Genomic DNA, 72089 nt, shown 5'->3' with positions numbered 1-72089 from the left:
GAAGTAGTGCGCATCCTCGTCGTCCTACGAGGTTTGGTAGTGACTTGATCCGAAGTTTCATGATCACCATCATAAGCTTCCACTTCAATTGGTGTAGGTGCCACAGGAACAACTTCCTGTGCCCTGCTACATACTAGTTGAAGCGACGGTTCAATAACCTTATCAAGTCTCCACCATCCTCCCACTCAATTCTTTCGAGAGAAACTTTTCCTCGAGAAAGGACTTGTTTCTAGAAGCAATTACTTTTGCTTCCAGATCTGAAATAGGAGGTATACCCAACTGTTTTTGGGTATTCTATGAAGATGCATTTATCCGCTTTGGGTTCGAGCTTATCAGCCTGAAACTTTTTCACATAAGCATCGCAGCCCCAAACTTTTAAGAAACGACAACTTAGGTTTCTATAAACGGTGTCGTCTCAACGGAATTGCGTGGTGCCCCTTTTAAAGTGAATGCGGTTGTCTCTAATGCCTAACCCATAAACGATAGTGGTAATTTGATAAGAAACATCATGGTATGCACCATATCCAATAGGGTGCAGTTATGATGTTCGGACACACCATCACACTATGGTGTTCCAGGCGGTATTAATTGTGAAACACTTTCCACAATGTCTCAATTGTGTGCCAAACTCGTATCTCAGATACTCATCTCTATGATCATATCACAGACATTTTATCCTCTTGTCACGACGATCTTCAACTTCACTCTGAAATTACTTGAACCTTTCAATAATTTAGACTAGTGTTTCATCAAGTAAATACACTCAGCATCTACTCAAATCATCTGTGAAGTAAGAACATAACGATATCCACTGCATGCCTCAGCACTCATTGGACTGCGTACATCAAAATGTATTACTTCCAATAAGTTGCTCTCTTGTTCCATCTCACTGAAAACGAGGACTTTCAGTCATTTTGCCCATGTGGTATGATTTGCATGTCTCAAGTGATTCATAATCAAGTGAGTCCAAACGATCCATCTGTATGGAGTTTCTTCATGCATATATACCAATAGACATGGTTCGCATGTCTCAATCTTTTCAAAAACGATTGAGTCCAAAGATCCACCTACATGGAGCTTCTTCATGCGTTCTACACCAATATGACTCAAGTGGCAGTGCCACAAGTATGTGGTACTATCATTACTATCTTATATCTTTTGGCATGAACATGTGTATCACTACGATCGAGATTCATTTTAGGTGCAAGACCATTGAAGGTATTATTCAAATAAATAGAGTAACCATTATTCTCCTTAAATGAATAACCGTTTTGCGGTAAACATAATCCAATCATGTTCAACGCAAACACCAAATCTCGATGGTAGAGGGAGCATGCGATGCTTGATCACATCAACCTTGGAAACACTTCCAACACATATCGTCATCTCACCTTTAGCTAGTCTCCATTTATTCCGCAGCTTTTATTTCGAGTTACTAACACTTAGCAACCGAACCGGTATCTAATACCCTGGTGCTGCTAGGAGTACTAGTAAAGTACACATTCATATAACGTATATCCAATATACTTCTGTCGACCTTGCCTGCCTTCTCATCTACCAAGTATCTAGGGTAGTACTGCTTCAGTGACCGTTCCTCTCATTACAGAAGCACTTAGTCTCGGGTTTGGGTTCAACCTTGGGATTCTTCACTAGAGCAGCAAACGACTTGCTGTTTCATGAAGTATCCCTTTTGCCCTTGCCCTTCTTAAACTAGTGGTTTTACTAACCATCAACAATTGATGCTCCTTCTTGATTTCTACTCTCGCGGTGTCAAACATCGCGAATAGCTCAAGGATCATCATAATTATCCTTGATATGTTATAGTTCATCACGAAGCTCTACTAGCTTGGTGGCAGTGACTATGGAGAACTATCACTATCTCATCTGGGAGATTAACTCCCACTCGATTCAAGCGATTGTGGCACTCAGACAATCTGAGCACACGCTCAACGACTGAGCTTTTCTCCCTTAGTTTGCAGGCTTAAGAAACTTGTCAGAGGTCTCATACCTCTTGACGTGGGCACTAGTCTGAAATCCCAATTTCAGTCTTCGGAACATCTCACATGTTCTGCGACGTTTCAAAAACGTCTTTGGTGCCACAATTCTAAACCGCACTGAACTATCACGTAGTCATCAAAACGTGTATGTCAGATGTTTCGTAACATCTACAGACGACGCTGAGGTTCAGCACACCGAGCGGTGCATTAAGGACATAAGCCTTCTGTGCAGCAATGAGGACAATCCTCAGTTTACGGACCCAGTCTGCATAATTGCTACTACCAACTTTCAACTAAATTTTCTCTAGGAACATATCTTAACCAGTAGAACTAAAGCGCAAGCTATGACATAATTTGCAAATACCTTTTTGACTATGTTCATGATAATGAAGTTCATCTGATTATGAACTCCCACTCAGATAGACATCCCTCTAGTCATCTAAGTGAAACATGATCCGAGTTTAACTAGGCCGTGTCCGATCATCATGTGAGACGGACTAGTCAAGATCGGTGAACATCTCCATGTTGATCGTATCTTCTATACGACTCATGCTCGACCTTTCGGTCCTCCGTGTTCCGAGGCCATGTCTGTACATGCTAGGCTCGTCAAGTCAACCTAAGTGTATTGCGTGTGTTCCGAGGCCATGTCTGTACATGCTAGGCTCGTCAACACCCGTTGTATTCGAACGTTAGAATCTATCACACCCGATCATCACGTGGTGCTTCGAAACAACGAACCTTCGCAACGGTGCACAGTTAGGGTGAACACTTTCTTGAAATTATTATAAGGGATCATCTTACTTACTACCGTCGTTCTAAGCAAATAAGATTCAAAAACATGATAAACATCACATGCAATCAAATAGTGACATGATATGGCCAATATCATCATGCTCCTTTGATCTCCATCTTCGGGGCACCATGATCATCTTTGTCACCGGCATGACACCATGATCTCCATCATCATGATCTCCATCATTGTGTCTTCATGAAGTCGTCACGCCAACGATTACTTCTACTTCTATGGCTAACGCGTTTAGCAATAAAGTAAAGTAATTTACATGGCGTTATTCAATGACACGCAGGTCATGCAAAATAATAAAGACAACTCCTATGGCTCCTGCCGGTTGTCATACTCATCGACATGCAAGTCGTGATTCCTACTACAAGAATATGATCAATCTCATACATCACATATATCATTCATCACATCTTCTGGCCATATCACATCACATAGCACTTGCTGCAAAAACAAGTTAGACGTCCTCTAATTGTTGTTGCAAGTTTTTACGTGGTTTGTAGGTTTCTAGCAAGAACGTTTTTTACCTACGTATGACCACAACGTGATTTGCCAATCTCTATTTACCCTTCAGAAGGACCCTTTTCATCGAATCCGTTCCGACTAAAGTAGGAGAGACAGACACCCGCTAGCCACCTTATGCATCTAGTGCATGTCAGTCGGTGGAACCTGTCTCACGTAAGTGTACGTGTAAGGTCGGTTTGGGCCGCTTCATCCTACAATGCCGCCGAAACAAGAAAAGACTAGTAGCGGCAAGAAGAATTGGCAAACTCAACGCCCACAACTACTTTGTGTTCTACTCGTGCATAGTAACTACGCATAGACCTGGCTCATGATGCCACCGTTGGGAATCGTAGCATAATTTAAAAAAAATTCCTACGCTCACCAAGATGCATCTATGGAGTCTACTAGCAAAGAGGGGAAAGGAGTGCATCTACATACCCTTTTAGATCGCGAGCGGAAGCGTTCCAATGAACGTGGATGACGGAGTCGTACTCGCCGTGATCCAAATCACCGATGACCGAGTGCCGAACGGACGGCACCTCCGCGTTCAACACACGTACGGTGCAGCGACGTCTCCTCCTTCTTGATCCAGCAAGGGGGAAGGAGAGGTTGATGGAGATCCAGCAGCACGACGGCGTGGTGGTGGATGTAGCGGGTCTCGGCAGGGCTTCGCCGAGCTTCTGCGAGAGGGAGAGGTGTAGCAGGGGAGGAGGGAGGCGCCCAAGGCTGTAGGTTGCTGCCCTCCCTCCCCCCACTATTTATAGGACCCCTGGGGGGCCAGCCTTTGGGAGATCAGATCTCCAAGGGGGGCGGCGGCCAAGTGGGGGGGAAGGGGTGCCTTGCCCCCCAAGGCAACGGGGAAGCTCCCCCCTAGGGTTCCCGACCCTAGGCGCATGGGGGGAGGCCCAAGGGGGGCGCCCCAGCCCACTAAGGGCTGGTTCCCTTCCACTTTCAGCCCACGGGGTCCTCCGGGACAGGTGGCCCCACCCGGTGGACCCCCGGGACCCTTCCGGTGGTCCCGGTACAATACCGGTAACCCCCGAAACTTTCCCGGTGGCCGAAACTTGACTTCCTATATATAATTCTTCACATCCGGACCATTCCGGAACCTCTCGTGACGTCCGGGATCTCATCCGGGACTCCGAACAACTTTCGGGTTTCCGCATACATATATCTCTACAACCCTAGCGTCACCGGACCTTAAGTGTGTAGACCCTACGGGTTCGGGAGACATGCAGACATGACCGAGACGCCTCTCCGGTCAATAACCAACAGCGGGATCTGGATACCCATGTTGGCTCCCACATGTTCCACGATGATTTCATCGGATGAACCACGGTGTCGAGGATTCAATCAATCCGTATGCAATTCCCTTTGTCAATCGGTATGTTACTTGCCCGAGATTCGATCGTCGGTATCCCAATACCTTGTTCAATCTCGTTACCGGCAAGTCTCTTTACTCGTACCGCAATGCATGATCCCGTGACTAACGCCTTAGTCACATTGAGCTCATTATGATGATGCATTACCGAGTGGGCCCAGAGATACCTCTCCGTCACACGGAGTGACAAATCCCAGTCTCGATCCGTGCCAACCCAACAGACACTTTCGGATATACCCGTAGTGCACCTTTATAGTCACCCAGTTACGTTGTGACGTTTGGCACACCCAAAGCACTCCTACGGTATCCGGGAGTTGCACGATCTCATGGTCTAAGGAAAAGATACTTGACAGTGGAAAAGCTCTAGCAAACAAAACTACACGATCTTTTATGCTATGCTTAGGATTGGGTCTTGTCCATCACATCATTCTCCTAATGATGTGATCCCGTTATCAATGACATCCAATGTCCATAGTCAGGAAACCATGACTATCTGTTGATCAACGAGCTAGTCAACTAGAGGCTTACTAGGGACAGGTTGTGGTCTATGTATTCACACATGTATTACGATTTCCGGACAATACAATTATAGCATGAATAATAGACAATTACCATGAACAAAGAAATATAATAATAACCATTTATTATTGCCTCTAGGGCATATTTCCAACAGTATTATCTGTGTGAAAGTGCGACAAATATGCTGACCGTGTGCATCCTAAGAATAATAATTCTAATTGTTGTGCATGTTGATCCAGTGACACTGATAGAACGAGCCAATGCATTGCTTGTTTTAAGAATAAATTTCAATTAAAGCTAATCTATATCTATACCTACTAATAAAGCAAGGTGCGTTTCGCCAAATTTTTAATCCATTCACCCATATTATTATTGTTGATATTCTGACCGAGGTGGTACTAAATTTTACGTTGGAAAAGATTATTCGGATGCGTTGTGCTCGTTATTGGGCTCCTGGAAAACTTATTAGGCCAGCCCACGTTTAGTACGTTTTGCGCCTCCCGTGACCTGTCCACAGTTGGGCCTTAAAAAAACCTCCCGTGACCTGCCCACAGTTGGGCCTTAAAAAAATAAAGCGCAGCCGCCTCAATATCCTCTTTCTTCTTCTCTGCTTGACTTTCTTCTCTGTGTGCCCGCCGCCGCCGCAGCCATCTCTGGCCGCCGTGGCTACCTCCGTCGTGGGGATGCAGACCAGCTTTTCCACGCCCCAACGCCGCCCCTCCCAACATCACCGACCTCCCCACACATCTCGAACTCGGACTCGGAGAGGAGTCCATGTTGCGTGTGTCTTGGAGTCATGTCCGAGGAGGAGATGTTCAGGAGCACGTGGCCGTTTGGTGCATGGAAATTGATGCTATAAGAAGGAACCCCTCGGCCACGATTAGCTCGCATCGCATGTTTCTTGCCCAACACATCGCCGTGCTGCAAGTTTCATACATCGCCGTTCTTGTACACCGTTGATTTCTCGGGGATCCGTCTGCATCGCCGTTCTTGTACACCATTGATTTCGACGGAGATCCGTCTGCATTGCACGTGCTCCATCGCCTGCCAGAATTTCGCCTGGCCTGAGGTACAAACTATTGTCTCATCAGTTTATACATTTATCATGAACAATGATGGTTACATGCCTCAAGAAGTCAATTCTGTATGTTAGTTTGTGTTCCTGCTGTAAGGAACTCCTGATGGTTTCTAAATAATGGAAACCAGAAAGAAACTTAAGCATGTTCCAGAGATCTCACCTTTGGTAGCACCAATAAGGATGAATAATGGTCTGACAAATAGCTAAAATATGCACCATATAGCTACTGCAGGGCATCATCTTTTTCATGCTTCCTCATCTAGATTCCGGTATCTTACTACAAGTCTAGATCATGTATCAGGTAAGAACTATATAATCTGTACGAATAGTCTGCACTTTTTAGGCCTGATAGATGAGCCAAAATTAGGCTATCTGGAGATGAAATATATACACACAAGAGAACAATGATTTATCTATGAATATGTATTTATAGACACACCAGAGAACAATGGTTTATGTATCCATATATCATTAGCCAAAGGTGCATGGACAATGATTTATCTATGGTTGTTGATTAATGGAAAGGCCTTCTCAGTTTGAAAAACCTACTGATCTAGAATTGAAAAGTTCTATATTTTCGTTTATTTTTGTAAGACCAGTGCTATATGGTTCGGCTCTACATATCTGTACTTAATTGGCTGAATGTCTGCATTAGTGGTTGAGAATTTGAGATCAGTGCTATATGGTCCCTACAACCTTTCTTAGAAATAAATAGTAGTGATATAAGTAAAAAGTAAACCAATACATACAAGTAACAGAAGCAAGGCTTACTTAGCATGAGCACGAGAAGGCTTCTATTTAAATACAATTTTTAATTTAAGTAGTTCCTCTGAATTTGTACTTATTTAATTGACTATTTTCGTGTCAAGATCCAATAGCCTGTTGTTAGTTAATGCTTTATTTATATTTTCTTCTGACAAAACTAATGTATGTTTCCAGGGAAACAATGGCTCGACGTCGCCGGGTCGCAGCACAAAATTGACTGGTCCCAGCAAAAAAAAAAGAACAATTACAGCAAAAGAAAATCGCCATCGCGGTCACAGGTACTATATGGTTCCACTCTATGTCTTCGTAGTTATTTGGCTGAAGGTGTGCATTTGTGGTTGGCTGTGATTGCATGTTATAACAATGACTAGAACTTGACAGAAATTTTCTAGAGGAGTTGCAACAACATTGATGAAATATTAGTTTTATTATTCCTTCTTGATTTTAGACAATAACAGTAGAGAATCTAAATCCTTCTACTGTAGCAATACCTGTAATAGAGCAACTTTTCTTTGAAAATATATATAGTAAGTTTTCATATTATACCAGTAAGAAGAAATTGGTACAGGAATTGCAACAATCTTGATCAAGTATTTTTTTTATTATTCCTTCTTGATTCAACTTTGTAATAATCCTGAATATTGTTTGAACAATATGACTAGAACGTTTAACTATTCTTTTTCTTGCCATTGCAGAAAGTGGATGACAACACTGAATTGACCATTGTTGAGGATTTTGATAACCGACCTTCAAAAAAAAAAAACGAAATGTATGGAATCCAGTGTTTTGGAGCAATCACCTACGTCACCAATCATCTCAACATTACCTTCACTCTCAAAAAGTTTTGTATCGATGGTTCTTGAGTCAGATAATCAAACAAATAGTGATCCATTGCCAGCACCTCCATCACCAACTAGCTTACCATTATCTCTGAATGCTGAATTGCCCCTGAATGAAGGAAATATTTCACTAGATGATGATAAGCAAGCAGAGAATGCTGAATTGCCCTTGAATGAAGCAAATATTTCATTACATGATGATAATCAAACAGAGAATTCTGAATTGCCCCCGAATCAAGGAAATATTTCATTAGATGATGACAAGAAAATAGAGGAACATGAAACATATGACTATCTCCCACAAGGTATTATTTTGTTGTTATTGAATACTCCCTCCGTTCCTAAATATAAGTCTTTGTAGAGATTCCACTATGAACCACATACGGATGTATATAGATGCATTTTAAGTGTAGATTCATCCATTTTGCTCCGTATGTAGTCCACCTAGTAGAATCTCTACAAAGACTTATATTTAGGAACGGAGGGAGTATATTATTATTAGTCTATGTGCACCGTTAATCCATATTTACACACAGATTGAACTTTATGCAGATTATACATTGACAGACCGTGATGTATGTGCTCATATAGCAATAGAAACATCTTTTGAAAAACAATTGCTGGTGAAGATAGATGAAATATCTGTGAAATAACATCAACTGAATGAAAAAGAGTGGCTAAATGATGATGTAAGTATCCTTACTTACAAGGAAAAAGTCCCTGATTATTGATATCCATTAGTAATGTTTTTCAAAATCTTTATAGGAAATCAGCGCATATATATGTTGTATAAAGGACCAAGTACAGGTCCATAACGATAGTAAAGTATATTTTGGGAATCCTTTGTTACCGCACTGTTAAAACGGGATGGCAAGCTTGGAATACATAAAGATGGTACCTTTATGACAGAGATTGTCAAAAACTATGTGAAGCATGACATGGTAAAATTCATGTCCATAATTTTCACGTTCTGCGTTTCATACATTTTTATTAGTTATTTTATACTAACTATCTTGATTATAGATTAAACTTCCAATAAATATGAACAATACACATTGGTATTTGGCTGTTGTGAATGCAAAAAAGTGTGAGATTCAAGTACTAGACTCACTGTGTTGTGAGTTTAACCGAGATGATCTCACTGCTACGATTAGTTACTACATCATTTCTAATTCTTTATGTCAAATGTCATAAATTGATCCTTCGCTTATGTGTATTATTTTTATCACTAATTATTTTTCAGGTACAAGGGCTACAATATCATTTGGACATTCTGAAAAGTGAAAATTTAATTAGTCCTAATTGGAAAGACTTTGATGTTAGTAAATGGAAGATAGTAGAACAACTACAGCAGCCAATTCAAAAAGATAGGTATAAAGTGACACATATGTTCTGTAACAATATAAGTAATATTGTGATCCATTTAGAGTAATCAATTTTGTTTTAATTATACAGTTCATCTTGTGGTCTATTTATGCTTAAATTCATGGAATATTGGACTGGATATGCACTATCCTATCCAATTACACAGGTATATATCTATTTTGTTTCATACAAAATTTTCAATGATATTTTAATTCTTTATATATTAATAATTGTTGTTGTTGCATAGGATCTTATTACTTCTCTTTTAGGTATAAGTTAGCCAGCATACTATTAAGTTGGAAAACAAATAATGCTTCAATGACTACAACGGTCGAACAAAGTAATGACGACACTAAGGGAGATCTTAATGATGTGGAAATGTTGGAAAGTCTAGATAATAAAAAAAATCAAAAAATTGATCCCGTCAACCGTCGAAAATAAATATCAATTGTTATAATCTGTTCTTTCTAACATAAGCCCACAGGAGTTGGTAGGTGGAATTTGTAGCTACATCCAATCAATCGCTTACACTGAGATTTTAGAGTAAGTAATTTCAAGTTAGTAGTGCAATTGCCAACACATATTATCCTATTATTATCTTATATTTTCTTAATCATAATGATTACCAGGAAAGTATGGGTACAGAGCTCCAACCCATATACAATTAGGCTGACTCTTAAAAAACTACAAACAATTCTAAAGGATGATTCTCCCACGGATCCTGATTGTTTCAATATGGTCGTGTGCAAATTTATGTTTGATGACATCCAAACGGCCAAAAAGAAAAAGGGATTGATATCAAAACATTATCTAGACATGCAATTTTGGGTATGTTCACCATATATATTTCTTATATATAATCTATTTTTATAATAACCTTTCTAACTGATTATTATATATACTACTAGATGATTACTGATTTTGGACGACATCCAAACTTCTGAAAAGAGTTAGATGTGGAACAACTAGCATATTCTGTTTGTAGTTGGCCCGGTTTCAACTATAATATTTCAACATGCAAATCTGTAAGAGCATTTCTCAGTTACTTTCAACACGACATTTTTTACATCTAATATCTAGGATATTACAGATTCATATTCCAGTACATTCCAATGGTGATTTCATTCTCTTCATATTGGACAAAGATACACATACTGTCCATATTTTGGATCCTACGCCTATCGATCCTATCTACCAATACAACCCACACGCAAAATATTTGCACAGACTTATGGATTGCAGAATATTTACCGAAAGCAATGTCAAAGGCATGCCCTGGGTCTAGATGGAATGAGAATATTCTCCTATGGCGGCATAAAATCGTAGATGATATTCCTGTTTACAACGGGTAACATTTTTCAAGATATAAAAACTATACACTAAGTATTTGGTTTACTGAATATGTATAATATATGTTCTCAACATCAACTAACGATATATGTATGTATTGTATCAGGGAACTGTCTGGTTATCTTATTACCCTCTACATGTCTACATGGGAAGATGGAAAACTGCATTTACCATTTCTAAAGGTGAATATCGTAAGCATTTAAATAATCGTTTTTGTTTTACCATGTGAAGCTAAGCAATCATTCTTATTATTTTAAACATGTGAAAGTAATTTTAGTCGCTTGCAATTTTTTTAATGTATAGGATGGATACGAACTCAGGGAACAAATTTTGGGACATCTTCTAACATTCGAGGACAATGAATCTGAAGATGGCATGCCTGCCGGTGTCCTGGACTTCATCAATTGTATCAGGATGAAGAAGCTATCAACTATATGTCCAACTGCTGCTCCTAAATTATCTCGACAATCCTAGATGCTGTAACGCACCAGCTTGATCCTAAAGTTTAGTATGTTCAGCTTAGGGAACTACATAGGTTTAGCCAATAGTACCAGCTCAATCATAAAGTTTAGTTTGTTCAGCTTAGGGAACTACATAGGTTTAGACAATAGTAATGCTTTGCTTTCTGTACAAGATCTTAGTTAAAAGAATATATTGCTTCTGATGCTTACATGGCATAACCAAAAATCAGTTTAACATTGGCAATTACTTTTCAGAGAGATACTGTGGCATACAACTTTCTTCGATACATGGCATTGTTGCAATGCCAAGATTTGATGAGAACTTTTCTTCTTGGATGTTGAACCTGCCACCAAATCTGGCCTTCCTAAATCTGATGTGCCGATTGCTGTTGTGTGTTGGCTGATCTAGCTACAACTAGAGATAACCACGTAATATTTTGTACAAATATTGTCTCTCTTGCACCGGAAAAGTGGTGCTTTAATTCATGCGTGTACCATAACTCGAGATTTAGAAAATTGAACCCAAATTGGACAAACCCCAGCTGACCTTAAAGGAAATCCTATCAAGTAAAAAAAGACATTGCATACTTAGATCAGAAGAACTGTAAGTAGTATCCATAGCTTTACCGGTGTTTAAGCTTCGATCAGGAATAACTACTGGTACATGCTCATAATTTTATTTAAAAAAATAAACCATGATTGTACAGAACTTCCTCTCAGCACACCCACACTTGTCGAACATGTATCTGATAGAGGCAAAGGTGTCCCGATGTTTCGATAAGATGGTGGCTATCTTTTTTGTGGGAGTCGACCTTGACGATCCGACTACGAACGTGTGAGACGTCGCGCCTTAGCAATCGCTAAATCAACTTCCGAGGGTTATTGACCACGCCGGAGCACGATCAACCTGACCACGAGGGCCTGTTTCCTGCGAGCAAACGAAGAACAAGCAAGAAACTAAGATTGCAATCTATATATTGCAAAGATAAGAGGAAAGCTTTATTAATGAAGGTGGGGTTCTGTGACGCCTTGGTCTGGTCGTTGAACACAAATGAAGTACGCGAAGTTGCAACTATGGCGAATTTTTGATCTAACCAAAACCCAAAGTCTAAACGGTGCCCTAAGGGCTGTATATATGGAGGAAGAGGAGGGGAATTTCGTGGCCCCTGGGGGAGGGGTCCGAAACTAACCCAATCTCTTGTTTCCCCACACATACAGACTCTAAAAACAACCTATACTCAAGTATTTCGAAATTACATGGGCCTGGCCCAATAATAAGGTGACGCAACACCTATAATAGCCTCTGGACAAAAAAAAATTATGAAGTGGCATCTTGTATATTTCGTCCAAGAATTCATGCACTCATTATGGTGGCTTTAAAGTCCTGAAATCATCACTTGTAACTCCGTTCTTGTTCCCCTTGTGCATGCCATCATCTCCATGCTCGGTCTTGCTCCAGTGTTCATCCCTCTTATCCATGCCAGGCCCTTCATTTCTAAGCAAAACAAAAGTATCCAATTTAGGCAGCATCATATTCTCATGAACATTAGAATCATTACCAAGAAACGAAAGTACCTGATAATTTAATTGGCGTGCGCGAGCTCTAGTAATTGGTCCAGTATATGTAGTAGTAGGGGCTGTGGGTGTAACAATGGTATTGATGTCCTCATCATCCTCCCCTTCTTGAAATGAAGTCGTCCTCGACGGAAGCTCATCTTCCTTACCCAAATAAGGCTTCAAATCTGCAATGTTAAAAGTGGGACTAACCCCAAAATCTGCAGGCAGCTCAAGTTTATATGCATTATCATTTATTTTCTCTAACACCTTAAAAGGACCATCAGCACGTGGCATTAGCTTTGATTTGCGCAAATTAGGAAACCTATCCTTACGCGAATGTAACCAAACAAGATCTCCAGGGGCAAAGACAACATGTTTTCTACCCTTATCTCCAGCAAGTTTATATTTATCATTCATACGCTCAATGTTTTCCTTAGTTAACTCATGCATTTTTAAGATCAAATCAACACGTTGTTTACCATCAAAATTAACCTTCTCCGAAGATGGGAGAGGCAACAAATCAATAGGTGCACGAGGTAGGAAACCATAAACAATTTCAAAAGGGCACATCTTAGTAGTAGAATGCAACGAACGATTATAAGAAAATTCAATATGAGGCAAGCATTCTTCCCACATTTTCATATTATTCTTCAAAACAGCCCTAAGCATAGTAGACAATGTTCTATTGACTACTTCAGTTTGACCATCTGTTTGGGGATGACAAGTAGTACTAAAAAGCAGTTTAGTCCCCAACTTAACCCATAAACATCTCCAAAAGTGGCTAAGAAATTTAGTATCACGATCTGAAACAATAGTATTTGGCACACCATGCAAGCGAATAATTTCACGAAAGAACAAATCAGCAACATTAACAGCATCATCGCTTTTATGACATGGTATAAAGTGTGCCATTTTCGAGAACCTATCCACGACAACAAATATGCTCCCTCCCCTTCTTTGTTCGAGGTAAACCTGAAACAAAGTCCATAGATATATCCTCCCAAAGAACACTAGGTACATGCAAAGGCATATATAAACCATGAGGATTGAGTCGTGACTTAGCTTTTTGACTTGTAGTGCAGCGAGCAACAAAACGCTCAACATCCCGTCTCATCTTTGGCCAAAAGAAATGTGTAGCAAGTATATCCTCCGTCTTCTTCACGACAAAGTGTCACATTAGTCCTCCTCCATGCGCCTCCTGCAACAACAAAAGACGAACGGAGCTAGCTGGAATGCATAGCTTGTTAGCACGAAACACAAATCCATCGTTAACGACGAACTTGTTCCATGTTATACCTTCTTTACAATTCTGCAATACATCTTTAAGTTCAGCATCATGCACATATTGATCTTTGATGGACTCCAAACCAATATTTTAAAGTCAAGTTGTGAAAACATAGTATAACGACGAGACAATGCATCAGCAATAACATTTTCTTTACCCTTCTTGTGTTTAATGACATAAGGGAAAGTCTCAATGAATTCAACCAATTTAGCATGTCTACGGTTCAGTTTTGCTTGACTTTTAATGTGTTTCAAAGATTCATGATCAGAATGTATAACAAATTCTTTGGGCCATAAATAATGTTGCCATATTTCTAAGGTTCGAACAAGAGCATATAATTCTTTATCATAAGTAGAGTAGTTCAGACTAGGCCCACTCAATTTTTCAGAAAAGTATGCAACAGTTTGTCATCTTGTAATAACACACCTCCTAATCCAATTCCACTAGCATCACATTCAAACTCAAAAGTCTTATTAAAATCAGGAAGTTGGAGTAAAGGATGTCGGAGTAAATAGCCACGGGTAGCCTAACCGACTGCCTCTGGCTCTTCCAAAAATTATCAGGCCATTTGGGCCTTCAAGTATTTCAAGCATTGGGCCGCCTTCCCCGGCCGGCTACCTCTGAAGCCGACTCTCAGAAGGCGACCCATCCTCAGCAACCTCCCCCCAAGATAACCACGGGGTGGCCGACTCCAGGAAACCGGCCATAGAGGATGCCGACTCCCCAGAGCCAGCCATGAAGAACGCCGACTCCCTAGAGCCGGCCACGAAGAACGCCGACTCCAAGAAGCCGGCCAAGACTGCACCAACCAAAACTACACCCACATAACGGTGACAAGACGGGATGTGGCCACAGTGCGGCCCACTACCCCCGAAGCCCGAGGCAGGCATGGCCACAGGACGCCGTACGGGACGGCCATCTCCCGTCCGGCTCGGCACTGTATCCATGCTGGCCTCAACGTCACCCACGACAGACGCCAGTACGGCCCACGGGCGGCGGGCCCCTTCAGCCAGAGAGAGGCGCGAAGGCGGCCCGGCCTCCCCAGTCGGCCAAGGGCGTAGCCGGCCCCCAGAAGCCGGCTACCCCCTCCCTCGAAGCATGTGCCACATTAAGGAGACAAGACGAAGTAAGGCTACAGTGAGAGCCCTCGAGGCGGCACACTGTAGCCACGCTTACCTCGACGGAGCCCTCGTCATCAGGGGCGAGGCTACAGTAAGCAGCCGCCGACAAGACCCTAGGCGGTGGGGCCGGCTTGTCGACCAAGAGGCCGGCAGCCGGCGGGACCCACCAGTCGGCGGGCCCCAACGGCCGGCGGAGAAGCCGGCGAGCGTAGACACTGACGGCTGGGACCAGCGCCCAGCCGGATTACAATTGTACCCCCGGGGGTAGGCCTATATAAACCCCCCGGGACACCCATGCAAAGGGTTGGCTTCTTAGAGTTACACACACACCATAGAGAGAGAGAAGCAAGAGCTAGCCTTGTTCTTCTTCTCCCTTGAACCCAACAGCTCTAGGAGCATTTGTAGCTACTCTTTCTGATCTAATGATCATGCGGAGACCCCGCAGAGCAGGACTAGGGGTGTTATCTCCTCGGAGAGCCCCGAACCTAGGTAAGATTCGCCGGCGTGCATGTCTTCGCCTCATCCCGTTTCCAGGCACCGACGACGTCTTACTGGCACCCACCATGATAAGCCACCCGTTGGCATATGTCGCACCTACCACCCGACATTTGGCGCCCACCGTGGGGCCAGGTGCACCGTCGTCCGAAGACCTGTTCTGGACGGGAACCCTCTTCCTCCCCCGTGAACGCAGCCAGCCAGCTGCGCCCGATGGCGTTTGCCTCGACGCGCTGCAAGGCGTCGACGACGCCTGCGCGGCGAGCTGCCTCGCCGATCTTCTCGGCGAGACTCGCATCTCCGACGAGTCTGCGTCCGACGCAGGCACGGACTACCCCGAGAGCCGCCTCGTCAGCCTCCTCGACCAGCTTCACGTCTCTAGCGAGCCTGCTGCAGATGTGGAGTCGGTCGGCTCCACCGACCCGATGCTCGTCGACTCCAACACGGCATCGCTCGACGCCTACCCCTCCGACGTGGTGGTCTTCGACGATCCTCTCCCTCGAGCTGACAGTGGCAGCAACGCTGTCACCGAAGTGTTGGTCATCAGCCACGTCGCCAACTCGGGCGAGAACGCCCACGACGCCCTGCAAGCGGCGATGCACGACCTCTCCGTCCCCATCCCGGCCGACGCCGACGCCGAGACCCTGGAGGCACGTCGCCTCGCCCTCATCGCGGAGGGCCAGAAGATAGCCTCCATGAGACGCCTCACTGAGGCCCACCAGCGCGAAGTCGACCGCGCTGCCTTCGGTACACCGCCGCCTAGCGGACCGAGCCGAGCCGGCTTCGTCCAGAAGCGCGGCGCGGCTATAGCCAACATGCTGGGGGTAGATTGCCCCGTCTACGCCACCCCGCTCGAGAATCTGCGAGCCGCTCAGGCGGCCGCCGAAGAGCTAAATGGGCTGGGAGCCGACGAGCTCCCCTACATGACAAGACGGATCCAGCAGCTGATCGACGCGGCTGCAGAACGACATGAAGCCGGCGCCCGCGCTGATAGTCATCCCCCGCGCCGAGAGCACGCCGCGACGTCCCGCTCGCCGACTGCGAGCGGCGCCCACCAGAAGAAAGACAAGGAGCCGGTTGCTAGCCGCAGCCGGACTCGTATCACCATCGAGCGCGACGCGGAAGGCCGCCCTCGAGCGGTGGAGCGCCAAGGAAACCTGCCTCCTCCCCCGCCTCGAAGAGAAAGACGCCTCACCCCGCCACCCGTCACGCACCCGACTCTTGGCGACCGACTCGGCCGCCGAGAAGGAGTCGGCGAGAACGACGCCCGCCACCGGATCGACCGCCTTGCTCGATCCTTGGTGTTAGAAGAAGAAGACGATGTCGGCCCGCCATGCTTTGGCCCCCGCATCCGCGACGAGCCCTTCCCCAAAGGGTTCTCGCTCCCCAGAGACACGCCCAAGTACAACGGCTCAGTGAAGCCGAAAGATTGGCTCATCGACTACTCCACTGCTGTCAGCATAGCCAACAGCAATCGGCGCGTCGCCGTGAAGTACGTCCCCCTCATGCTGCAAGGCACGGCGCGCACATGGCTCAACAGCCACAAGCCCTACAGCATCAACAGCTGGCTGGACTTAACGGAAGTCTTCGTCCGCAACTTCACCAGCACGTACAAGCGGCCTCCCAAGCCTCGCCAGCTCTCCCTGTGCGTCCAAGGACCCAATGAGTCGACCCGCGACTACCTCACGCGGTGGGCCGAGCTCCGCAACTCCTGCGAGGGGGTGCACGAGGTTCAGGCCATCGAGTACTTCACCGCCGGGTGCCGAGAGGGCACCCTCCTCAAGCACCGACTCCTCTGCGACGAGCCGGCCACCCTCGACGAACTGCTGGTCATCGCGGACAAGTACGCCACGGCCGACTCCTCGATGAAGACCGAGCTTCGAGTAGACGCCTCTGGGAAGGTGATTGCTCCGGCTCCCAAGACGCCGGCTGGCGACTCCAATCGGCGCCCCTACCAGAACGATCACAAGCGCAAAGCCCCCATGCCGACTTCCACCAGTCGGCAGGTGGCCACAGTTGAAGATGAGCAGCCCGAAGAGCGGCCCGCTCCCAAGAAGAAGGGTGGCAGGCCGGCTTGGCAGCCGGCTTTCTCTTACGAGCAGACTCTCGACGCCCCCTGCAAGTTCCACAGCGGCGCGAAGCCGTCCAACCACACGACTCGAAAATGCCACTGGCTCACGCGAATCTCCAAGGGCGAAGGGTTGTTGCCGCCTCCGCCTCCCGGCCCGCCGCCTCCAGCCCCCCAGCAACCGGCGGCTCGGCCGGCAGTCGGAGCCATCCAAGACGAGTTCCCTGAAGAGCACGCCGCCTACGTCGTCTTCACCAGCCAAGCCGATGACAAGCGTAGTCGGCGCCGTCAGCATCAAGAGGTCAACGCAGTCGCCTCTAGCGCTCCCGAGTTCATGCACTGGTCAGAGAAGCCAATCAGCTGGAGCCAGGCCGACCACCCAGAGGTGATGCCATCCCCTGGCTCCTATGCACTGGTCTTGGATGTCACCCTCGCGACGGAGAGGCGAGCTGCCCGATTCTCCCGCGTCCTGATAGATGGCGGAAGTAGTATCAATATACTGTACCGCGATACCATGGAGAAGCTGAACATCAAGGCGAAGCAGCTTATGCCAAGCCGAACCGTGTTCCATGGTATCGTCCCCGGCTTGTCGTGCTCCCTAATCGGCAAGATTAAAATGGATGTTCTCTTCGGAGACAAAGATCATTTTCACCGAGAAGCGATCTGGTTCGAAGTAGTGGATCTGGAGAGCCCCTACCATGCTTTGCTTGGCCGACCTGCTCTGGCCAAGTTCATGGTTGTGCCCCACTACGCCTACCTGAAGATGAAGATGCCGAGCTCGAAGGGGATCATCACGGTAGCCGGCGATTACAAGAAGTCCATCGAGTGTGCCATGGCCAGTAGCCGGCTGGCCGAGTCCCTCGTAGTGGCAGAAGAGAAGAAGATGCTGGAGCGGGTTGTGGCCATGGCCGGCAAGCAGCCGGCCCTGTCCCCCAACCCCAAAGATTGTGATGCGCGGGGCTCCTTCCAGCCTGCCAAAGAGACGAAGAAGATACCTCTGGACCCGGAGAATCCGGAGAGGTTTGCCGTCATTGGGGCAAACTTGGACAGTAAATAGGAAGGCGAGCTCGTCGACTTCCTCCGTGAGAATCGAGACATTTTTGCATGGTCCCCAAAGGACATGCCGGGTGTCCCGAAGGATTTCGCCGAGCACAAATTACATGTCCGAGCTGATGCGAAGCCGGTCAAGCAGCCCCTCCGCCGACTGTCAGAAGAGAAGCAAAGAATCGTAGGAGAAGAGATAGCCCGGCTCCTTGCCGCTGGCTTTATTATGGAAGTGTTTTTTCCAGAGTGGCTTGCCAACCCAGTTCTTGTACTGAAGAAGAATAACAAGTGGCGTATGTGTATAGACTACACCAGCCTGAACAAGGCCTGCCCCAAGGATCCGTTTGCCTTGCCACGGATTGACCAAGTGATAGACTCCACAACCGGATGCGAGTTGTTGAGTTTTTTGGATGCCTACTCAGGGTACCATCAGATCAAGTTGGACCCAGCTGACCGCCTGAAGACTGCCTTCATCACACCATTTGGAGCTTTCTGCTACCTGGCTATGACATTCGGCTTGAGGAATGCCGGTGCCACTTTTCAGCGTTGCATGCAGAAATGCCTCCTGAAACAACTCGGCAGAAATGCCCACGTCTATGTAGACGACATTGTGGTGAAGACAGAGAAGCACGGCACCCTGCTGGAAGACCTGAAAGAAACATTCGCCAACTTGCGCCGATTCCAAATCAAGCTCAACCCTGAGAAGTGCGTGTTCGGAGTACCAGCCGGCCAGCTGCTAGGCTTCCTGGTCTCCAAACCCGGCATCGAGTGCAACCCTGTAAAGATCAAGGCCATCGAGAGGATGGAGATTCCCACCAAATTGCGAGATGTGCAGAAGTTCACCGGGTGCTTGGCCTCCCTGAATCGCTTTATCAGCCGACTAGGAGAGAAGGCTCTCCCCCTGTACCGACTCATGAAGAAGTCCACTCACTTCGAGTGGAACGACCAAGCCGACCAAGCCTTCCATGAGTTGAAGAAGATGCTGACCACTCCGCCTGTCCTGGCAGCGCCGACTGAGAAGGAGCCCATGCTCCTCTACATTGCCGCGACTAGCCGAGTAGTCAGCACAGTTGTTGTGGTCCAGTGCCCGGAAGAAGGCCGAGCCCAGCTGGTTCAGAGGCCGGTGTACTACCTAAGCGAAGTGCTATCCAGCTCAAAGCAGAACTACCCGCACTACCAGAAGATGTGCTATGGGGTGTACTTCGCCGCCAAGAAACTGAAGCCCTACTTCCAAGAGCATCCCATCACGGTCGTGTGCACCGCCCCGCTCGCCGAGATCATAGGCAGCCGGGATGCATCCGGCCGGGTGGCTAAGTGGGCCATTGCATTGGCACCATACACGATCTTCTACCAACCCCGCACCGCCATCAAGTCCCAAGCATTGGCCGACTTCCTCGTCGACTGGGCCGAGACCCAGTACCTACCGCCGGCTCCCGACTCTACCCATTGGCGGATGCACTTTGACGGGTCCAAGATGCGCACCGGCTTGGGAGCCGGCATCGTCCTCACCTCTCCCAAAGGCGACAAGCTCAAGTACACGCTGCAGATCCACTTCGCCGCCTCCAACAACGTGGCCGAGTACGAGGCGCTCGTACATGGGCTCCGGCTAGCCAAAGAGCTCGACATACGCCGGATCCTGTGTTACGGCGACTCAGACCTGGTGGTCCAGTAGTCGTCTGGCGACTGGGACGCCAAGGACGCGAACATGGCGAGCTATCGATTCCTCGTCCAGCAGATCAGCGGGTACTTCGAAGGGTGCGAGTTCCTTCACGTGCCAAGGGCCGACAACGACCAAGCAGATGCCCTAGCACGGATCGGCTCCACCCGACAAGCCATACCGACTGGCGTCTCCCTCCAGCGCCTCCTCAAGCCGTCCATCAAGCCGTCTCCAGAGTCGGACTCAAATCTTCGTACCGCCTATGCCAGATGTAGCCGGATCCGACTGGAGGAACCCCGCAGGCGGCACGGAGACTCCGACAACTGGCTCGGGGAGTGCCATAGTCGCACCCGGCCGGGGGACTGCAGCAACGCAAGAAGCGGTGGCCGACTCCAACCCCACGCCACCCAACCCACCCACCCGAGTCATGGTGGCTACGCTAACAGAAGAAGTCACGGCTCCATCTTGGGCTCAGCCCATCCTCAGATTCCTAGTCAGCAGAGAGCTGCCGGCTGATGAGATCTCAGCAAGACTAGTGCAACGACGAGCCGGAGCATATGCAATAATCAACAGAGAGCTTGTGAAGCGCAGCGTCACTGGAGTCTTCCAGCGCTGTGTCGAGCCAGAAAAAGGAGTGGCAATCCTCAAGGATATCCACCAAGGCGAGTGCGGCCACCACGCAGCCTCAAGATCACTTGTGGCCAAGGCTTTCCGCCATGGTTTCTTCTGGCCGACTGCCTTGGAAGATGCCAAAGAGATAGTCAAGAGCTGCAGAGGATGCCAAGTCTTCAGTTCCAAGCAACACCTGCCGGCTTCTGCACTCAAGACCATTCCCCTCACCTGGCCCTTTGCCGTTTGGGGACTGGACATGGTGGGCCCTTTCAAGACAGCCCGCGGCGGCTTGACACATCTGCTTGTCGCCGTGGACAAGTTCACCAAGTGGATCGAAGCGAAGCCGATCAAGAAGCTGAACGGGCCGACTGCCGTAACATTCATCACCGACATCACTACTCGGTACGGCGTACCGCACAGCATCATCACCGACAACGGCACAAACTTTGCCAAAGGAGCACTGCCACGTTTCTGCGCGACGCAGGGCATCCGACTGGACTTAGCGTCCGTTGCCCACCCGCAGTCAAACGGCCAGGTCGAGCGAGCAAATGGACTCATCCTCTCCGGCATCAAGCCCCGACTGGTTGTACCACTGGAGCGATCGGCCGGCTGCTGGCTCGATGAGCTGCCAGCTGTCCTCTGGAGTCTGCGCACTACACCCAACAAGTCAACCGGCTTTACTCCATTCTTCCTTGTATACGGTGCCGAGGTTGTCATCCCAACAGACATCGAGTTCGACTCGCCTTGGGTCACCATGTACACTGAGGCGGAGGCCAAGGAAGCAAGAGAAGACGGCGTCGACCTACTAGAAGAAGGCCGGCTGTTAGCGCTCAGCCGGTCCGCCATCTACCAGTAAGGGCTGCGCCGCTACCACAACCGCAAGGTCAAGCCAATATCCTTCCAAGAGGGCGACCTTGTGCTTCGGCCAATCCAGCGAACAGCCGGCCAGCACAAGCTCTCGGCCCCTTGGGAAGGCCCCTTCGTCATCAGCAAGGCACTAGGCAACGACTCCTACTACTTGATCGACGCGCAAAAACCAAGAGCATGCAAGAAAGATGACTCCGGCAAGGAGTCGGAGCGACCATGGAACGCGAACCTCCTGAGAAGATTTTACAGTTGAAAGCAGTATGTATCATGCTACCCTTTTGTATTAAGTACGAACCAACAGGCCCCCCGAGCAGTACTCGGGGACTGCCTTCATTTATTTATGAATGACGAGTGTCATATCCATGAATGTATTATTACATTTAATTTCTTGTCTGGCACCGGGTTCGACTAGTCGGCCCGGGGACTGGCCGCCTTGAGCTATATTAAAAGTTCTACCTGAAGTCAGACAAGTAGTGTGCCGGCTCCCGAGTCTTCTCTTGTTGAAAGTCACAGCTCGAAGAACCGACTGTCCGACTAGCAAGAGCCAAGGCACAAAGGATTCCCACATGAAAAACGGCTAAGGACTAACGAACTTATATAGCAAAAAGACGGCCTCCAACCACGCTTGCCGGCTGTCAGAACAGCCGGCTGGCCGGCTTCCTAAACACTTAGCTCTAGTCCAACCAAGCTAGAGTACTTGCCCCCCCAATTGGCCAAGCACTCCTCCAGCTACAGATTGCAGAGCAACTGTTTGACTAGGGAGGCGGCAACCAAGGGAGGGCGGCAAAGGAAACAGCAGAAGGATGAAAAGCAAAGTACGAGGAAAAGCCAGACACATGCATAGTCATATATACATATAAAGCCCCCAACAGGCCGGCAATAGACATAAGTTCGAATACACCCCCAGTGGGTGGAATTGTGCAGACATAACAGAATATTGTTCCAAAAGTGACAAGACCGGAAAACAAAAGATAGCAGACTAGACTAAGGCGCGGTGCGGGAGCCAGGCTGGTCGGTGGAGATGGCGTCGCCGGCTGAAGGAGTGGCCGGCTGGCGGGTCTCGGCTTGGTCACCACCGGTGGCAGGCGACGCACCCGCGCGTGACGTGGTGCTGAGGCGCGGTCAGGCTGAGGCCGGTCGGCCGCTCCACCATCCGGCTCGGCGTCTTCACCCTCCTCCTCCTCCTCCTCGCCCTCGTCGCTGGAGTCGATCTCCTCCGCCGAGTCTTCACCGTCTGCCGGGTTCAGCCCGAACCACTCCTCCGGCTGGGCGACGCCGTTGTCATCCACCTCAGGGGCGAAGACGCTGGTGTCGGTGTAGTCGGCGATCGCCGAAGCCCGCCGGATGATAGCCGGCCGCGCCGGCTCCAGCTCCGTGTCGGCTTGCTGCCGCCAGGTAGCCAGCTGGTCCAGACTCAGGCCGGGGTACCAGGCCTTGACGAACTCCAGCGCCCGCCTGGCGCCGGACCGAGCTGCCGAGGCCTTCCAGGCTTCAAAGCGGCCGACTGCCACCTCCAGCCAGTCGGCAGTCCGACTGGGGGTGCGAGGAACCACTTCGCCGGGCCAGAGGGCAGCCAATACTTGCGCCCCGGCACGCTGAAGCCGACGGAGCAGTCGGTGAGCCGGCTGGAGACGGGTCTGGATCGCCAAGAGCTGCTCCTCCAGCGAACGGCCAGCGCTCAGTGCAATCTCGAAGCCAGCCTGCCTTCGCGCTTGGCGGCGGGCCTCGATGATCTGGTTGGCGGCGGTAGAGTAGCCAGGGAAGTACTCTGCGCAAGAAAGAAAGAGAAAGAAGAGAAAACACCAAGTCAGAAAACGAGCCAAAAGCGGCAGACGACAAGAAAGGACGAAGAAGTAGGCGGCTTACCGTCAACCAGATCTTCGATCTGACCATAGCCATTGATCAGAGTCTGCCTTGCTTCAGCCCAGCCAGCCGCTTCTGTCTCGTACTCGGCCTGGAGGGTGGCCTCACGGTCCTGCACCGCCTTCAGAGCCGCCTTGTGGCCCTCCTCCTGGTCGGCCAACCTCTTGGCCAGGCGGTCGCGTTCCTGCACCAAGGCGGCAAGCTCGGCCTCCTTGGCACGAAGGGCAGTCTGAGACTCTCCCAGCTATGCCCTCAGACCGGCGTTGGCCGCTACAGGGACGACAGAAAAAGAAGAAACAATAAGAGGAAGTCGTCAAGGAAGATCCGACCCGACTGCTCAGCAGTCGGCCCGAATCTCGGGGACTACACCCAGTGGGTGCGCTGACGCGCCCCCACGTGAGATAAAGAACAAAGCACTTACCCCGGCTCTCAGTTAGGTCGGCGGTCTTCTGGGTCAGCTCCCGAGCCTGGGAGTTGAAGGCAGCCGCACGAAGATTGTGGTAGTCCTGCAAGACAGGCAGAAGATCGAAGTAAGAACAAGAATAGCAAAAGCCAAATCCACTAAGAAGTTCCAAGCCGCCTGCTCAGCAGCCGACTCGGAACTCGGGGACTACACCCAGTGGGTGCGCTGACGCGCCCCCACGGAAGAAACCAAGATCAAGAAGAAGCAAGATAAGAAGACTAACCCGGATGGCTGCCCGCGTCGCAAGGAATTCGTCGGTGTATTGCCTCAGCGCCGTAGCCTGGGCCTGGAGCCGGGTCCGGACGTCCTGCGCGGCCACGTTCATCACGGCCGTCCCTCCGCCCGGCGTCCACCCCGAGGTGGCGCTGGCCACCTACACGTCCTGGGCCGACGAGCTGGAGCCCGCGGCCGGCTGCGGCTCCGACGCAGCCTTCTGTGGCTCCGACGCAGCCTTCCCCGCGCGCCGGCTCGGCGGCATCCGGACCGCCAGCTCAGTCCTCGCGGCCGGCTCGCCCCCCGCCGACTGCGCAGGCGGCAGATCAGGCCGGCCGCCTTGAGCCGTCCCAGCCGGCGGGGTCGGCATCGGCGCCCTCTCCAGGATGACGACGTCGTCGTCCCTCTCCAGCCCGGCTGGTCACCGCCGGCTTCTTCTGGCGGGGGCTCCGGGGCCCCTGGCGCTGCTACGCGCAGTGGGGTGACCAACAAGGCCCCCTCCGCCATCGCCGCAGCTGCAGCCTCCGCTTGGGCCTTGGCTGCGGCGTCGGCGCGCGCCTTCACCGCCTCCTCCTCCTGCGCCGCCTGGGCGGCGGCTGCCTTCCGTGCCTCCGCCTCCCGTGCCTCCCGCTCCTCCCGCACCTCCCGCGCGTTCCGTTCCGTCGCCGCCTGAAGGTCGGCTCGGGGGTCCACGCGACGAGTGGTGCTCTCAGACCCCCTCGGCGACTCAACGACGGAGGCGGCAGTCGCCCGCTCGAGCGACAATGGAGCTCTGGTTGTTTGGAGAAAAAGACAAGGATTCAGGAACCACCAGAGAAAAGAAAGAAAAAAGAGTACACGAAGGAGTTTGAACTTACGCCGACACCGCCTGTGGTTGCTTCACTGTCTTGCGGAAGCGAGCCGCCTTCGCGGCCGCCTCCTCCCGCCTGGTCGCCGCCGCCCACCCCTGGGCTTCTTCGTTCGATTGCCGAACAAACCCTGTGCGGCGCGACGCTTTTGCCCGCCGCCCCGAGCAGGCGGTGCAGCGGAGGAACCCGCGCCGCGGCCAGATGCCGGCTGACGGCGCGGGACGACTTCAGCCTCGTCGTCATCCGGCCAGTCGTCGAAGCTGACTCCATGCCCGGAGCCGCCTGCGTCGCCGCCGGCTTGGCCACCACCCGGCTCGGTGTTGTCGTCCATAGCAGCCGCCCCCAAGTCGGGGTCCTCCAGATCGTGCTCCGTCCGGTCGGGGGCGAATCGGCGCTCCGCGTCCGACCCGCCGGCCGGCCGAAGAAGAGGGCTCTGTCGAAAACGAGCCGACTAGTCAGAGTCGGCCAAAAGGAACTCGACGACAAAACTGAGAGAAGAAGAAGAGACAAGGAGAACATACCGTAGGCGGCGGATTGGCTCGGCAATATGGCTCCTTGCCGAACTGCCACTCTTCGGAGAGTTTGCAGTTCGCAAGGTAGTTCACCATATAGGCCACCTGATGAGGACATCAATACAATTATTACACCCACAGTCCCTGCTGCTATACATACTGGACCAATTACTAGAGCTCGCGCACGCCAATTAAATTACCAGGTACTTTCGTTTCTTGCTAATGATTCTAATGTTCATGAGAATATGATGCTGCCTAAATTGGATACATTTGTTTTGCTTACAAATGAAGGGCCTAGCTTTGAGAAGGATGAACATTGGAGCAAGAACAAGCATGGAGATGATGGCATGCGCATGGGGAACAAGAACGGAGTTACAAGTGATGATTTCAGGACGTTGAAGCCACCATAATGCGTGCATGAAGCCTTGGACGAAATATACAAGATGCTACTTCATAACTTTCGTCCAGAGGCTATTCTAGGTGCTGCGTCACCTTATTATTGGGCCAGGCCCATGTAATTTCGAAATACATAAGTATAGGCTGTTTTTAGAGTCTGTATGTGTGGGGAAACAAGGGATAGGGTTGGTTTCGGACCCCTTCCTCAAGGGCCACGAAATTCCCCCCCTCTTCCTCCATATATACAGCCCTTAGGGCGTCGTTTAGACTTTGGGTTTTGTTTAGATTAAAAGTTCGCCATAGCTGCAACTTCGCGTACTTCGTTTGTGTTCAGCGACCAGACAAAGGCGTCACAGAACCCCACCTTGATCAATAAAGCTTTCATCTTATATTCGCAATATCCAGATTGCAATCTCAGTTTCTTGCCTGTTCTTCGTTTGCTCGCAGGAAACGGACCCTCGTGGTCAGGTTGATCGTGCTCCGGCGTGGTCGATAACCTCTCGGAGTTGGTTTAGCGATTGCTAAGGCGCGACGTCCTCGCACGTTCGTAGTCGGATCGTCAAAGTCGACTTCCATCAAAGCGATATTCATCATCTCATTGAAAGACGGGACACCTTTGCCTCTATCAAGTGGTATCAGATTTCCAGGTTGCTCGGTGAGATTTTACAGTTTTTCGTAGTTTAGATCGAGTCTGTTCTTCATACCTACAGTCCACGAAAAAGCCACAAAAAAAAATTAGGGTTAGTTCATCATATCCGAACCAATCTGAGCCTTTGCATAATCTTTTTAGGGTTTTTGCTTTGTTGAATTTGCGGTTGCATCGTCGTGTCAAGTTGCTGGTCTTAGAGTCTAGTCTTTTAGAGTTTCGAGTTCTGGTCATAAGTTGTCACGCCGCCGCCGCACCATCATCATCGCCTTGCCATCTACCACCATTGCTTATCCGCCACCGCTTTGAATCCGTATCCATATACCACCACCGCTGCCATATACCACCGCCATATATCCACCACCAATCCGAGTTCTTTTCATAGTCGGTTTGTTTTAGAGATCCATATATTGTCCGTTTCGTGTTTCCTTGCCTGAGTAGGTCTCGGAAAAAAAAAAAAGAAAAAAAAAAAGAGTCTGGAGACCCCCGGGCAGTTTTTAGGCCAAAATTTCGGCAACCAAAAATATTTTTTCCCTATCCTATTTTTAGGCCCCGGGTAGTGTTTTGAGACACTCGCCATCATAGTGATTTTTTGTCGCACTTTTTCGTCGTCGCTGCCCTGATTTCCGAAAAAAAAATAGTCAAAAAATTTTGTGCCCATCCTGTCAGTTTGACCTGGGAAGAGTTTTGAGACACTCGCCATTATAGTGATTTTTTCGCAAAAAAAAAAAAAAAGGAGGAGCGCAAAAAAAAAAAAAAAGAGCGAAAAAAAAAATTCCTGAGTGTGCTTTTCCCTTGTTTACGTGCAGCGCCGTGATTTTGTTAGTGTTCTAGGCTCGCGTCTCTAGCACGGTCTAGCCTAGGACCAGCACAGTACCGTCGTTGAGCGTTTATTCAACTTTGCATCTCTGAATTGATTATTGCTTACCATTTTGCTACCATATTATAAGCCTTCCCAGCTCCACATAAGTCTACATCGTGCGTTTGACTCTCCCTGGTAATCGCTATATCCAAGCTTTGAGAGTTTTTGACTACAACGGTTGCCGATCACCACCTGCTGCTGGGTAAGAACTGGTAAGAATTTGAGATTCGCTTGAAGGTTTTGTGACACACCACCATCCCACCACTTCTAGTAGTCTGCAGGATCATATTCTTTTGTGTTTCTATTGCTGCTAACCATGGCAGGTTCACAAGCCGATGAGACTGATTGGGCGAACATGACGAACAAGGAGTTGCATGATAAATTTCAGCAAATGATGAGTGGCCAGGTGGGAGATGTGCTAAACAGATTTGAAGAGGCTATGGAGAAGATAGATGCCGTGGAGAAGTCGTTTGAGACAAAGCTGGATAACAAGTTTACTGAATTACTAAAGCGTCTTCCCCAACCACCACCGGCTGCACATGTCGCACCTCTACAACAACAACAACCACATCTCCAACGCCGCCTTCCAAATCAAGTGGGACAGGCACAGCGCGTTCCAATTGAGATTGGTCAAAATTCGGGTGCTGCTGTCCCTACTGTTGATGCTTCTTTGGCTCCTGCTCCTGCGGCGGCTGAGGAGGATGACGATTATGCGGGCGATTATGAGGATGAGGTTGATCAAAATCAGAACTACGTGCAGCCACCAGCACCACCACCAGCAGGTCGACCTCAGGTATATATTCGCAACGGTAGGCCGGCACCACCACCTCAGGTACGAGATCATGACCATCTCCCTAAACTGAAATTGAATATTCCACCATTTGAGGGTAGATATGTTCCTGATATATATCTTACTTGGGAGTTAGAAACTGAACAACGATTTACATGTTTACAATATCCTGAGGAGAGACGTGTTCCTGCTGCTGTTTGTGCTTTCACTAGCTTTGCATGTGTTTGGTGGTCTGAACATTGTAGATTATATCCTGTTCCAGCTACTTGGGCTGCTTTGAAAACTGCTATGCGTACTCGTTGGGTTCCACCATATTATCAACGTGAATTACTTCAAAAATTGCAGCGTTTAAGACAAGGAAAAAATTCTGTAGAAGAATATTATCAGGAATTACAAACTGGCATGATTAGATGTGGTATTGTTGAGGAGAATGAAGCTATGCTTGCACGTTTTATGGGTGGATTAAATAAAGAGATTCAGACCATTCTAGAGTATAAGGATTATAATAATATCACTCGTTTATTCCATCTTGCTTGTAAAGCTGAACGTGAAGTGCAGGATCGACAGCCATTGGCGCGAACTAACTTTTCTGCAGGTCGACCTTCATCATGGACACCGCGTGCATCTTCTACTTCCACTTCACCATCACCTCCATCAGGTGCCACCTCCAGCCGTGATACAAGAAAGCAGGCACAACCACCACTCTCTGCCAAGAGCACACCTGCCGGGCCTGTGCAGAGCTCTTCTTCTTCCATGGCATCGACAGGGCACACAAGTGATATTATTTGTCGTCGTTGTAAGGGAAGAGGACATTTTGCGAGAGAATGCAAATCTCAGCGTGTCATGATTGCTACTGAGGATGGTGGGTATGAGTCCGCTAGTGACTATGATGAGGAGACTTTGGCTCTTATTACACGTGAAGAACATGGTGGAGATGATTCTGAAAATGAGACGCAATACATGGCTCCTGAAGACGCTGACAGGTATGAATGTTTAGTTGCTCAACGTGTTTTGAGTGTGCAGGTCACACAAGCAGAGCAAAATCAGAGGCATAATTTGTTCCATACAAAGGGAGTTGTGAAGGAACGTTCTGTTCGCGTCATCATAGATGGAGGGAGCTGTAACAACTTGGCTAGCATGGAGATGGTGGAGAAGCTATCTCTCACCACAAGACCACATCCACATCCTTACTACATCCAATGGTTCAACAACAGCGGCAAGGTTAAGGTAACACGTACTGTTCGTGTGCATTTTAGTATCTCTACATATGCTGATTATGTTGATTGTGATGTGGTACCCATGCAAGCATGTTCCTTATTACTAGGTAGACCATGGCAATTTGATAAAAATTCTGTACACCATGGTAGAAACAATCAGTATACTCTTGTTCATAAGGTTAAAAATATTACTTTGCTTCCTATGACTCCTGATTCCATTTTGAAAGATGACATTAATAGAGCTAATAAAGCAAAACAGGAGAAAAATAAGAGTGAAAATCAGATTGTGGCAAAGGAATTTGAGCAACAAATGAAACCTAATAATAAACCATCTAGTGTTGTTTCTGAAATTAAATTGAAAAGTGCATGTTTACTTGCCACAAAATCTGATATTGATGAACTAGATTTCAGCAAATCTGTTTGCTATGCTTTTGTGTGCAAAGAGGCATTATTTTCATTCGAGGACGTGCCTTCCTCTTTGCCCCCTGCTGTCACTCACATTTTGCAGGAGTTCGCTGACGTCTTCCCACAAGACGTGCCACCGGGATTACCACCTATTCGAGGGATTGAGCATCAAATTGACTTAATTCCCGGTGCATCGCTACCCAACCGTGCACCATACCGTACCAATCCAGAGGAGACGAAGGAGATTATGCGTCAAGTACAGGAGCTGCTCGACAAAGGTTATATACGCGAATCTCTTAGTCCTTGTGCTGTTCCTATTATACTCGTGCCTAAAAAGGATGGTACGTCGCGTATGTGTGTTGATTGTAGAGGCATTAATAATATTACTATTCGTTATCGTCATCCTATTCCTAGGCTCGATGATATGCTTGATGAATTGAGTGGCTCTACAATATTCTCCAAAGTTGATTTGCGTAGTGGATACCATCAAATTCGTATGAAATTGGGAGATGAATGGAAAACTGCATTTAAAACTAAGTTTGGTTTATATGAGTGGTTAGTCATGCCTTTTGGGTTAACTAATGCACCTAGTACTTTCATGAGACTAATGAACGAAGTTTTACGTGCTTTCATTGGACGATTTGTGGTGGTCTATTTTGATGATATACTGATTTATAGCAAATCTTTGGAAGAACATTTGGAACATTTACGTGCTGTTTTTATTGCTCTACGTGATGCACGTTTGTTTGGTAACCTTGGGAAGTGCACCTTTTGCACCGACCGAGTATCTTTTCTTGGCTATGTTGTTACTCCACAGGGAATTGAAGTTGATAAAGCCAAGATTGAAGCTATTGAGAGTTGGCCGCAGCCCAAAACGGTCACACAAGTGCGGAGTTTTCTTGGACTCGCTGGTTTCTATAGGCGTTTTGTGAGAGATTTTAGCACCATTGCTGCACCTCTCAACGAGCTTACAAAGAAGGATGTGCCTTTTGTTTGGGGTACCGCACAGGAAGAAGCCTTCACGGTATTGAAAGATAAGTTGACACATGCTCCTTTACTCCAACTTCCTGATTTTAATAAGACTTTTGAGCTTGAATGTGATGCTAGTGGCATTGGATTAGGAGGTGTGTTATTACAAGATGGCAAACCTGTTGCATACTTTTCTGAAAAATTGAGTGGGCCTAGTCTGAATTATTCTACTTATGATAAAGAACTATATGCTCTTGTTCGGACTTTAGAAACATGGCAACATTATTTATGGCCCAAAGAATTTGTTATACATTCTGATCATGAATCTTTGAAACATATTAAAAGTCAAGCTAAACTGAATCGTAGACATGCTAAATGGGTTGAATTCATTGAAACTTTCCCTTATGTCATTAAACACAAGAAGCGTAAAGAAAATGTTATTGCTGATGCATTGTCTCGTCGCTATACTATGCTTTCACAACTTGACTTCAAAATATTTGGTTTGGAGACCATCAAAGATCAATATGTGCATGATGCTGATTTTAAAGATGTATTGCAGAATTGTAAAGAAGGAAGAACCTGGAACAAGTTTGTCGTTAATGATGGATTTGTGTTCCGTGCTAACAAGCTATGCATTCCAGCTAGCTCTCTTCGTCTTTTGTTGTTGCAGGAGGCGCATGGAGGAGGATTAATGGGACACTTTGGCGTGAAGAAGACGGAGGACGTACTTGCTACACATTTCTTTTGGCCAAAGATGAGACGGGATGTTGAGCGTTTTGTTGCTCGCTGCACTACATGTCAAAAAGCTAAGTCACGACTCAATCCTCATGGTTTATATATGCCTTTGCCTGTACCTAGTGTTCCTTGGGAGGATATATCTATGGACTTTGTTTTAGGTTTACCTCGAACAAAGAAGGGGAGGGATAGCATATTTGTTGTCGTGGATAGATTCTCGAAAATGGCGCACTTTATACCATGTCATAAAAGCGATGATGCTGTTAATGTTGCTGATTTGTTCTTTCGTGAAATTATTCGCTTGCATGGTGTGCCAAATACTATTGTTTCAGATCGTGATACTAAATTTCTTAGCCACTTTTGGAGATGTTTATGGGCTAAGTTGGGGACTAAACTGCTTTTTAGTACTACTTGTCACCCCCAAACTGATGGACAAACTGAAGTAGTCAATAGAACATTGTCTACTATGCTTAGGGCTGTTTTGAAGAATAATAAGAAAATGTGGGAAGACTGCTTGCCTCATATTGAGTTTGCTTATAATCGTTCATTGCATTCTACTACTAAGATGTGCCCTTTTGAAATTGTGTATGGTTTCCTACCTCGTGCACCTATTGATTTGTTGCCTCTTCCATCTTCGGAGAAGGTTAATTTTGATGCTAAACAACGTGCTGAATTGATCTTAAAAATGCATGAGTTAACTAAGGAAAACATTGAGCGTATGAATGCTAAATATAAACTTGCTGGAGATAAGGGTAGAAAACATGTTGTGTTTGCACCTGGAGATCTTGTTTGGTTACATTTGCGTAAGGATAGATTTCCTGATTTGCGCAAATCAAAGCTAATGCCACGTGCTGATGGTCCTTTTAAGGTGTTAGAGAAAATAAATGATAATGCATATAAACTTGAGCTGCCTGCAGATTTTGGGGTTAGTCCCACTTTTAATATTGCAGATTTGAAGCCTTATTTGGGTGAGGAAGATGAGCTTCCGTCGAGGACGACTTCATTTCAAGAAGGGGAGGATGATGAGGACATCAATACAATTATTACACCCACAGTCCCTGCTGCTATACATACTGGACCAATTACTAGAGCTCGCGCACGCCAATTAAATTACCAGGTACTTTCGTTTCTTGCTAATGATTCTAATGTTCATGAGAATATGATGCTGCCTAAATTGGATACATTTGTTTTGCTTACAAATGAAGGGCCTAGCTTTGAGAAGGATGAACATTGGAGCAAGAACAAGCATGGAGATGATGGCATGCGCATGGGGAACAAGAACGGAGTTACAAGTGATGATTTCAGGACGTTGAAGCCACCATAATGCGTGCATGAAGCCTTGGACGAAATATACAAGATGCTACTTCATAACTTTCGTCCAGAGGCTATTCTAGGTGCTGCGTCACCTTATTATTGGGCCAGGCCCATGTAATTTCGAAATACATAAGTATAGGCTGTTTTTAGAGTCCGTATGTGTGGGGAAACAAGGGATAGGGTTGGTTTCGGACCCCTTCCTCAAGGGCCACGAAATTCCCCCCCTCTTCCTCCATATATACAGCCCTTAGGGCGTCGTTTAGACTTTGGGTTTTGTTTAGATTAAAAGTTCGCCATAGCTGCAACTTCGCGTACTTCGTTTGTGTTCAGCGACCAGACAAAGGCGTCACAGAACCCCACCTTGATCAATAAAGCTTTCATCTTATATTCGCAATATCCAGATTGCAATCTCAGTTTCTTGCCTGTTCTTCGTTTGCTCGCAGGAAACAGACCCTCGTGGTCAGGTTGATCGTGCTCCGGCGTGGTCGATAACCTCTCGGAGTTGGTTTAGCGATTGCTAAGGCGCGACGTCCTCGCACGTTCGTAGTCGGATCGTCAAAGTCGACTTCCATCAAAGCGATATTCATCATCTCATCGAAAGACGGGACACCTTTGCCTCTATCACCACCTCGTCGTGCGACATGTCCTTGGTACACATCCGGCTTGGATCGAGCTGGCCGCTCATCTGATAGATCAGATGAGGGCGGCTCTGGAGCGGGAGTACCCGGCGCGTGACGAAGGCGGCCAGCAGGTCGGACCCCGACAAGCCCTCCGACTGGGTCATCGCTCGCACTCGGGCGACGGCTGCGGTTCCAGCCGGCGTCAGCGTCACGGCCCGGTAGGACCACTGGGGCCGCCTGCCCGCCGGTGGACCGGCTATGTAAGCCGGCAGGTTGACGTAGTCGCCCTGCGGGGCGACGTTCCTGACGTAGAAGTACGACTTTTACCATAACTTCACCGACTGGATCAGCGTGATGACGGGGAAGGGGTTGTCGGCAGCCACCCTCCGCATCGCGATGAAGGCGCCAGTCTGAGCTGGCACGCCCTGCATGCGCGTGCCCAGCTTGGACTGGAAGAACTCCCCCCAGAGCTCGAGGGTAGGGAGGACGCCGAGGTAGCCTTTGCACAGGGTGACGAAGGCAGACAACAGCACCACCGCGTTCGGGGTGAGGTGGTGCGGCTGGAGCTGGTAGAACTCGAGCCAAGAGCGGAAGAAGGCGCTCACGGGCAGGCCGATGCCGCGCAAGAAATGCGAGCGGAAGACCACCCGCTCGCCCTCCCACGGCTCCGGCGTAATCTCCTTCGCCGGCGCGAGACGGACCTCCACCTTGTCCGCGCCGGGCAGCCGCCGCGTCTTGCGGAGGAATTCGACGTGATCCTCGTGGACGTTGGAGCCGTCCCAATCCCCGCCATACTGCTCCGTGGCGGGAGGCATGGCGAAAACGAGCGCGGCGGCGGAGGAACGAGTAGTGGAAGAGCGCGGCGGCGAGGCGCTGTTGCAAGAAACGGCAGGAGGAAGAAGATGGCGGAAAGAGGAGGAGCGTGCGAGAGCCTGCCGCTCTCCCCCTCCCCCTACTTATAGCTTCGCAAGGTGAAGCCGGGGAGGCCGGACGTGGGATGAGACGTGGGATTAACTGCACCCACTCCCCCCATGCCTCGCGATTATTGCGCCCTAAAGGCATGCCGAAACTGCCGCAGGGAGACGTGCGGGCGGTTTCGGGCTGCAGAGAATCCACGCCTGGGCCCAGGCGTGGGCGAGGCGGGCCCCCGCCCTGCGGCGACGTCCCGTCGCGCGCGTGGGCTGGCAGGCTTTTTAGCCTAGAGAGGCCACGTGGTTCGCAGGCGGCAAGTGGCCGGCCCGCGGCCCGGTGCACGCGCTGGCGAGCTCCCGCCCTCCGACTCCGAAATTTTTGGCCAAGACGACGCGCCTAACCAAAGCCGGCTCCCAGCTGCCGGCTTGTCAAGATAGGAAGCTGATCAAGCTTCTCGACTCCTACCCAACCTCGAAGCCCAATCAGCTTCGGGGACTACTGTCGGAGTAAATAGCCACGGGTAGCCTAACGGACTGCCTCTGGCTCTTTCAAAAATTATCAGGCCATTTGGGCCTTCAAGTATTTCAAGCATTGGGCCGCCTTCCCCGGCCGGCTACCTCTGAAGCCGACTCTCAGAAGGCGACCCATCCTCAGCAACCTCCCCCCAAGATAACCACGGGGTGGCCGACTCCAGGAAACCATCCATAGAGGATGCCGACTCCCCAGAGCCGGCCATGAAGAACGCCGACTCCCCAGAGCCGGCCACGAAGAACGCCGACTCAAAGAAGCCGGCCAAGACTGCACCCACCAAAACTACACCCACATAACGGTGACAAGACGGGGTGTGGCCACAGTGCGGCCCACTACCCCCGAAGCCCGAGGCAGGCATGGCCACAGGACGCCGTACGGGACGGCCATCTCCCGTCCGGCTCGGCACTGTATCCATGCTGGCCTCAACGTCCCCCACGACAGACGCCAGTACGGCCCACGGGCGGCGGGCCCCTTCAGCCAGAGAGAGGCGCGAAGGCGGCCCGGCCTCCCCCAGTCGGCCAAGGGCGTAGCCGTCCCCCAGAAGCCGGCTACCCCCTCCCTCGAAGCATGTGCCACATTAAGGAGACAAGACGAGGTAAGGCTATAGTGAGAGCCCTCGAGGCGGCACACTGTAGCCACGCTTACCTCGACGGAGCCCTCGTCATCAGGGGTGAGGCTACAGTAAGCAGCCGCCGACAAGACCCTAGGCGGTGGGGCCAGCTTGTCGACCAAGAGGCCGGCAGCCGGCGGGACCCACCAGTCGGCGGGCCCCAACGGCCGGCGGAGAAGCCGGCGAGCGTAGACACTGACAGCTGGGACCAGCGCCCAGCCGGATTACAATTGTACCCCCAGGGGTAGGCCTATATAAACCCCCCGGGACACCCATGCAAAGGGTTGGCTTCTTAGAGTTACACACACACCATAGAGAGAGAGAAGCAAGAGCTAGCCTTGTTCTTCTTCTCCCTTGAACCCAACAGCTCTAGGAGCATTTGTAGCTACTCTTTCTGATCTAATGATCATGCGGAGACCCCGCAGAGCAGGACTAGGGGTGTTATCTCCTCGGAGAGCCCCGAACCTAGGTAAGATTCGCCGGCGTGCATGTCTTCGCCTCATCCCGTTTCCAGGCACCGACGACGTCTTACTGGCACCCACCATGATAAGCCACCCGTTGGCATATGTCGCACCTACCACCCGACAAAGGAGCATGTGTCAACTTATCTTTCAATACCGTGAAGGCTTCTTCCTGTGCGGTACCCCAAACAAAAGGCACACCCTTCTTTGTAAGCTCATTGAGAGGTGCAACAATGGTGCTAACATCTCTCACAAAACGCCTATAGAAACCAGCGAGTCCAAGAAAACTCCTCACTTGTGTGACCGTTTTGGGCTGCGGCCAACTCTCAATAGCTTCAATCTTGGCTTTATCAACTTCAATTCCCTGTGGAGTAACAACATAGCCAAGAAAAGATACTCGGTCGGTGCAAAAGGTGCACTTCCCAAGGCTACCAAACAAACGTGCATCACGTAGAGCAATAAAAACAGCACGTAAATGTTTCAAATGTTCTTCCAAAGATTTGTTATGAATCAGTATATCATCAAAATAGACTACCACAAATCGTCCAATGAAAGCACGTAAAACTTCGTTCATTAGTCTGATGAAAGTACTAGGTGCATTAGTTAACCCAAAAGGCATGACTAACCACTCATATAAACCAAACTTAGTTTTAAATGTTGTTTTCCATTCATCTCCCAATTTCATATGAATTTGATGGTATCCACTACACAAATCAACTTTGGAGAATATTGTAGAGCTACTCAATTCATCAAGCATATCATCTAGCCTAGGAATAGGATGACGATAACGAATAGTAATATTACTAATGCCTTTACAATCAACACACATACGCGACGTACCATCCTTTTTAGGCACTAGTATAATAGGAACAGCACAAGGACTAAGAGATTCGCATATATAACCTTTGTCGAGCAGCTCCTATACTTGACGCATAATCTCCTCTAGATTGGTACGGTATGGTGCATGGTTGGGTAGCGATGCGCCAGGAATTAAGTCAATTTGATGCTCAATCCCTCGAATAGGTGGTAATCCCGGTGGCACGTCTTGTGGGAAGACGTCAGCAAACTCCTGCAAAATGTTAGTGACAGCGGGGGCAAAGAGGATGGCACGTCCTCGAATGAAAATAATGCCTCTTTGCACACAAAAGCATAACAAACAGATTTGCTAAAATCTAGCTCATCAATATCAGATTTGGTGGCAAGTAAACATGCACTTTTCAATTTAATTTCGGAAGCAACACTAGATGGTTTATTATTAGGCTTCATTTGTTGCTCAAATTCTTTTGCCACAATCTGATTTTCACTCTTATTTTTCTCCTGTTTTGCTTTATTTGCTCTATTAATATCATCTTTCAAAATGGAATCAGGAGTCATAGGAAGCAAAGTAATATTTTATCCTTATGAACAAAAGTATACTGATTGTTTCTACCATGGTGTACAGATTTTTTTATCAAATTGCCATGGTCTACCAAGTAATAAGGAACATGCTTGCATAGGTACCACATCACAATCAACATAATCAACATATGTAGAGATACTAAAATGCACACGAACAGTACGTGTTACCTTAACCTTGCCGCTGTTGTTGAACCATTGGATGTAGTAAGGATGTGGATGTGGTCTTGTGGTGAGAGATAGCTTCTCCACCATCTCCATGCTAGCCAAGTTGTTGTAGCTCCCTCCATCTATGATGACGCGAATAGAACGTTCCTTCACAACTCCCTTTGTATGGAACAAATTATGCCTCTGATTTGGCTCAGCTTGTGTAACCTGCACACTCAAAACACGTTGAGCAACCAAACATTCATACCTGTCAGCATCTTCAGGAGCCATGTATTGCGTCTCATGATCAGAATCATCTCCACCGTGTTCTTCACGTGTAATAAGAACCAAAGTCTCCTCATCATAGTCACTAGCGGACTCATACCCACCATCTCAGTAGCAATTATCACACGCTGAGATTTGCATTCTCGCGCATAATGACCTCTTCCCTTACAACGACGACAAATAATATCACTTGTGTGCCCTGTTGATGCCATGAAAGAAGAAGAGCTCTGTGCAGGCCCGACAGGTGTGCGCTTGGCAGATAGTGGTGGTTGTGCCTGCTTTCTTGTATCACGGTTGGAGGTGGCACCTGATGGAGGTGATGGTGCAGTGGAAGTAGAGGATGCACATGGCGTCCATGACGAAGGTCGACCTGCAGAAAAGTTAGTTCGCACCAATGCCTGTCGATCCTGCACTTCACGTCCAGCTTTACAAGCAAGATGGAATAAACGAGTGATATTATTATACTCCTTATACTCTAGAATGGTCTGAATCTCTCTATTTAATCCACCCATAAAATGTGCAAGCATAGCTTCATTATCCTCAACAATACCACATCTAATGATGCCAGTTTGTAATTACTGATAATATTCCTCTACAGAATTTTTTCCTTGTCTTAAACGCTGCAATTTTTGAAGTAATTCACGTTGATAATATGGTGGAACCCAACGAGTACGCATAGCAGTTTTCAAAGCAGCCCAAGTAGTTGGAATATTATTCGGATATAATCTACGATGTTCAGACCACCACACACAAGCAAAACTAGTGAAAGCACAAAGTGCAGCAGCAACACGTAAAACGTTGTTCGGTTTCTAACTCCCAAGTAAGATATATATCAGGAACATATCTACCCTCAAATGATAGAATATTCAATTTCAGTTTAGGAAGATGGTCATGATCTCGTACCTGAGGGAGAGCCCTACCATTGTGATTATTTGCATGTGGACGACCTGGTGGTGGTGGTGCTGGTGGTTGGTTCTGATTTTGATCAACCTCATCCTCGTAATCTCCCGCATAATCATCCTCCGCATCAGCAGCAGGAGCCACAGAAGTATCAACAGCAGCACCAACAGTTTGGCCAGGCTGAAGAAGGACACGGCTCGCTCGGTGGAGGGCTGTTTCGCGACATGGAGGTAGTCGTCGTCGTCGTTGTTGTTGTTGTTGTTGTTGTAGAGGTGCGGCAGGTGCAGCCGGTGGTGGAAGACGCGCAAGCAGTTCATTAAATCTGTTATCGAGCTTTGTTTCGAACGTCTTCTCAAGGCCAGTGATCTTCTCCATGGCCTCTTCAAAATTGTTCAGCACATCTTGCACTTGTTCAGTCATCATTTGCTGAAACTTATTATGAAGCTCCTTGTTCGTTAAGTTCTCCCAGTCAATCTCATCGGCTTGTGATCCTGCCATGGTTAGCAGCAATAGAAACACACAAGAAGATGATCCTACAGACTAATAACAAGTGGTGGTGGTGGTGGGTGTCACAAATCCGTCAAGCAAATCTCAAATTCTTACCAGTTCTTACCCAGCAGCAGGCGGTGATCGGCAACCGATGTAGTCAAAACTCTCAAAGCTTGGATAGAGCGATTACCAGGGAGAGTCAAACGCACGATGTAGATGTATGTGAAGCTGGGAAGGCTTATAATATGGTAGCAAAAAGGGTCAGCAATAATCAATTCAGAGATGCAAAATTGAATAAACGCTCAACGACGGTACTGTGCTAGTCCTAGGCTAGACCGTGCTAGAGACGGGAGCCTAGAACACTATCAAAATCACGGCGCTGCACGTAAACAAGGAAAAAGCACATTGTGGAATTTTTTTTCGCTCTGTTTTTTTTGGCGCTCTTTTTTTTGGCGCTCCTCTTTTTTTTTGCGAAAAATCACTATAATGGCGAGTGTCTCAAAACTCTTCCCAGGTCAAAATGACAGGATGGGCACGGAATTTTTTGACTATTTTTTTCGAAAATCAGGGCAGCGACGACGAAAAAGTGCGACAAAAAATCACTATGTTGGCATGTGGCTCAAAAGACTCAGAAAAGCCTAAAAATAGGATAGGGAAAAAATATTTCCGGTCGCCGAAATTTTGGCCTAAAAACTGCCCGGGGGTCTCCAGACTCCTTTTTTTTCCGAGACCTACTCAGGCAAGGAAACACGAAAGGAAAATAGATGGATCTTGAAAACAAACCTAATATGAAAAGAACTCGGATTGGTGGTGGATATATGGTGGTGGGATATGGCAGCGGTGGTGGTATATGGTAGCGGTGGTGGTATATGGATACGGATCGGTAGTGGTATATGGATATGGATTGGTGGTGTATATGGATACGGATTCAGAGCGGTGGCGGCTAAGCGGTGGTGGTAGATGGCAGGGGCGATGATGATGGTGCGGTGGTGGCGTGACAACTTATGACCAGAACTCGAAACTCTAAAAGACAAGACTCTAAGACCAGCAACTTGACACGACGATGCAACCGCAAATTCAACAAAGCAAAAACCCTAAAAAGATTATGCAAAGGCTCAGATTGGTTCGGATATGATGAACTAACCCTAATTTTTTGTGGCTTTTTCGTGGACTGTAGGTATGAAGAACAGACTCGATCTAAACTACGAAAACTGTAAAATCTCACCGAGCAACCTGGAAATCTGATACCACTTGATAGAGGCAAAGGTGTCCTGATGTTTCGATGAGATGGTGGCTATCGTTTTCTGTGGGAGTCGACCTTGACGATCTGACTACAAACGTGCGAGACGTCGCGCCTTAGCAATCGCTAAACCAACTTCCGAGGGTTATTGACCACGCCGGAGCACGATCAACATGACCACGAGGGCCTGTTTCCTGCGAGCAAACGAAGAACAAGCAAGAAACTAAGATTGCAATCTATATATTGCGAAGATAAGAGGAAAGCTTTATTAATGAAGGTGGGGTTCTGTGACGCCTTGGTCTGGTCGTTGAACACAAACGAAGTACGCGAAGTTGCAACTATGACGAACTTTTGATCTAAACAAAACCCAAAGTCTAAACGGTTGCCCTAAGGGCTGTATATATGGAGGAAGAGGAGGGGATTTCGTGGCCCCTGGGGGAGGGGTCCGAAACCAATCCTATCTCTTGTTTCCCGACACATACGGACTCTAAAAACAGCCTATACTCAAGTATTTCGAAATTACATGGGTCTGGCCCAATAATAAGGTGACGCGGCACCTATAATAGCCTCTGGACGAAATTTATGAAGTGACATCTTGTATATTTCGTCCAAGGCTTCATGCACTCATTATGGTGGCTTCAAAGTCCTGAAATCATCACTTGTAACTCCGTTCTTGTTCCCCTTACGCATGTCATCATCTCCATGCTTGGTCTTGCTCCAGTGTTTATCTCTTTTATCCATGCTAGGGCCTTCATTTGTAAGCAAAACAAATGTATCCATTTTAGGCAGCATCATATTCTCATGAACATTAGAATCATTACCAAGAAACGAAAGTACCTGATAATTTAATTGGCGTGCGCGAGATCTAGTAATTGGTCCAGTATATGTAGTAGTAGGGGCTGTGGGTGTAACAATGATATTGATGTCCTCATCAGTATCAAACACAGACCATTAAACAATTTCATAAAAGATTCCTATTAGTAAAGGCAGTGCATTCTCAAACTTACATTTCTTAAAGATAAACCAAAATAAATATTGCACATCTATATCTATTCTCAGTCTCCCTGTATCAAAACCACAAAAGTGCACACGTTTGTTACAAAAATAGGAATAAGAAACGTACTTAACAAAAGTGCACACGTTTCTTACAAAAGAAATATGAAATCAATAACTCCTGAATGTCAGAATTCTAGCTCCTCGTCCCGAACGTCTTTGTCGCCGTCGCACGAATCTTAACGAGCCCACATCACCACGTCATCACCAGGACACGTTCGGATTTAAGACGGAGGCTCCCGAACGATTTTCTTATCCACTCCCATTCCCCCCACCCCCACCCCACCACTCCCCACTATGATTTAGCGGCTGGCATCCGGCGATGCGGGGGTGGCGCGACTGCCGTAGCTAGGCTGCGGGGAGGGCGGTTGCCAGCGAGCACCAGGCTGCGACCCAACAGGATGGCGACGACTGCCGGCCGGCGATGTGGGGGATGGCGCGAGTGCGGTGTCTAGGCATCGGGGAGGGCGGCAGCCGGCAGGCACCTGACTGCGGCCCAGCAGGATGGCGGCGGCCGACAGAGGCCGCCCGTGAGCACGCGTCGTCGGGAAGCTCCACGGCAGCTCGTCCGCATCTGGTTGTTCTGCATCTCGGGCCGGTTCCGACGAGCATGGAGCCACCACTGGCCCCTGCACCTCCATGTCTCCAGCCACCCGCCGGTCGCCCTCCTCCTCAGCTCTGCTGCCGCCAGCGCTTGCGTCGTCGGAGCGAAGAGTGGGGGGTCCTTGGCTCGCCGGCGCCGCCCAACCACCACGGGCGCGAAGATGGTGTACTGCTGCTCGAGGTACAACCCCCATTTCCCCATTGCATTTTTTTGAGCTTCCAACATTCCCTAGTGCAGCTTATATGATTCGCTTGCTGGAATCTGGCAGATATGGACCCGTGGAGAGAAACGCGCTTCACCGGCCATATCCGAGGCTTCTCCTCTAAGTGCTACATTGACGGTTTGCCTCCGGTACTGAATCTTCAGCGGCAAGGAGTTTGAGTTCGTGGGGCTCGCGCTCAGCTCCGATATTAGGGAAAGGTACCAATCGCTATGGTTCAAAACAAATGGTTGTGCCTGTTACCTAATCAGATCAGGCTCTGACTGAAGCTACTCCAGTATGCCCCATGTTGTGTTTACTCAACATCACAACAAGTATTTTGTCTATGCATCATGACATTTTCTGTTTTTTATACACAAATTTGCCATGTTTTTTTTAATGCTTTTTGCCATGACACAGAGATCATTTTCACTAAAAATTTCCATATCACTAGCCCCTATCATAGTCATAAGTTCCACACTGTAGGCAATTGTAGATTAAGAAGGGTTGGCAAATAATTGAACAAGCATATCTATGTTTCATAAAACATGGCAACTTTTGAATCTCTAATTCCTACCCTTTCGTTTTAGTAAGACCATTTGCCATGGCAAACTTTCATCAATTGACATGGCAAATTTACAATTTTCATTACCTACCATTTTCTGGTTTTAGTAAATAGTTGCCATGGAAATTATTGAAATGAATTTGATACGAATTTCCATACACCATGGCAAATTTCATACAAAGGATGGCATTTTCAATTAAAACACCATGGCAAATTTACATATCCATTTGCCATGGAAATTTGTTCATAATTATTGTGTTAATTTACATACTCGGTAATTTTCTCATTCAAAACCATGGCATTTTTAATTGGAATACCATGTCAAAATTTAATACAAATCTGCCATGGAAACTAGAAGCTTATGCTGCCATGTTTGTTTTGCTAATTTAGTACATGTTTTTTTAATAGAAGCTTTGTAGGTGTGTGCCATGGCAAGTTGAAGCTTAGGTTTCCATGACGACAACATTTGTGTTGTGTCTTTTTTGCCCTATCTATCTGAAGAGTGTTTCCATGGCAATTACATTTTTTGTTTGAGAACATGGCAACTTTGATCTTCTAACTTGACAAATATGCCATCTTCAAAACATGACGCTTCTTTTCTTTTGAAAACATGGCACCATGGCAACTTTGCCATGTTCAGAAACATGGTAAACATTGCTCTATATGACAACATTCATGTGATTTGCCATGGCACTTCTTTATCTGAAAACATGACAAACTTGCCATGTTCAAAAAGTTGCCATGGCAACTTTTCTTTTAATGACATGTCAAATTTTACTTAATTTTTTGACATGGCAAATTTATTGTATATATCATGGCAATTTTAATTTAAACTAGTGAGCTTGCACGTGCAATGCACGTTTTGGTAGAAATTCATTAGAAAATAATATTTAAATATGAAACTTACTTCCTCCGTCCCATAATGTAAGATGTTTTTTGGCACCAGTGTAGTGTCAAAAAACATCTTACATTATGGGACGGAGGGAGTACATTTTTAGTTTACATATAGCGATATCTTACATGAGCAATGGTTTACCGTACATTTCACATACTCTATGAATTTAAATCTTGATGTAATATGTACTTGACAAACTTTCCTAAAGCATATTGAAATTAAATCCGCCACCGGAATTCACCAATCAAGAATCTTAATGAACACCCGAAACATTTCTTCCTAACCTAGAAAAATACCTATTCCAATCCAGACACCTATATGGGGCCTATCAGATCATCGCAATGAAAAAAATCAGATAGGTAAGTTAAAATTAATCATAATATATTTCTCACAATATTACGACATCTACAGTTCACCATCATTTAGCTGCTGAGACCTTCGCCGGTGTTGCCCAAAAAACACCCTCATAGCTCAATGTTCTCCTTGACAACAATCTGCGGACCTAATCCTCTTTTTCTGCATCTTTTAGCTCATATCGTTCCTTCCTTCCAGGCTACATGTTATTTCTAATCATAATCTGCAATTATAAAACAAATAATGTAAGCTCACATACATTCTATAGCATATATATTTCAATTGCAGCTTCATACACAAGGAATATAGTAAGCATGCACAAGCAATGCACGCCTCGACTGATGTTACAACCAGATATGCAAATTCTAAAGATATTATGATTACACTAAAAATATGACAATCAACCTATAATTTGAATGATTTTCACGCAACACTACAATTTAGCATCATATCATGGAGTGAAGACACCTGATTACCTTAGTATGTCTTAATACACTAACCAGTTCTTGTACAACATAAGGGGTGCATGTTGTATGCAGCTTCATTCTTAGTGTAGTTGATTAGATGCACCAAAATTCTTATGTCACAACTATACTTTATGAGAACCACATGTCATTATCTTGAGAGTTTTCATGAGGTAGAAAAAAAAAATGAAATATTAAATATTCACCCTGCAAATTGGTTGGTTCAATTCTTTCTCGTTCCATGAGTGCACAAACCAAAAAGCAAAATAACCAGATAGACATACTACGTACATTGGAAACCAATTGAAATCATTCAGTGTTGATTGCATGCTTGTTTGTCTATGGAACATCTGTCTTGAAAGCAATTCAGTGACAATTGTTCTTCATAAAATCAACAGTTTGCTCGCTCCTTGTCTCAAGAGACAAAAATGAAACCAAATATATCTTTAGATAAGTAAATATAGAAATTTCATCTAAAAATATAATATAAAACCAATGTCAGCCATATGAGAGTTCCATTTTGATTCCTACAACCTCATCTGAAATCTCAACAAATTAAAGTACATTTATGCATATTCATCAATGACAAAATCATTCAAGTTCGTGTATGCTATAAAGCAACGAATCTGATCTATCTAAATATCATGAATAGAGAATCACAAACTGCACACCCACAAATATAGTATTTACGACAATTATTCCAAGGGAAAACAAGCTTTAATAAAAAAGGCTCGATCATATTTATCCTTCAAGTTCAAACAGAATCACTATATCAACACATGAACAAATAATCACTTCCTTTCAGATTTGCCATTCTAATTCATCACCACAGAACAAGCATATATTTCCAACATACGTGACCAAACTACACTTATGAAATGAGGCAAAGTAGCGTACGAATATTTTGCCAGGGTGTTTTTTGTGAAGGAGTATAAAGTCCTAATGTATAAGATTGTGCAAAACAAGGACCGGCGTGGTGGATATATGAATTCCTCTAAGGTTAGCTGATGGATGCAACTCCAAAAACCAAGCATGCTTTATTTTGAACAAAAGGTCCATGCCAACTTTATTAGACAGACATCAAGACAAGTGGATGATAGTCAGACATTCATTGGAAAATAACTGCCAGTATGACAAGGCTTTTTGTCACTGGAATTTAGTCTTTCAACTTTATAAAGATTGGCATATAATTGTATGCTGCTAACAAATGGCCCAGTACAGCGGTATAAATAATAATGTCGTCATCAAGTCTAGGTCCTAGATTGTTTAAATGGCAGTACTGTTCATGAAACAGGCAACCCGCGGTTCAATAAAGCATCTAATTTACATTAAATCTAAGATCGGATGTGATTGATCTCTCTATATCTTACGGCTGAGCTGATCATAATTACAGAAAACAACATCAAATAAATTTTTGGTCTAGATCAAACACCACCAAACAATCTTCAGCAAGGATAGCTAGAATGGATTTTATCTCCAGTAATATTGGAACAATGACTGCAAACAGAGGAGATGGAGCAGGACTTGCATTACCAGAATAATGCCGGTGTTGACCTGCTGCCCCGGTGACACGATGCCAATGTCATTCAACACGTCGTGCTGGTGATGGTTGGGATGTTGACGGCAGCTGCCACATCCAGGCCATTGGTGACGGGATGAGAGGACGTGTGCGGCATCACTGAACACGCAGATTGCTACCACAAAATAGTTCATCAATCTAAATTATCCTGTCTAGAGCTAGCTCTGAATGTCCAGTCAATTGCATCTAAGGCGAGCAGTCGTACACCAACCTGAATATCATGGAACAGGCGTCCACTTCTACATCAAACTGCCTTCCGTTGCAGTTTGTTCTCTTCTCCTGCATGCATCCTTTCCCCCATCTCATATCCAGCCTTCTTACTTGTACCCACAGCCGGTCTCTGCCCACAACGCCTTACTTCTCCTTCTCTCCCTGCCAGCACAAACACTGCAAGGATTTTAATAAAAAAATTGATTGGTTCAGCATAAAAACATTTTTTGCTAATTCATCATAGTCAGAATATCCTCACTACTTCAATCAACCACTGAAACATTTTTTGCTAATTCATCATAGTCAGAATATCCTCACTACTTCAATCAACCACTGAAACGGTACCATAAACATCACAAATTTGCAAATAAAAATTGGAAGGAAGGATAAGTGGAACACCAGTTGTGTGGCAGTGGAATAATTGAAAGTTATGGACCAAGAATAATCCAAATCGAGTTTCTATCGTTCGTCATGTTCATCTATGAATCCATACACCATCTAGTTTTCCAGACTGGGATCCTGAATAGAAAGACCAAACACACCGAAGCAAATCAACTAAAGGCGCAAATATAAGTATGAGTCGGCTACTCAGAGTCAGAATTAAGAAAGTAACTCATTTAGGGAATTTCAACGAACCTATCACTATAAAAAAAGACACATCTGTGACATTTTGGGCCGAACGAAATTTTTTCTGTCATGCTTATGACACTTCTATGAGATAATTGTGACAAAACCCGGTATCATCATAGATGTGGTGGGCTCCTACTTCTATGACAAAAAATCATGACAGAAAATGGGCTTTTCGTCCTGGGCGGGCCGGAGACGCAGCTGCATGACATTGTTTGGGCCGTCCATGATGAAAAAAACCGTGGTAGAAGCGAGGGCGAGGAAAATATCGGGGAATTCCCGGTTACGGTGGGTGGTTGGGGGTCGAGCGATGCGCATTTCTCTCGTACATGTACGCGCGTGGGTGCGAGGCGTTGGGCTCTAACTGAACCCGAGCGAGGCGGCCGCCTATTGAACCCGAGCGATTGCACTGCAGGCTACGCGTTACTGAATCCGAGCGATCGATCGATGGCTGTTAACTGAACCCGATCGAGCGATTCCTTCGCTGCTGCTGCTAACTGAAGCCAATCGAACTTGCTGTCTCTTGATGAACAGTGAGCGTTGTTTTGGGGGGGGGGGTTGGATGAATAGTTCCCGATGGGGGGTGGATAACAGGACCCCGTGGTAGTAGAGGCCATTGCTGCTGGATGAACAGGACCCCGATCGATCGAGCCGGTTGGGGGTGGATGAACAGGACCCCGTGGAGGGCTGGATGAACAGGACCCCGTGGAGGGCTGGTTGAACAGTAGCCGGTGGAGGGCTGGATAAACAGTAGCCCGTGGAGGGGTGGTTGAACAGGACCCCGTGGAGAGGGTTGGTTGAACAGTAGCCGGTGGAGGAGCGGTGGAGGCCGGATGAACAGTGGCTGGTGGAGGCAGGAGGGGAGACGCCATGGATGAACAGTCGCAGGTGGAGCTGGAGGAGGTCGACGGTGGATGAACAGTAGCCCGTGGAGGCTGGAGGAGGTCGACGGTGGAGATGAATAGTATCCTGTGGAGTCCCGTTTTGCGGTACGCCACACCCTTCCCGATGAACAGGACCCCCGTTTCGACTGTAGCGCTCCAACACAAGTTCGTTTACTCCGTTTTGCGGTACGCCACACCCCTCCTGATCAACAGGATCTCGTTTCGACAGTAGGAGGTCCAAGAGAAGTTTGTTCCTCCGTTTTGCGGTACGCCAGACCCCTCCCGATGAATAGCATCCTATTTTGACCGTGGTCGGTCGAACACAAGGCCGTTTCCTCCATTGTGCGGTACGCCAGGCTTCGTTTCGATCGGCTGTTCTGTCCAAGCCGGTTGGCTCCCGATGATGAACACAACGTATTTCGTTGCCTCCCGATGAACACGACGCATTCCATTGCCTCCCCATGAACACGACGATGACGTAGTTTCTCCGTTCCGACCCAACCATGTACGCGAGCCCTGCTGTACGTATGCGCAAGTAGCCGTTCAAGACCCAGCCCGTATGTACGTACGCGGCCGTATTTTCTTTCTTGCACCCTGGCTGTACGTACGTGTACATGCTACGTGCGTGCTCTACTACGACACATGCGCGCCTCTACTAGGACAGGTGCCCTTCCTTACATGGCCACGGTTCATTGCTGTAGTCTGCAAATAGACCGATCGACTAGTATGTACGTACACGTTCGCGACCAGAATGACAACGCTACGTACGCTTTGACCAGGTGGGTCCCGACTGTTAGGCACTTCCTTGCGTGCGAAGATGTAGCTGGTGGGTCCCAGCAGTCAGGGAGGCGAATCATTTTTTTTCCGTAATATGGACGCACTTCCTTGCGTGCGAAGATGTAGCTGGTGGGTCCCAGCAGTCAGGGGGGAAACGTTTTTTCGAGAAATACGTTGGCCCATCCGGTGGGTCCCTGCTGTCGTGTGGAGGAATCATTATTTTCCGCGTAATAAGGAGGCACTTCCTTGCTGCGGCCGTGGACCCAGCTGTCAGCCTCTCCACGTACAGTACTCTTCCGATGGAAGTCGTTCCTTGACCACGTTGACCACGCCGTGACAAGAGCACCAGGGCGGTGGACGACGGCGAGGCCTAGGAAGGGGACGGCGCGGAGCTGGAGAAGATGCGACAGTGGATGCACACGCGGAGAGGAGTATGATGGTTCATTGGTTCGGCCGCGTTGTGAGGCTGCCATCGCCGCAGAATAGCAGGGGGTGTGGGTGAGTAGAGGGATGGCCTGGCCAGCGATGGGAGTAGTAGGGGGCGGTGAGGCCTCCGCGGCATCACAGCCGGCCACGGGAGGCAGGAGCACGCGGCACGACCGACGCTGGTTTGGGCGGCTGGAGCAAGAAGACCAGAGGTTGAAGAAGCACTACGGCCGTTGGATGGACATCGTACGGTCACTGGAGCTAGAATCGTTCATATTGACTAAGTTGACAAAGTCCTCCGTCCCCGTGAACTTAGTAGGCCCACAAGTCAGCCTCCCACTATGGTGGGTCCCAGCTAGCAAGGGTATGCATTTTTTTGTGCGTAATAAGGAGGCACTTCCTTGCGTGCGAAGATATAGCTGGTGGGTCTGACCTATCAGCAGGGGGAACGTTTTTTCACGAAATACAAAGGCCCTTTCGGTGGGTTCCAGCTGTCAGGTGGACGAATCATTATTATTTGTGTAATAAGGAGGTATTTCCTTGCGTGCGGCCGTGGACCCAGCTGTCAGCCTTTCCACGTACAGTCCATTTCCGATGGATGTCGTTCGTTGACCATGTTGACCACTCCGCGCCGAGCGCATCCAAGGTGGTGGACGACGGCGAGGCCCCGGGCTGGGTGAACAAATAATGTAGCGTCCATGCGGCCCATTGATTTTTTCATAAAAAATTACAGGCCATTTGCACTTTCTCGAAATACACGATATTGCTAGGCTGATTCTAATTATAATGTTGGGTTGGGCGTAGCAATATTATCAAAAAATAAACAGGGGCTGAGCATTTTGTTATAAATATATTTAAATAATAAGTGATTTATTATTACATTGGTCCTTAAATCTTACCAAGCTTTTATACACAATCATCAAGATTTTCGTTGCCAAAAAATTCAGGATTTTATTGTTAAGAAATTATTTTTATAAGTTAATAAGATGTGGGATATTGTTTTCTTACATATGTAAGTATCTGTTAAATATATGATGACAATAACAATATTATATAATAAACATATCAAATAATTTAAATATATATAATATAGTTAGAAGGGAAACATAAGTTGGACCAGGCGTTCCTATTCTTATATAGAAAAATAGAACAGACCTCTGCGTTTTCTTAAAAAAATACATAAATTGGGCTGCCGATGTTTCAGGAAAAATAAAACCTCGGATAGGAGGTCCATAGTCCGGTCGATACATGATGGCCCTTAAGAAAATACAAACCGACATGTCGTGGGTTGCGCATGTTAAAAAATAAAGCCTAGACGGGGCAGCCCACAACCCAGCTGATACTTGCTGCCCAGTGATAATAAATGATACCTTCCAGCTCCCCGGCTTTGTTGTGAATTTATCTCCTTTAGTAACTATGTTGAAGCACCTAAAAAAATTAACTATGTTGACAAACTCGTGGGCCCCAACGTCAGTATAGCATTAGGAGGAAGTATTTTTTTAATGAGGGACTTGCTTGCGTACGGCCATAGACCTGGTGGGTCCCGACTGTTCGCCTCTCCACGTACAGTCGTCTCCAGATTCCTCTCGTTTGTTCAGCATGTTCACAACGTCAGATAGCGGCGCCGCGGCGAGCGCACAAAGGCGCAGAGGACATCGGACCACCTGAGGCAGTGCCTTATTTGTAACGAAAGTACTGTACTAGCCCAGTGGCCAAGTGACACTACCCGACAACTGCTTCGCCCGGGTTCGATTCCACCTGATGCAGGGAAAATATCTCCAAATTTTTTGCCTCTGCCATTATTGACATGTGGGTCCCCATTGTCATCTACGCACACCATGTCCAGCACTTGCCAAAACTTCATCCCTCGTTTTCTCTATTTTTCGCATACTCGACATCGTGTGGGCATGTAGCGACCAGACCTTAAACAGTCTAGTCTCTGTGCATCAGTGTCATCTCTGGATCGGTAATGCTGACACGCACAGTACTTGAAGGATTTATAACAGAGTAGCAATCACACGCTTATTACATCGAATGTCTCAAAAGAGAACTTATTACAATAAATACGGCTTAAGGCCATCTAAAAACGATAACATCGGAAGGCTTGGAAAATAAAGTGAGTCCATCAACTCCAACGGCATCACTGAGTATAAGACCACGACCTATGGCACCTTACTCGTCGTCTAAAAAGTCTGCAACATGATACGTTGCAGCCTGAAAACGGGTCAGCACATGGAATATGCTGGCAATGTAACACATAGAGAGTAATGAACAGAATAATGCTATCACTACATGCATGTTTAGCTGGTGTAAAGCTCTATGGTTACAGTTTTGCGAAAAGCCAATTTTTCCCTACCACAAAGGAATAAATTTTATTTAACTATTATGGTGGTTGTTAAACATTGAGAAGGTACCTCCAACTCAATCCCAATTAAGAATGTGATTAACCCAATCAAATTAAATTAAGTAACATGATGATGAGATTCACATGATAATCTAAGAACTAGATACTCAAGATGTCCATAACCGGGGACACGGCTAACCATGATTAGATTGTACACTCTGCAGAGGTTTGCGCACTTTTCTTCACAAGACTCGATCGCCTCCGCTTGATTTCTTGCACTACATGGTGTTTGAGAAACGGATGACCGAGACACAGTCTTTTAGAAACAATACTCTTTACTCCGGATGGACAGTTACACCTACTTTTTCCTACATCTACTAGTCCACCTCTTCAAGAGGTCATGTAACCTACTCAACTATGCTAGAGCCCATAATAGCTTGTGGCTGCACACGGAAGTTTCTAGCATGAAAAATCTCATGATCCCTTTGAGTCTGGGTGGCGGTCCATAGGATGATCACACGGGTACTTCGGGATACCCAAAAATACAGGCAACACTGGGTTCTCCAGGTGCCTCAATCCACCCAGATGTAAATTAAAGTAGCCACCTTAAACTGAACCATTAATTAACAATCTTACATCTGTCATGGAAAAATTCACTCAAACCCAATCCACGTCTACGAGCATAGCATAGCAATATAAGTAAACGTAGAAGTAATTCCCAATGGTTTGATATAAACAGGGCAATAGGTACTACCTCATCTACTTCCCAAAACCCACATTTTAATCAGATCTTAATCATGCAATTGTTTGAGGATTGATCTAATGCAATAAAACTGGGTGGTAAAGAGGTATGATCAAAGTGTTACTTGCCTTGCTGATGATCCGTGAAACCTAGAGACTCGTAGTAGCACGCTTCGCACTCTGGGTACTCTATCGCAAACAAACAACACATACATAAGCAATCAAGCAAGGGTGCACGGGTAAAACTCATAATAAAAGATCTAATTAGAAAGTTCAACTTAAGAACTCCGGTTTGCAAAAAGAATCAAATCGAATGAAGCAACGAAACTCAAACGACGCGAAAGAAACAAGCTTTGTTTACTAATCTGGACCTAAATCAAATTTTACAGTAGCGAAAACTTGTTTGAGTTGGTTAAACAGAAAGAGGGTTTCGAAACGAAACTCTAGGCGCTTGAATCGCCTGATTCCGATAAACGAGCGAAAAGTTATACTAAAACGAAAAACAGATCTGAAATCGCGATCGAAAATAATCGTGAAAAATCCGAGAAAAAGAAAAACCGGCGAACAGGCTAACGAACGGACGTTCGCTGTCTGCGGTTAAACGACGAAAACCATTCGTTAAAACAAACGTACGGACGAACGTCCGCGAAATAGGCTAAACCAAAAAAAATTGATCTAAAAAAATAAACCGGGATTTTCTAAAAAAACACGCACGGTTTTCTGGAGAAAACCGGCGGCGGCGGCTCCGGCGTTGGGCGGGGTCGGCGGCGGGGCTCCGGGCGGCGGCGGGGCGGCGGGGGCGGCGGTTCGGCGGCGGCGGCTCCGGGCGGCGGGGCGGCGGCCCGGAACCGGCGGCGGCGGGGCGGCTCGGCGGCGGCGGCGCTAGGGTTTCGTGGGGGCGGGCGGCTTGGGCTGGCGGGGCGGCCTCGCGGCTTATAAAGGCCGGCCGGGCCAGAGTCCTAGCCGGACACGGCCCGGTAGGTCGGTTCGTTTTTTTATCGGACGTGCAGAAAAAGAAAGAAAAGAAATACTAAACGGACTCCAAAAATCCCGAAATAAATTTTCCCCGTCCTCTAAAAATAAACCGGACAAGATGAACATTTATTTGGGCCTAAAATGCAATTTTGAAAAATGCATATTTTTCCTAATTCAAATAAAATCAAATAAAACCCAAATAAAATCAAATATTTGTTTTTAATATTTTTCCTCCAATATTTCATTATTTGTGAAGTCATTTTATCCCCTCTCATATATTTGATATGAAATATTTTCGAAGAGAAAATAATAAAAACAAATGATCCTATTTTTAAAATTTGAGAAAACCCAAATATGAAAATAATGAAATCCCCAACTCTCTCCGTGGGTCCTTGAGTTGCGTAGAATTTCTAGGATCGCAAAACAAAATGCAATAAAATATGTTATGCATGATGATCTAATGTATAACATTCCAAATTGAAAATTTGGGATGTTACAGGGCATTTTGAAAATAGCATATCTTTTTGACCGTGCATCATATGAAGATGTGCTATGCATGAATGTTGATTAATATGATGTTAACTGGCCGGTAGTTCCATTTTCGACCATGAATAAAACTTCCAACATGATGTTATCCTTGTTTGAAAAGCCGTGTTAATATAAATGCTCTGCCTCTGAAGGTTGAAGTTTCTTATCTGAAAATGAACTTGCAGTTTCTTATCTGAAACTGAAACTTGCAATTTATCTATGAGAATCACATTGTCTGCACTTTTATACTCCTATGATACATTTCTTAAGTGCTAAAAATAGATCTCTAGAATTCATAAAATACTTCATATGCTCAATACTGCAAATCAGAAATTCAAAAGACATTCATATATGAAAGTACTCTCAAAATACACAACACAAAACACAATTCACAACCTGGAAATACTGACAACCCTAAGCTCCTCCTGACAATTCACAACCTGCCCGACTATTGGGCGGGGGGGGGGGGGGTAGTCCCCTCCTATACCTCTGCGGCAGACAGCCGCCCCGTGAGATGATGTGAACAGCGAGGGAGAGGATGGCGGGGAAGCATCGTCGGTCCAACTGCTTTTCTCCTCTTTGTAGTTGGGTTCGGTCGACGAAGACTCCACCGGCTCGCTCTGGCACGACACCCTCAGAAACGGCACCCTGGAGATGCTCGATCCTTCAATCTCTGGTGGATGCTCCATCTGGGATCTATACTCCCACCACCGCTCCCTCACGATCGGATTCGGTGAATCTGTTTGCTCCATGGCCCAGAGGAGCAGCTCTATGTACTCCCGCACGACTCCCTTTGGGAGTATCGCCACCTTTTCGCTCTGTTGCAGATATTTGGCCATGGATGTCGCCGTCGCCGCTAGTTGGTCCTTGTTGTCAAACCAAGACTGTATCTCCAACATTCTAGCTAGCTTCACAGGGTCGCCGTCTACGATCCTCACGTATCGGTTGTACTCCTCCATCGATCTACTTCTCCACAGCACCTTCACTCGCCGGCGATGGTTTTTGAATGGAAGAGGAGAGGAGCAGCGCTGGTTTTGGATTAGAACGGGAGAGGAGCGACGATGGTTTTGGATTGGAATATGAGAGGAGGGGCAGTGGTTCTGAATGGAAGAGGAGAGGAGCAGCACTGGATTTAGATTGGAACAAGAGAGGAGCGGCGATGTATTTTTTTGTTTTGCGTATTTTGGGTCAAAGTTTGACCACATACTATATTTGACAAGAATAATGTGAATGCATGTCACCAAAAATTGTATCATTTGGTTCGTATCTGAATGTACTTTCAAATTATATTATTTTTGCAACATATAACATATATTTTATTTGTGAAAATCATGGTCAATTACGACCCAGAATAAAAGGGAGACTAGTTAATGTGGGTCGCTTTCTTAATTGAAGGGTAAATTGATTTTGATATTGATCCAGTCACAGCGCGCCGTCCCTCTCCTCCAATCCAAAATCGCTGCCGCACGCTCCTTCCCCTCTTCTCCATTGCAAAATCACATCCTCTCCTCTCCATCATCTTCATTCCAAAACCGCCGTCACACATCTCCCTCTTCTCCATTGCAAAACCACCTCCTCTCCTCTCCATCATCTCCATTCCAAAACCACTGTCTTGCCTCTCCCTCTTCTCCATTGCAAAACCACCTTCTCTCCTCTTCATCATCTCCATTCCAAAACCACTATCTCGCCTCTCCCTCTTCTCTATTGCAAGACCACCATCTCTCCTCCCATCTTCCAAAGCTAGCACCGGACCGCTGAGAAAGACATCTATGGAGAGGATGCAACAGCGATTCAGGCAGATCGCCGGCGGCGACCAGGCAAAGTTAGCCAGGTTGAAGGTGATCCTTACTTGGTTTGACAATGAGTGGGAGATTTCGAGGAAGGTGAGGGCCAGGTGGCAATGTATGCGAAAGAGCGAGACGACGGCGATGTACTCCTCGGCGGCAGTCACGCCGCAGTCCTTCGAGTTCATCGAGTATCTCCTCTGGGCGATGGAGCAGACAGATTCGCCCGGGGCGAAAGTTAGGCGGAGGTGGTGGGCGTACACGTCGAAGGTCGAGCACCCAGAGGATAATGAATCGATCGAGTACACGTCGAAGGCAGAGCTAGCCGGAGCCATAGGATTTATTCGTTCTCCCACCGCAAGAGGAGGCCGGATGGCGCGACGTCACTTCCCCGCCGTTCTCCACGGTTCACTCGACGCTCGACTCGTTTCAACGGTGGCGGTAGGGTTTAAGGTAAGCTTCGCACTAACCTAATCTTCCATCTGCTCATGCTTACAATCAGTGTGATAGCTAATGAAAATCATGCTTACAATCAGTCTCCAAGTACTACACCAATCACCTTAAAATAGCTCTGGACCTTTGGGTCAAAGTTGTGACACCGTGTACAAATAAAGAAAAATAGATTGGTTCTTCTTTTAGAAAAGAGTACTCCCTAGAAAACTGCCAATATAAGCTACTAGTGTTTGGTTATAGGATTTGCTGCCGAGAAAGATCCGTCCACAGAGAGCGCCACACATCCCACTGCTGGTGGTGGATGCCAATGCATGCATGGAGCATGGTTGGTGTCGGTAATTTTTACTTGGCACACCTTGCACTCTGCATATATGCCGGTTCCATCCGTACATTTGTGTAGTTCCACCAAAATGCAGCTGAATAACCCTGTTTGCACAGATAATGAAAAAGCGTGATTACATTATATTGGCACTAGTTGATGAAACATACACTAATAAATAGAAGAGAATACTATGATAGTATCATAGTATGCCATGCTGCGAGGGTGAGATGGGCCCTGCGACGCCTCATACGGTACGCCTCATACTGGAAATTGACCCAAGTTTCCCCGATACATCTTCTGCCAGTGATGAACATCAGTGCACAGCGGTAGTACAAGGAGGGTCCTTGAGACATTCCAATCTCTATTTTTGTTCAAATCAACTAAAATTAAGCACCTCAGTTTGCCGAAATGCTTAAACATTAAAAATGGGACTAGTTGATGAAACATATACTAAGAAAGAGAAGCACTTTCTTTGTCTACATTGGAAATGAAATGATAGAGAGGACACTTGCTCTATTTTAACTCTATTATTACTTCATTTTATCAGTGGCACTAGGGTCGAGCAGGTGGCAAACAAGGTGTACCGTGCATCGCAAGGATGGAGGCCGAGGGTGCTTTGACTAGGATGCTGAAGCTGGCTCTTTCAGTCCCTATCTCCCCCCTGATGTTTCTGTGGTAGCATTTGGGTTCTAATCCAAACTTGGTCGAGCTGGTGCTGCGTCCCTCTACCTGCATAACTTGTCTCCTGCTAGTACTCAGTCCGTTCTAGTAGTAGTTGCATAACTGCCCGTTTACACTGAGATGTTGTCAGATAATGGTTCTCTATGGTTGGGTTTCTTTAATGAAATCGGAGGAAACCCCCTCTTTCGATATATGAAAAAAATCAATGGCACTAGCGGTGCCAAAACATTGCCTCAAATTAATAGTGCCACTAGATTAAGGTGCAAAATAATAACATTACTGCTTTATCATGGCAGTGCCAAAACAGTAGCACAAGAGCAGACTCAACATGCAGGATCTTTGGCAAACGGTTAGACCAAAAAGGAACATACCTCGTGATGGGAACCATATCTGCAGTCAACGCCGTCGTAGAAGGGATGACACCAGTCGCCAACATGGATGATTCAATTCATGGGACCTTTTGGTGCAGTTTACCTAAAATGAAGCAATGTCCCATGAGCTAGCAGCTTTTTCTTCATTTTTTAAAGGGTTTCTATCAGTTTTGCCATCTGTTGTATAACACTACTTAGTTTTGCCACTAAAAATTTTCACTACTCAAAAATGCCATTGTTCCGTTGGACACAACCTCAAAAAGACCATTTTTCACCGTTATCGTCAGGTCAATGGACGTTGACCGAAGGTAGATGATGAAAATACCCTTATCCCATTTTTCAACTCCCCTTTCTCTCTCTTTTGACTTGTGGGCCCATCTGTCAGGGGCGCATGAAAAGAGAAAATGAAAATTGGCAGTGCGGGGCTTCGAACCCAAGACCACGCCCTGCACGCCGCGAGAGCTAACCAGCTGAGCAACAGAAATCTTTTGATGTGAAAGGAGATACATCCCTTATATCGTGTAGATGGAATAGTATTCCAACACAGCAGCGTGTCATGTCTTTTCTTGTTGCTAGCTAGCACGCGGTTATCAATAAGGCAACGTCAGCTACTACAAATTCTACACAAGAAGTTTGTCCTCTACAAGCTATATTGAACCACACACGCACACTGAGAATTAGTATACTCACATGGAGGAATTTTAGAGCCTATGCCATGTTGGGCGTCCGGTGGCCGATGGAACCCTCTGATTTGGGCATGCTATTCGTCGCCATTGCCGTGAAACAATTGCACTTCAAGACCCAGGAGGAGCCGCAGAGTCAACCGGGAGAAGCGTCGGAGCTGCCTGCTGGGCCGGGGGCAGAGCTGAGCTGCGGCGGGTGGCGGCACTCGTTGAGCAGCACGACGGCGCTCGGCTGGAGGCACCGCAGTTGCGGCGAGTGGAGGTGCGCCGGAGCTGGGCGGCCAGCCCGGCGACCGGCGGTGCCAGGTGAGGGGTTAGGCAGGCGGCGGCGGCTAGGGGTTGTGGTTCCGACTGGGAAAACTGGCATTAGCAGGTCGTGCAAAGGCTTAGGTTCTTTAGTTAGGACAAGGTAGATTACACTATCAGAATAGAATTCTATATTTGAACGGATGCTTGGGTTGGTTGGAATGGTAGGCATGCGCCCCATCGACAGCGAGGTGTCGGGTTCGAAACCCGACAGGTCTCTTTTTTCTTCAAAATTCTTTATCCTGACAAGCAGGGCCATACTATGGAGAGAGAGTGCAAATTGAGATCAGGGGTATTCCCGTTATCTACCTTTGGTCAACGTCCCTTGACCTGACGGTAACGTTGAAAAATGGTCTTTTTGAGGTTGTGTCTAACGGAACAATGGCATTTTTGAGTAGTGAAAATTTTTAGTGGCAAAATTGAGTAGTGTTATACAACCGATGGCAAAGCTGGTAAAAACCCTTTTTTAAAAGAAAAAGGGCTCCAGCCCCGGTTCCATTTCCATCAGAAAACGAAACACACTGAGCTTCTTCTTCATTAGTTGCAATAAAATTGAGGAACACCAAGGTTGGTTGTGAACCTCCTGGAATGTTCAACTATAATTTGGATATCATTTGTGCAGTTCAACTAAGATCAAGCGTGAAATGTATATATCTGTTTGCACAAAAAAGGTGGAAAGGAGGGTGACTAACAAGTGATGAAACATACATCAAATGAAAAGAAGCATGTTCCTTATCTGAATGGCAATCCTACAAGGGCAGTAGCAATTTCTAAAGCAGCAACATTGTTAGATATTAGTGTGGGCATTAGGATTAACTATGACAACCGTTAAATACAACATTACTTTAATGGTGCCCTTGCTTCATTTTACCAGCAACACTACATTAACAACTGCTATAGAGTTGGTATTTGGGCACGGGAGAGTAGGCGGACCAAGACAGTTGCATTTTTAACGAAAACAAGCAACTTATCTTAATGGAAAATTTAGGAGGACATGGAAAAAAGTGCCATTGATTCATATTACTGGAGGCATTACATTGAAAACAACATTGGTTTAACGTGTCCTTACTTTTAACAGTGCAACTGCCACATTTTACCAGTGGCATTACATAAGAGTGGTTCGGGGCAACAAACATTAGAACATGATATCTGGATTGGTCCCATTTTTGTTCGGTATAGCCACCTTATACTGTGTGAGGCTAGCAAATCTAGTGCTGGACTTACTCTATTGACTTGTCCCCTAGTCCCCACTTTCTTTCCTTTTTCAACCAATAGATCGGGTTTATATTGAGTTTGTACTGCGTTTTCCCTTTATTTCCCTATGAGACCAAGAGACCAGTTGGATAGCCAGTCTCTCCTACTTTTCGTCCCCATTATTTCATCTTTCGACCAAGTCCTAGATTCAGGTAACAAATCTTCCCCCACCCCCACCCCCTTTCTTCCTTGTTTGAATCAAGTAGTACCAGATTCGAGTGCATGAACTAGTTTTACCTCTTAACAGTAAAAATTTAGGTGGCTTTCGAACAGCCGATTGATCCTATCTACGAGGGGGCCTGAGAAATAGTAAAAGATACAAATGCAGCGACGTCAGGAGCTCGGGAAGTAGAGCAATGCCGGTTTCAAAGGAAGTTATACCTGAGGGTCACCAGGATGTCGCTAGGTGGGCGGCGGGAGGCCAGATCTGCCCACACTACGACAGTGAAGAAGAAGGGGTCGGAGGCCCTCCCTAGCCAGCGGTGCTTGGGAGAGAACGTCAAGGCACGCTGATCGGGACGCGCCGGCAGTGGGTAAGAGCCATCACCGAGGAGGACCGCGTGAACTTGCACCTTCTCACCTTCCCCCGCGGAGAGGATCCGGCTGGATCTGTGACCAGCGGTGAGCAGAGAGAGAGAGAGAGAGAGAGAGTGTGGCCACCGTTGTTGTGTTTAGATCTGGAGAGGACGAGACAGTGTGAAGAGAGCAACACTAGCAAGCAAGCGCAGAGGCTCCTGCCTATATAGTGGAGTACTAGTTTTCTTTTGTCTACCGGAGCCTGCTTGACCTCGTCAATGACTGTCGAGAAGTCTTGATGGACGTGCCCGGGAGGCGCAGTTGTCGTCATTTTGATCTGAAGCACCGGATTATAACATATAACACAAAAAAATGCCACATCACAAGAAACCATAACCTCACTGCCCAAAGGAGACAACATGAATCCTGACGGACAAATTAGACGAGGATCAAAGCTCAAATTAAAGATAAACTCGTAGAAAAGGGGTCCATTGATAGATGTCCTAATTAACATAGCCGTCTTGACCTAGATGGCAGCCGAGTAGTCTTCGTGCATGTGCCCCCAATGACCAGCGCCTTGGAGGAACTCAGTTGTCGCTGTTTAACCCTCGCAGTGATCCGAAGCACATGACACCTAATATTGCGAGATGAAAAGAAACCTTTTTTTAGATTTCTCATCAGAACTACAGCCCTGTAACTTCCCATTCTTCTTCTGGCGAATCAACAGAGACGCAATTGCCAACCCTTAAAACGGTTCCTGGGTAAGCATGTTTAAACCGACCCTTAATATTTTCTGTTTTACTCACTGTATCAACCTTTGTGCTTGTTCTTTTCAGTGCCAAACCCAGACCCAGCAAAAAGGCCAAGTTGAATAAACCGGCTGATGATAACCCGGCTGCTGAACCGGAGAAGATTCTAGAACAGTTTGAGCCAAATCCTGATGCTATTCCGGATGATCCGCCACCGCAGGATCATGAAACCTTTGTTGAACAGATGGAAGATGATCCCACAGGTCATGCTGCTGATCCACCCAGTCCGGCTAAAGCTGCAGATAAATCGCCAAGCCCAGTCAAAGCGGCTGGTGATAAAACAGATGATATCATGATTACTGGCGTCAGCCACACCCCTCCCGGCAATCCCGTCGCTTTATCAAAGCATAGTGCCAAAGAGGAATTTTCTGCTATGGACAAGGGTAAGTGAAATATAGATTTGTCCAGCTATGCTCACCTCAATGCCCAAGACATTCATTCCGGTTATTTAAACCGCCTGTACACAAGCCGCGACTATGAAGCCGGTTTAGTGAACATGATGAAGGAGCGGTATGAGGTAAATACCATTAACTCTGCATAATTGTTTCTCCCTTATGTCCAATTTCTAATATCAACTCCAGTAGCCCCCAAGGGCCGGTTTATGATACCAATGTAAATCGGGACTTTTATAATACTTTAATTTTTGCCTGCGTAGCCCCCAAGGGCCGGTTTATCTCTTCAAGATGAACCGGGACTGTATTATTGAGCAAATATACATTAGCCCCCAAGTGCCAAGAATAATACTTGAATTGATCTTGGGACTTTACAAGAAATTTTTGATAAGAAGCAATAGACATTAGCCCCAAGTGCCAAGTGTATAACTTGTTATGTGCTTGGTACTTCAAATATATGCTGTCAACTTATAACATGCATATCTCTTACAGGCTGAACTAAGCAAAAAGGAATCCCAAACTGCTGATCTTCAAGAAAATATCAAGTCCCAACAGGCAGAAACCTTCAAAGCCAAAGAGGAGCTAACCAGTGCCTTAGCAGCCATGGAGAAACTGAAAGAGGATTTCAAGAAGGAGCGGACGGACTGGGACATAGAGAAAGCCACACTGCAAAAGAGGGCTGATGATGCCGAAGCGGCTCTTAATCCGGTGGTAGAAGAGCTGATCGGTTTAAAGCGGCAAATAAATGCCATGACCACTGCTGTGTTTGGTAAGTATCTTAACCATAAGCTTTTAGCATATATTATCCCATAAACCGTCAGTTTATCAACGTGCGGAATGATACAGGATCTCGCACTACCCATCTTGGATCTGATATGCAAAAGAAATTGAAGGCTGCCTATACTCTTATAGAGCAGTTATATACCGGCGCACAGCGGATCATCTGCACTGCCTCTCATAACAAACCGCCGCCAACCTTAATCAAGGAGACATTAGAAAGGCTGTCAATGCCGCCCGCCTGGTTTGAGGAATTAAAAAGATCAGCTGCAAGGCACGTGCTCTGACCGCGCTAACCCGGGCTAAAGCATGGGTGCCAGATCTTGACCCGGCCGACGTAGGAAATGGCTACCCGAGCATAAAGGAGGACGGATCAGATTTTGATAATGATGACCTCCGAGCTTTAACAAGGGAAAGGCGTCCACTAGCAAGCAAATTGGTTGAAGACACTGATTTGTCATATTACCAGTCGATTTATGACGCCAACAACAAATTGGTGAACACACCAACTTATGATGTGCAAAACCTTATCCCGCCAATCCGTAAGCATACCTACGCCCCTGATGTTGAACCGTCCACCCTTATAAGTGATGAAGCTGTCTTTCAAGCCTTAACTGGGATTGACTGGACAACCATTGACTTCCTGCCGCTGGGTGGAGAGGAGGAGGATGAACCGGCGCAGGATGATCCGCAACCTTCAAGTCAGCCTGCCGAAAATTAATGATCCGGAGGCCGGTTGAACTTCTGTATACTTCAACGCTTGTGATAAACAATTATCCTTTTGGGCATCAAAACGCCTTGTAATAGGCTAGTTGAAACACTTGGTCTGCTATGCCATCGTGCATATTCACTTTTGCATAATACTGTTAATCCGTCATAATAATGCTATGTCTGCTTATGATCCTTAGCAGTTTTATTCAACCTGTTTCTGCATACGACAAGTTTAAAGTGTCCTGGCGGTTTACCGCCGGACGGTCATAATGCGCAACATATAACCCGGTTTATAACCAAGGCTTTGCTTAAGAATAATCAAATATGAAATATATCATACCTGTGACATTGAATCACATTGTTGGTTTACCAACTCGTTGTAGTAAGGGTGATAACCCAAATCTTGAGTACTGATAACTCGTCCCATGTTTTGCCGGTTTATAGTAAAGCCGTACCGGGTTGTAATAAACACCGGATTATCCGTATATCATACTGGTGACTTGTAGTTGATGCCAAACCGGGTTAATAAACACCGGATTATCGCTGACGATTTATAATCGAAAGCCAAGCCGGGCCAATAGACACCAGCAATATTTTTAGTTTGTTCGGCCGACTTATAGTCAACAGCCAGACCGGATCAATGAACACCGGATTAGTATAAACCTCATCAAAATAAATCTCAAAAAAGAAAAAAATCAGAAGAAAATATGCAAAAGGCGAGGCTTTTCATGGGCTGCCAGGCCACTGAGTTAACCATTTTACATAGCCTTTCTAAGATGGACCTCACATTAACCAATCGTCATTTTAACTATGACAAGTTCAGGGTCTTTATAAGATTGACTTGTCAAACGTTCGACGGGTCTTACCAGGATTACCTGGGCGGAGTGGCTTACTTAAGAAAGGCAGGATAACCCGGGGTTTTAGGTGAATACACCTGGCTTCCAAGCCTGGCTTTTATAGCCTATTACAAGGTTATAGACTCTTTGTTCTTGTAGAAGCAAAGAGCCCCTGAGCAATATTTTGAGCTGTGCTCAATGGGTGCCTATGTTTGAGTTGTGCTTTTGCAACACTCTCTTTGGCCCCTTTTAACTTTGGGTAACAAACCCCGAATTTTTTTGTGGCTTTATAAGCCGGATCAATGGGTAATCAGAACTCCGCTTTATAAACAGAAGCCCCCATGTAACCAAAAAACTTTTAAGGAAAAAACAGCAGAGGCCCCGCTTTAGCAGGGATGCCGGTTTATTATATTGATCATCATAGTATATACATTGTCAAGAATATGTACATAAAATGAGCCTATGGCTCAAGTGTAGTAAGGCCGAAGATGTGCGATATTCCACGGCTGGTGGGTATCCTCCTCCAATTTACGTGAGTCTTTGTGCTCTCGAACATCGATAAGGTAGTATGACCCATTGTGCAGATTCTTGCTGAACAGGAAGGGTCCTTCCCAAGGTGGGGATAACTTGTGCATATCACTCTGATCCTGGATGAGCCGGAGCACCAGATCGCCTTCTTGAAAAGTTCTGGTTTTAACCCGGCAGCTGTGATAACGACGCAGATCTTGCTGGTAAATCGCCGAATGAGCCGCTGCAATGTCACGCTCCTCACCTAACAGGTCAAGAGCTTCCTGACGTGCTTTCTCATTGTCCGCTTCAACATAAGCCGCCACACGGGGCGAGTCATGACGGATGTCACTAGGAAGAACTGCCTCTACTCCGTAAACCATGAAAAAAGGTGTGTAACCCATAGATCTGTAGGGTGTGGTATTGATACTCCATAACACAGAAGGTAACTCCTCCACCCAACAACCCGGTATCCGTTGTAAAGGAACCATAAGTCGGGGCTTGATGCCTCTCAGGATCTCTTGATTGGCTCTCTTCGCTTGATCGTTAGATTGAGGGTGGGCCACTGATGACACGTCAAGCCGGATTGCTCACGTTGACAAAATTCCTTCATAGCACCCTTGGATAGATTGGTGCCATTATCAGTTATGATACTGTGTGGAAAACCAAACCGGAAGATCACCTTCTTGATGAATTGAACCGTCGTAGCTGCATCACACTTACTGACTGGCTCTGCCTCCACCCACTTAGTGAACTTATCAACCGCCACCAGAAGGTGGGTCTTCTTATCCTTGGACCTCTTAAAGGGCCCAACCATATCCAGCCCCCAAGTTGCAAATGGCCAGTGATTGGAATCATCCTTAATTCTTGAGCCGGAACATGAGCTCGACGTGAAAACTTCTGACAACCATCACATTTTTTCACCAAGTCCTCAGCATCAGCATGAGTCGCCAGCCAATAGAAGCCATGACGAAAAGCTTTAGCTACCACGGACTTTGAATCGGTGTGGTGTCCACAATCCCCTTCGTGGATCTCCCGCAAAATCTCACAGCCTTCTACTTGAGATACGCAACGCTGAAACGCCCCTGTCACACTGCAATGATGCAATTCTCCATTGACAATGGTCATTGACTTGGACCGTCGGTGTGACGCCCGGATAATCAAGCTACAGTAAAACTCTGCTAATGATGCCACGTCACCTCCGTTACTGTTTCCAATCCTTCGTTAGTTCAAAACCGATTCAAAAATCAATTCAAAATATGGCAAACAACAAAAGTTTTCAAACATTGAAACAAAAATGTTCGGAGTGAACCAAATATTGCACAGATAATTATGGTGGAGAAACCACACCTTTATAAAATGTTTAAATACTATGAGATGAATAAAACAGTAGCAAAAACAATTATATAAGTGTTATTAAATATAAACAAATATTAAACTAGTTTATTTAGTCACTAAAAACTTTTTACAACTCCGATTTAGGTGTGGGCTTTAAGTTATTATAAAACTATAACTATTAAAGAAATAAAATAAAACAGTAAAGGAAAATAAATAAAAGAAAACACAAACAAAAAAAAACAAAATAAAGAAAAGAGGCCTGCCCCCCCACTGGGCCTCCCAGCCCAGCTAACCGGCCGGCCCAAACCGGCCCACCAGCCATCCCCTTATCCACTCCAGCCCCCCCTCCCCACTCCCCACCGACAACCTTCACCTCCCCACTCGCCCTCCCCCTCGTCTCACTCCTCCTCTGCTTTCCCCCCCGATCCAGATCGGATCGGAGCGTGGGGGGCCCGACCCCGCCGCCTCGTCCCTACGCCTCGTCGCCGGCCGGCGCCTCCTCGTCGCCTGCCCACAGCGCCTCCTCAAACCTCCTCCCCAACCGACGCCCCCCGACCCGTCGCACGCCATTGCCTCACCGGCCTCGCCGTCGGCGCCCGGACGCCGCCCCGATCCCGTCGCCCTCGACCCGAGCCGCCAGGACGCCACCGGACTTCGCAGGCTCGCTTCCCCGACCTCCCCCTCACCGGACCACCTCGCCCCCAGCCACGTCGGATCGACCTCGTCTCCCTCTCTGCCCCGCCGGACTACATCGATCCGCTGCCCCTGTCGACCTCCGGTCACACGAGCTCGTCCTCCGCCCCTGTGAGCTCCTCCTCCCCCCTCGCTTATTCCCGAGCTCGGTTTCGAGCTCGAGCACTCCCAATGCCGCGCCCGTAGCTCCTCCGCCCAAGTAGTCGCTGTGCTCTGCCCCGCCGAGACCACGTCCTACCCGCGTCCCAGCCGCGCTCGTCGCGCGCTACGGCCGTCGCCCAACTCCACCCCGCCTTGGTGCCGCTCGCTCCGCCTCGGCTGCTATTGTCGCGCCCGCCTCGACTCCCCGCCGGCGCTCCCGCTCGGGTGAGGCCGCGCCTGGCGCTCGCGCCCATCGGGCGCCCATGGCCGCCCGCTAGCACGCCCGACCCGCAAAGCCCCTGTGCCACTGACCTGGGGGCCCCACGGCCCTGAACGTTTAAAAAAAAAGAATTAAAGAAAATTATATAAAAAATAATAATAATAAATAATAAATAATAATAATAACTTAATTAATAAAAATTAATAAATAAATAAAATAAAAATAAAAATAAAAGTAATTAATTAATTAGTTAATTAATTAGTTAATTAATTAGTTAATTAGCCCTGTTTAGATTAATCTAATTTAATTAATTAGTTTAATTAATAGTTAATTAATTAGTTAACCCTAATTACCCTAATCAGTCTATGACATGTGGGACCCACGTGTTAGATGACTGCTGACGTCAGCATGATGTCATGCTGATGTCATCGCAACACTGTTTTGGATAAGGTTGAATTAAATAATTAATTAAAATTCAGAAAATGATTAAATCTTTAGAAAATCATATAAAATAATCCGTAACCCGGATGGAAATACTTTGTACATGAAAGTTGCTCAGAACGACGAGACGAATCCGGATACGCAGCCCGTTCGTCCACCACACACCCCTAACCTATTGAACCTGCAACATTTCACCTCCGGTTCGTCTGTCCGAAAACGTGAAACACCGGGGATATTTTCCCGGATGTTTCCCCCCTTCACCGGTATCACCTCATACCGTGTTAGAACACGTCTAGCTCTGCCTGTTGTCCTGTTATGCACTTGCTTGCTATGTATTTACTGTTTCTCCCCCCTCTTCTCTTCGGTAGACCCCGTGACGATGCTGATGCCCCTGTGGTCGACTACGTCACCGATGACCCCTCCTTCTTGCCTGAGCAACCAGGCAAGCCCCCCCTTGATCACCAGATATCGCCTACTCTACTCTCTACTACTTGCATTAGAGTAGTGTAGCATGTTACTGCTTTCGATTAATCCTATTCTGTTGCATAGCCTGTCATTGTTGCTATAGTTGTTTCCCTTACCTGCTACCCTACTGCTTAGTATAGGATGCTAGTTTTCCATCAGTGGCCCTACATCCTTGTCCGTCTGCTGTGCTATACTACCGGGCCGTGATCACCTGGGCGGTGATCACGGGTATATACTTATATACCATATACATGACACATGTGATGACTAAAGTCGGGTCGGCTCGAGGAGTACCCGCAAGTGGTTCTGATGAGGGGGCTGAAAGGACAGGTGGTTCCACCCCGGTAGAGGTGGGCCTGGGTTCCTGACGGCCCCCGACTGTTACCTTGTGGCGGAGCGACAGGGCAGGTTGAGACCGCCTAGGTGAGAGGTGGGCCTGGCCCTGGTCGGCGTTCGCGGATACTTAACACGCTTAACGAGATCTTGGTATTTGATCTGAGTCTGGCCATTTGGTCTATACGCACTAGCCATCTACGCGGGAGTAGTTATGGGTATCCCGACGTCGTGGTATCAGCCGAAGCCTTCTTGACGTCAGCGACTGAGTGGCGCGCGCCGCATTGGACTGGAACGCCACTAGGCTAGGTCTGCTTCCAGCCGCGTACGCAACGTGCAGGTGTGCATAGGGCGATGGGCCCAGACCCCTGCGCACATAGGGTTAGACCGGCGTGCTGACCGCTCTGTTGTGCTTAGGTGGGGCTGCGACGTGTTGATCTTACGAGGCCGGGCATGACCCAGAAAAGTGTGTCCGGCCAAATGGGATCGAGCGTGTTGGGTTATGTGGTGCACCCCTGCAGGGAAGTTTATCTATTCGAATAGCTGTGTCCCTCGGTAAAAGGACGACCCGGAGTTGTACCGTGACCTTATGACAACTAGAACTGGATACTGAATAAAATACACCCTTCCAAGTGCCAGATACAACCCGGTGATCGCTCTCTAACAGGGCGACGAGGAGGGGATCACCGGGTAGGATTATGCTATGCGATGCTACTTGGAGGACTTCAATCTACTCTCTTCTACATGCTGCAGGATGGAGATGACCAGAAGCGTAGTCTTCGACAGGACTAGCTATCCCCCTTTTATTCTGGCACTCTGCAGTTCAGTCCACTGATATGGCCCTTTACACATATACCCATGCATTTGTAGTGTAGCTCCTTGCTTGCGAGTACTTTGGATGAGTACTCACGGTTGCTTCTCTCCCCTTTTCCCCTTTCCTATCTTTCTGGTTGTCGCAACCAGATGTTGGAGTCCAGGAGCCAGACGCCACCGTCGACGACGACACCTACGACACTGGAGGTGCCTACTACTACGTGCAGGCCGCTGACGACGACCAGGAGTAGTTAGGAGGATCCCAGGCAGGAGGCCTGCGCCTCGTTCGATCTGTATCCCAGTTTGTGCTAGCCTTCTTAAGGCAAACTTGTTTAACTTATGTCTGTACTCAGATATTGTTGCTTCCGCTGACTCGTCTGTGATCGAGCACTTGTATTCGAGCCCTCGAGGCCCCTGGCTTGTATTATGATGCTTGTATGACTTATTTATGTTTTAGAGTTGTGTTGTGATATCTTCCCGTGAGTCCCTGATCTTGGTCGTACACATTTGCGTGTATGATTAGTGTACGGTCAAATCGGGGGCGTCACAAGTTGGTATCAGAGCCGACTGCCTGTAGGAATCCCCCTTTCCACACTCCTTGGCCGAAGTCGAGTCTAGACATTACAAAACTTTTACTAATATGGCTGTGTGTCTTACGGGCCCACGTCGCCATTGGGTGGTACTAGTATCTTTTACTCCTCGACCTTTACTCTGGGACTCTGATCTCTCTTCTATTCGGGTTAAGTGAATTTTACTAAATCTAACATTAGGATCTCGTTATCACTTTCACCCGGAGAGCCCCTTATTACTGATGATCGTCTGCTGCACGTGAAGACCCTGAAGATACTCTCCGCTGATAACCCGAGAACTTGTGTTCATCGCTTTTGCAATTCCCTTTCATCGATAAACTCCTATGGATAACCACGTATACTCGCCACTCATACAATGTTTCCCAGTTGATCTTGTTATTACAAGATACCCCGAAATTCTCTCTGTTGTTCCGAGAATCCTTTGAGCTTACTGCCTTGCTGTTCTTTGTCACCTGAATACCCCTACGGATAATTCTCGCACTTACCGAGTATCCGGTCATCCCCAGTTGATTCAAGTATTCCACAATAGTCTTCAAAATACTATTCGATCTTCCTAAAATCCTCAGGAGCCTATTGCTCTTGAAATTCTTGTTTGCTTGCATTATGGTTAATCCCATAAGTCTCGTAATCTTATTGGCATCTCTTGTCATTATCATTTTGAGTCCGTTGATTCAATTTGTTGCGAATGCTCGCAATCCTCAATCATATCCTAGAATTCATTCTTCCGGCTCAGACGTCATTTAAAACGTGAGCTGGATCTCGACGTATCAAATTGCCATCGATTGTACCCCTAAGCCTACTCAACTTATCCATCCTTGATCAGAGCGTTGCTTCTGACCCCCTGATTTGGAAATCGTAATTCTTGTGCTTTTGAACTTTGAGTTAGTCAGTTGTTTCTATAATCAGATCTCCTTGCATTCTTCTTCCTCTGGTTGAGTACCGATGCTCACATCAGATCCCTTGTGGACCATCGGTTCCTTTGTTGGATTTTATCCGACAGTGTCCTTCATATTGAATAACCTTGTGAGCCTTTCCATGGGTATATAATGCATTTGGTAAATTGTATCATCTGTTTTTGAATAATGCTCTTCTTTCGAGCTTGTAATATTTACTCCGAAGTTTGTGGTATATGTTCCTAAGATGCCTTGATGGGTTGAACCTATGCCTTTCATAATATGTGTGAACTCGAAAATTTTCATGAGTCATACTCTTCTGGTATTTTGCCAGATAAAATTTCAACACTACAACTTCTTTGAAAAATGAGAAGTGAATGAAAGGTTATGCATTGGAGAAGTGGGAGTCGACCTTGAACTTTGCGTTCATGCCCATGGACACGGTGTAGATCTTATCATTAAAGCTTTTCTTAAATTAATTATTCCCTTGGTATAAGTTCGTCTTATATATGGGATCTGACATTTTGCAATCGTGGTTCCAACCATGTTCTCTTTTAAATACCATTTCTCGTGCAAGTTTAAGCACTTGTCTTCTGCAGAGCAATACCCCAGTCCAACCTCTACTTTGGTTTGTCGTCGAGTATTACCCCCCTGGTATCTCGAGATTATCACGGAACTGCATAACTTATTATGAGTTCTCCATCAAGTATTACATTCTCATTTATTCCAATTTTTCACGGGCTCCGAGTTATTAAACACTCAAGGACATCGATAAATGAATCGAATCCGCACTACGGTTCAACAACTTTTAGTAATGTTCCTTACCTACGAGTTTGTACCCGATCGCGTCATTCCTAGCCTGTTTGGCTATATCATTATCTTGATGATTTTAACTGTGCTACCTGGTCCTTATTCCCGGAGCACCACTTTCGACGATGAGCTAAGCTTACGTCGATTTTCCTCGTCATATCGTTTCACCTCGAACAACAAACTTGCCCCGAGTTTGTGTAGTATCCGTGGCTCCAATAATCTTTTGTTGCATCAGTCCTTTTGCTTGATGCAGTCGCTGATCAATTGCTTCTTCGTGGATCCCCTCGACAACAAAATGTCGTGATCACCATCAACATTCTGAGCTCTTCCAAGATATCTATCGAATTCTGGATGAGAAATACCATCCTTGCCCTCGATGATTTGTTTTATCATCGACCATTTTATTGCCTTCCATTCAACACAAACTTGTGCGTGTTTTGTGTTGTACCTTGATTTCCCTGCTATCTAGCTTATGATATGTTCTACCCTGGAGTATTACCAAATTTTACGTCAAGTATGTCGTAAGAATTTCACCACCTCGTATGACATCTCGGTACAGTGATACTTCTCCCCATCACCATTCTTTCTTGGTCCCCGTGTTGTTTCTAAAAGGAATACCGACCAATGATCTGTGATGTGTAAATTCTAAACTTCTAGCAACCCTATTGCTTTGAAGTTATTGGTCTATAGCTTCATTCTACGTCTATGGCTTAATGAATCATCATTCGAACATTGATTGTGCTACCTAGCCCATATTTCGGGTGCACATTTCAACCAATGTTTAACTGTGTATGTTTTCCTCGAGCATACATCATTAAGTCATTCGATCTAGTTAATGTTATCTCCTTGTTCACATAGTGGTGGAAATCCATCTTTTGGAAATCTCAATGGATTGTCGCTGAGTCAAGCAGTCACCTCCTCACCTCTCCTTGATTTAATTATGAACCCTTGTTCGGAACTCGCTTCCATAGCTCATCTCCCGAGAATCTTCGATGTCGTTTCGACAATTTGTGTTGCACCTTTTCTTCTCAGGCCTCCTAAGTCTGAGTTATCCTGACACCAATCAGATCTGAATCTCGGTCAGATATGATGGTTGGAACATATTTCCAAGAGTTATAACATTGGCCTATTTATGACC

General features: G+C 46.9%; 2 protein-coding genes and 1 long non-coding RNA gene across 12 annotated transcripts; all 3 read left to right on the top strand.

Annotated features, from left to right (window-relative positions):
* Positions 1-5756: 5756 nt before the first annotated feature.
* On the top strand, positions 5757-11333 carry LOC109732054 (uncharacterized). 10 transcript variants are annotated; one of them, XR_012204577.1, is made up of 9 exons: positions 5757-6269; positions 7218-7321; positions 7739-8187; positions 8435-8571; positions 9126-9253; positions 9338-9413; positions 9877-10075; positions 10704-10788; positions 10901-11333. XR_012204577.1 is itself a non-coding variant. In XM_045232192.2 (9 exons), exons 3-9 carry the CDS (start codon positions 8161-8163, stop codon positions 10957-10959), a joined length of 633 nt encoding a protein of 210 aa, XP_045088127.1. In that variant the 5' UTR covers positions 5757-6269; positions 7218-7321; positions 7739-8160; the 3' UTR covers positions 10960-11333. The 10 variants fall into 10 exon arrangements, 4 of the variants coding, with proteins under 4 accessions (XP_045088127.1, XP_045088126.1, XP_045088125.1 ...); XM_045232192.2 differs by lacking the exon at positions 8435-8571 and adding an exon at positions 9732-9790; XR_002225245.4 differs by lacking the exon at positions 9877-10075 and having other exon boundaries at positions 10704-10779.
* A 30566-nt stretch (positions 11334-41899) lies between these two features.
* On the top strand, positions 41900-57192 carry LOC109732053 (uncharacterized). Its single transcript, XR_002225242.4, has 3 exons — positions 41900-42424; positions 42513-42664; positions 56919-57192. It is a non-coding gene; the product is annotated as an uncharacterized lncRNA (long non-coding RNA).
* Positions 57193-59154: 1962 nt separating this feature from the next.
* On the top strand, positions 59155-63063 carry LOC109732038 (uncharacterized). The gene is made up of 3 exons (XM_040398019.3): positions 59155-61508; positions 61876-62152; positions 62230-63063. Exons 1-3 carry the CDS (start codon positions 61488-61490, stop codon positions 62445-62447), a joined length of 516 nt encoding a protein of 171 aa, XP_040253953.3. The 5' UTR covers positions 59155-61487; the 3' UTR covers positions 62448-63063.
* Positions 63064-72089: the final 9026 nt, after the last annotated feature.

This window comes from Aegilops tauschii, chromosome 1 (genome assembly GCF_002575655.3).
Source record: "Aegilops tauschii subsp. strangulata cultivar AL8/78 chromosome 1, Aet v6.0, whole genome shotgun sequence".
In the NCBI taxonomy this organism is placed as follows: Eukaryota; Viridiplantae; Streptophyta; class Magnoliopsida; order Poales; family Poaceae; genus Aegilops; species Aegilops tauschii.
Note: the sequence above shows the minus strand (reverse complement) of the source record. Positions and strands in the feature narration are given on the sequence as shown.

Coding starts and splice junctions, on each gene's coding strand:
- LOC109732054 (XM_045232190.2), top strand. CDS start 9,015: ATGATCTCACTGCTACGATTAGTTACTACATCATTTCTAATTCTTTAT. Junction 9,254..9,337: donor CAGCCAATTCAAAAAGATAG/GTATAAAGTGAC, acceptor TTAATTATACAG/TTCATCTTGTGGTCTATTTA. Junction 9,414..9,731: donor TATCCTATCCAATTACACAG/GTATATATCTAT, acceptor ATAAGCCCACAG/GAGTTGGTAGGTGGAATTTG.
- LOC109732038 (XM_040398019.3), top strand. CDS start 61,488: ATGATGAAGGAGCGGTATGAG. Junction 61,509..61,875: donor TGATGAAGGAGCGGTATGAG/GTAAATACCATT, acceptor TATCTCTTACAG/GCTGAACTAAGCAAAAAGGA. Junction 62,153..62,229: donor CATGACCACTGCTGTGTTTG/GTAAGTATCTTA, acceptor GGAATGATACAG/GATCTCGCACTACCCATCTT.